The following is a 72,089-nucleotide window of genomic DNA, read 5'->3' on the forward strand; positions in this document are numbered from 1 at the left end:
AACTGATCTCCAGCGTTACTCGTCTCTGGCTGTGACTGCCGTCTTCTTCTGGACATGTGGCCGAACGGTTCTAGGCGCTCCAGCCCGGAACCCCACTGCTGCTACGGTCGCAGGTTCGAATCCTGCCTCGGGCATGGATGTGTGTGATGTCCTTAGGTTAGTTAGGTTTAAGTAGTTCTAAGTCTAGGGGACTGATGACCTCAGATGTTAAGTCCCTTAGTGCTTAGAGCCATTTGAGCCATTTTCTTATCGACACCGCGAAGACAGACCGTCCGTTCCCCAGGGGGAGGATGTCGATGTACAGGATGGTCACGACCCGTGATAGACGTTGTTACTCTGCACGCGCTGCCCCGTCCGGTCTGCTGGCCGCCAATGAACTGCTCCCAAATCCAAACTGTGATCTGCGGCGACTATCTGTGCCAGCAACATCGAACTCCAAACAAGTGCGTCCAGTATCCTAACAAAGCCCAGCACCGCCCCACGACTCGTCAGCCGCTGGATAAAATGGACACCGGCAGTGGCTCATGTTGTTGTCGCCAAGTCGGCTGGTACGGCTGACAAGCATATTCACGGCTAGCTCACCGACATATAACCCCAGCCGTTGGGCCAATGCCTGGATCCCGGCGACGCTCCACGGGACTGCAACGGCCACTGCGCTGACGTACAGATGACGTGACGGTACGTTTCCGTACAGCAGAAAGCATACAGTTACGCCACCGTGCTGCGGAGTGGTGCTGCTCCTGGCCACACGTCGCCACCGCCGCCCTGTCTAGATATAGCCAGAACAACGCGAATGCGACAACAGGTGGGCAGGGGGGAAGGGAAAGCGTGTCACGAAACATAATTTAAGAACAGGTTTTCGTTCAAAAGAGCAAAAATCAGGCAAAGTTTGAAAATTTTTTTGAGACAATGAGAAGACATACAAAGGATCTGTTTGGGGATTATGAATCATCATACTTTGAACTTTATTTTTGATTTTCAGTACAAAAAATGGCGCCGGTAATTATGATTTGATCAAGAGCCTGCGAGTTTGAAATACGCAGACTGCGAGCAGTGTAGGCCCTCAGGAGTTATCTGAAATCAAAAATGAATAACATCAGTCGACACTACATTAAATTTATGGGAGTTTAAACCTAACCACAATGAAATAACCTTAAATTTAACGGTATGGTGCTAGCTCGAACTTTGAGTCCGATTTTTTGAGGTTTCTTTCACTCTCTATGGCTTTACATAAGATAGTTCAAGATAACAAATTAAATATATTATAAATACAAACTCCCAAGAAAAGTGTTTACTTTTCAAGGGTTAAAGGGAGAAGATAATAGGTTGAACCGTTTTTATTTTATACTGCACGTAGTTTTGAAAAACCATTTCTCGAGAAAAGCTTGTTTAGGGAATACTTTTATATGTATTTTTAGTTCAATCTTAATAAAACCTAAATGTTGTCCTTATATATAAAATTCTCGTGTTTCAGATAAAATTTTACATGTATATTCGGTAGGTCTGAGAATCGGTCGTAATCTATTTTTCACACCCCTAAGTGATAAGGGTGGTCCACCCCTAAATTTATTTCTAATTTCTTAGGCAGAATTTTTTATTTTTATTTTTTATGATGTGGCATTAAAAAATACACACAACCCTAAATTTTCACCCTTCTAGCACCAACCCCTGTTTTTAATAGCGGCTTTAGTCATTTAATAATTTTCAAGCCCGGTCGATAACTGATCAATTATCACTTCGTCAACGGCTCGATCGATTCTGATGACATTTTACATGTATATTCGGTACGTCTGAGAATACCCCTAAGTGATAAGGATGGTCCACCACAAAAAATGTATTCTTATTTTCTGGACATAACTTTTTATTTTTATTTTTTTATGATGTTGCACTACAAAATACACGCAACCCTAAATTTTCACCCTTCTACCACTAATCCCTATTTTTAATAGCGATTTTAGTAATTTAATAATTTTCAACCCCGGTCGATAACTGATCAATTATTACTTGATCAATTATCCCCGCCAGATGTCTACCGGTGATAGTCTTTCACTCTTCAATGGATGAGTAATTGAAGAGAATGTATCAAAAGCAACGACTCGAATATCCCTCTTTGAATCGACGAACTAGATCAAGGATTTAACTAGGTAACAAGCGTCATTCGCCAAACCGACATTTAGGCCTAGCGCACACGGATCGATTTTTATCGTACGGAAATATATCGTACGATCAAATTCTTCAGTGGAACAAAGAAGTTCGTATGCTCTCCTTTGTTCCTCTGACAGAATTTAATCGTAGAATATTTTTACGTACGATAAAAATCGATGCGTGTGCGCTTGGCCTTATCCATAATGCTGGCGAACACGATTCGACACGAAATTGCCGCCATGTTTGTATGCTCATGGACGAACCTTGTATCGGCTGCAATTGTTAAATCCGCGCGATCTTCCGTAGAAACGCTAGAACGAATAGTGGCCGATACTGCCGGACTTCCCCCTAAGCCTTTTCTCACTCCCTACACAGTTTTCGGCCATTATTATTGTTCGTGTCACGACCTCCAGCCAACAACGGCTATTGTGTTACACGCATACATTGTGTTACACGTATACATTATTCTTATAGACTAGAGATAATTTATATGGCAAAACAACGTTTGCCGGGTCAGCTACAACATATAAAGATTTTCAGAGGCGGAACGAAGTTCGCCAGGTATAGCTAGTTATATTATTTATTTTTGATGTCGCTCAACACAGATCTGAAGCTAAATTTTCTAAATTCAAAATGGCTAATCCAATAAGGTGGACCAAAAATTATGTTTTGGCCAATTTTGATCAAAATGTGACCAAAAAAATTGTTTTCGTTATTTACCGGTAGTCTGCGATTCCAAGGACCGTATATCAACCTTTCCTCTAATTCGACTTGTTCCTGGAGAGCAATTACCTTGTTCTTCTTGGCGAGAAAACCTGATCTGGCTGAGCAGGAATGCTGCATTTGGTAGTGTTCGTCAGCTTTGTCCGCGAATACCTTTGCATACATTCTGCAATATAAATCGCTTTGTGAACGTGCGTCACGGCATAAGTTGTCTACTTGAGCCAGGCGTCTCCGGCTGAGAGAGTCCCACGGCGTCCATCTCGTTACTTCGAATAATGGCCGTTGAAGCTTCTGAAACGCACGTATTACATAACCTTTCCGTCCCAACATTCTACACCCATATACCTTTCAAAAAAATGGGGTTAAAATCGAATTTTTGACCACTTTGAATGAGAACCTGGAACAGCAGTGAAAACCACAACACATATATTATCTGATCAAAATATCCGGATATCCGTTAATGAACATTAAATGTTGTGTGTCCCCTCTTCGCTTTTAAGATGGACTGGACACTGGTGGCAACATTTTCAGTTAGGTGTCTGTGGAGGAATGGGACACCCTACTAACGTAAGAGCCGAAAACGGGAAACTTCATAGAAGCAGGGTCGACGTTCTAACTCATTCCAAAGTATTCCAGTGGGTTCAGGTTGGAACTCTGGGAAGGCCACTCCGTTTCAGGAATGTTATTGTTCACAAACTACTGCCTCACAACTGCTCCTTTATGATGGGGTGCATTATTATGCTGACAGGATCAATCATCATTTATGAATTGTTCCTCTACTTCACACAGTGCTGTACACTATACACATTACACAGCACTCCCACATCGTTCCATCACCTCCGGCACAATTCACTGTTGGGACTGCACATGAGGGCACGTAACGCTCTCCAGGTATTCGCCAAGCTCAAATCCTGTTACAGGATTTAGCATTAGTCGTCACTCCAAATCATTCGTTTCCGGTCATCCACTGCCCACTGACGTCGCTCTTCAGGCCACCTCAAGCGTCGCTTATCTTTGACTATAGAAATGTGTGGCTTATGACCACTGTACACTATTCTTTTTAACTCCCTAGATGAAACTCGGGTATTATGAAATACCATTTGCTTTTGTATTGTATCTCCAAACTGAACTCATTCGTATCTCTCAAATACAGTTTATCACAAATTTCAACTACTTTGCAACAATTATTTGTATTTCTCTGAATAAAAATTTAAAATTATTTACCACCAACAAAAAAGTTTTAAAAAAAAGATGTAATTGGAGGCTAATATAGTATAGTAAGAAAATGTGGAATCGGGTTGTAAAAATGCAGATAATCATGTAAATTTGGGAAATACATATTTCTCTCAACACAAAATGTAATTCTGAGATTGCTCTTAAAATAATATGAGTAACATAAAAAACAGTTTGATTCGATAACATAACTTTTAAGTCCGACAGCCCAACAATTCGAGTCATTACACCAGGTCGGAGGTACACGGCTCTTGTTGTCTGCAGTTCAACCACGCCTAGACGGTCAGTACCGCAGTTCGGTCGGGTCCGCATCGTTACTTTGTGGCAGGAAGGGCTCTCAGCAAGGAAAGTATCCAGGCGTCTCGGAGTGAACCAAAGCGATGGTGTTCGGACATGGAATATACAGAGGGACAGGAACTGTCGATGACATGCCTCGCTGAGGCCGCCCAAGGGCTACTACTGCAGTGGATGACCGCTACCTACGGATTCTGGCTCGGAGGAACCCTAGCAGCACCATGTTGAATAATGCTTTTCATGCAGCCACACGACGTCGTGTTATGACTCAAACTGTTCGCAGTATCCTGCATGATGCGCAACTTCCATCCCGACATCCGTGGCGAGGTCCATCTTTGCAACGACGACACCCTGCAGCGCGGTACAGATGGGCCCAACATGCCGAATGGACCGCTAAGGATTGGCATCACGCATATTCCTTCAACCAGACAATCGTCTGAAATCGTGCTACTTTGGGGTGGCATTATGTGGGGCCGACGTACGCCGCTGGTGGTCATGGAGGGCGCAGCAAAGGCTGTATAATACGTGAATGCCATCCTCCGACCGATAGTGCAACCATATCGGCAGCTTATTGGCGAGGAATTCCTCTTCATGAACGACAATCCGCACCCCCATCGTGCACATCTTGTGAATGACTCCCTTCAGCATAACGACATCGCTCGACTAGAGTGACCAGCGTGTTCTCCAGACATGAACCCTATCAAACATGCCTGGGATACATTAAAAAGTGCAGTTTATGGACTACGTGACCCACCAACCACTCTGAGGGACCTACGAAGAATTGCCGTTGAGGAGTGGGACAATCTGGACTAACAGTGCCTTGATGAACTTTTCGATAGTATGCCACGACGAATACAGACATGCATCAGTGCAAGAGGACGTGTTACTGGATATTAGAGGTAGCGGTGTGTACACAATCTGGGCCACCACCTCTGAAGGTCTCGCTGTATGGTGGTACAACATGCAATGTGTGGTTTTCATGAGTAATAAAAAGGGCGGAAATGATGTTTATGTTGATCTCTATTCCAATTTTCTGTACAGCTTCCGGAACTCTCGGAACTGAGACGACGCAAAACTTTTTTGATGTGTGTAAATTGCGTAGTTTTAATTGTTAGCCTACGTTTTCAATAATTATGGCATATTTTTGAAAACTTACTTGCAAAACGTTTGACTAACTACGAACACAGTACTTCCTCGCCGTACATCCACTGCTTGGGAACACCACACAGCGGACTGGAAATCACAGGATATTGCCCGACTATTCCATTATACCCGAAGCTCATGTACGTACAGTCGTTGTGCCAGCTAAACTGCTGGTAGCATCTTGGAATTCACCAGTGATTCCTTCTGCGAATTTCATGCAGTTTTTTACAGCCACCCGTCCCAATGCTCGACAGTCCCTGTCCGTCATTATAAGAGGTCTGCGAGGTCTTGATTTAGCTGCGGTTGTTTCCTCACGTTCCCACTTCATAGTCACAACATCGACCATCTGCTTGGACAGCTTTAGAAGGATTGAAATGTCCTGGATTGATCTATTACTCAGCTGATATCCAACGAATAGTCCATGTTCGAAGTCACTGAATACCGACCCATTCTGCTATTATCTGGTTCTCTGCTGACGAAACAATACTTCCCGTAGCCTTTTATACCATAGGGTCAACCTCATATTATTATCGTTAGTATTGTTTACTTCTCATATACTACATATGCTTTAATGTTCATTTACTAAGGGTGTATGGTTAGATGCAAGATAGGCTCTGAATGCCCTAATCTTTCAGGTAAAATAACTACATAAATACATTTCCGGCTACACAATTTCCGCATTATCAATCATTGCGTTTGTTATTATAGTGCAAATCATCTGATACTCTTGCAGTTGCTGATTAGCCAAAACATTATAACCACTGCCCACCGCGAGGTTGTATGCTGCCTGGCACTGAGGGCGCGTGGCGTGGTAAGATAAGAATATGAGAGGAGCAGAGACGAATGGGGAATCATTCTAGCGACGATAAGTGGCGCAAATGCGGAAATCCACCTACTTACGACATTGACAAAAGCTAGATTGTTGTGGCCCAGTGCCTGGGAGCGAGCATCTCGGTAACGGCGAAGCTGGTCAGCTGTCCCCGTGCTACTGTCATGAGCCTCTATAGAAAGCAGGCGACATGAAGTTGGACGTCCATACCTCACCACAGACTATAGGGACCGGAGCCTTGTCCGCTCTCTAAAGCAGGATGGGCGACGGCCTGTGGCAGATCTGACAACAGAGTACAGTGCTGGCGCAGGCACGAGTGTTTTGAAGCGCATCGTTCAGCGCATAGTTTTGAACATGGTGTTCTGCAGTAGAGCACCCCTGCGTGTTCCCATGTTGACCCAAGAACATCGTAAATTACACTACTGGCCATTAAAACTGCTACACCACGAAGATGACGTGCTACAGACGCGAAATTTAACCGACAGGAAGTAGATGCTGTGATATGCAAATGATTAGCTTTTCAGAGCATTCAAACAAGGTTGGCGCCGGTGGCGACACCTACAACGTGCTGACATGAGGAAAGTTTCTAACCGATTTCTCATACACAAACAGCAGTTGACCGGCGCTGCCTGGTGAAACGTTGTTATGAAGCCTCGTGTAAGGAGGAGAAATCCGTACCATCCCGTTTCCGACTTTGATAAAGGTCGGATTGTAGCCTATCGCGATTGCGGTTTATCCTATCGCGAAATTGCTGCTCGCGTTGGTCGAGATCCAATAACTGTTAGCAAAATATGGAATCGGTGGGTTCAGGAGGGTAATACGGAAAGCCCAGCTGGATCCCAACGGCCTCGTAGTACTAGCAGTCGAGATGGCAGGCATCTTATCCGCATGGCTGTTAACGGATCGTGCAACCACGTCTCGATCCCTGAGTCAACAGATGCGGACGTCTGCAAGACAACAACCATCTGCACGAACAGTTCGACGACATTTGCAGCAGCATGGACTATCAGCTCGGAGACCATGGCTGCAGCTACCCTTGACGCTGCATCACAGACAGGAGCGCCTGCGATGGTGTACTCAACGACGAACCTGGGTGCACGAATGGCAAAACGTCATTTTTTTGGATGAATCCAGGTTCTGCTTACCGCATCATGATGGTCGCATCCGTGTTTGGCGACATGGCGGTGAATGCACATTGGAAGCGTGCATTCGTCATCGCCATACTGGCGTATCACCCGGCGTGATGGTACGGGGCGCCATTGGTTACACGTCTCGGTCACCTTTTGTTCGCATTGACGGCACTTTGAACAGTGGACGTTATATTTCAGATGTGTTACGACCTGTGGCTCTACCCTTCATTAGATTCCTGCGAAACCCTACATTTCAGCAGGATAATGCACGACCGCATGTTACAGGTCCTGTGCGGGCCTTTCTGGATACAGAAACTGTTCCGACTGCTGCCCTGGCCAGCACATTCTCCAGATCTCTCACCAACTGAAAACGTCTGGTCAATGGTGGCCGAGCAACTGGTTCGTCGCAATACGCCAGTCACTACTCTTGATGAACTGTGGTAGCGTGTTGAAACTGCATGGGCAGCTGTACCTGTAGACGCCATCCAAGCTCTGACTCAATGCCCAGGCGTATCAAGGCCGTTATTACGGCCAGAGGTGGTTGTTCTGAGTACTGATTTCTCAGGATCTATGCACCCAAATTGCGTGAAAGTGTAATCACATGACAGTTCTAGTATAATATATTTGTCCAATGAATACCCGTTCATCATCTGCATTTCTTCTTGGTGTAGTAATTTTAATGGCCAGTAGTGTACGATTAGAGAGGCCGCGGGATCATCGAGATTGGATCACGGATCAATGGAATCGTGTTACCTGGTCGAATGAATCTCGTTTATTGTTGAATACGGTCGATGGTCGCGTCCAGAAACGCCGTCGTCCAGGCGAACGGCTGCTCGACACATGCAACGTGCCCACGACGCAGGCCGGTGGGCGCGTATTAATATTATGGGGGACATTCACCTGGGCTTCCAAGGGACGTCTGGTAGTAATCGAAGGCACCATGACAGCTGCTTGATGTCTTCCTCAACAGCAGGATAACTGTCCAATTCACAAGGCCGCAATCGTGCTGCAATGGTTTGAGGAGCATGACAGTGAACTCGCGTTGATGTCTTGGCCTTCATGTTCGGCTTATCTGTAACCGACGGAACCCAACTGGGACGCTATCAGACGCCGGCTTCGCGCCCACAAACCAACCGCCCGTAAACTACGGGAAGTGTGTGACCTGTGCATAGGCATCTGGTGACACCAAACTCTGGAAACCTATCAAGTACTTGTTGAATCCGTGTCACGAAGAATCACTGCTGAATTGGGTTGCAGAAGTAGATCAATATGCTTTAAGAAGGTGGTCATAATGTTTTGGTTCATCAATGTAAATAAATATTCGCTGGCTTACGAGAGTACAATCTTCACTTCATTTACTATGATTTTATCTTTTTTATTTAATACATTCACATTGAATAACAAAAAATTACAAGAGTGTCTTTCTGTTTATGTAAAGCAGTATGACTTTCTTTTCTTTTGCTACAGCCTTTATCCCACATTGTGCTCAGGGTAAGCAGGGTTAAGAACGGACTTTGGCATGGTTAATTTTAAGGGGTGGCCGGACGCCCTTCCTGCCGCCACCCCATACCCCCTGGGATGGAATTAGTGTACCCTAGCTGTCTGAAATCGTGAAATATTGTGAATGCGTTTCAAATGTCTGTGAGTCGTGAAACTGAGGCGGGACGTGGGGACCAGCCCGGTATTCACCTAGTAGGATGTGGAAAACCGCCTAAAAACCACATCCAGGCCGGCCGGCACACTGGCCGTCGTCGTTAATGCGCCCGGGCGGATTCAATCCGGGGCCGGCGCGCCTACCCGAGTCCAGGAAGCAGCGCGTTAGCGCTCTCGGCTATCCTGGCGGGTATGTAAAGCAGTATGACTACTCCATCTAAATTACGATCTATGTTATGTTTGATCTTTGGGGTACGTTAAGTTAAATGTTCTGTCATTGCGTTTATTAGTTACGAAAACTTTTGTTTTTTGCTGCAAATAATCACATTAATTTTCTTCTAGTTGAATACTACACTCCTGGAAATTGAAATAAGAACACCGTGAATTCATTGTCCCAGGAAGGGGAAACTTTATTGACACATTCCTGGGGTCAGATACATCACATGATCACACTGACAGAACCACAGGCACATAGACACAGGCAACAGAGCATGCACAATGTCGGCACTAGTACAGTGTATATCCACCTTTCGCAGCAATGCAGGCTGCTATTCTCCCATGGAGACGATCGTAGAGATGCTGGATGTAGTCCTGTGGAACGGCTTGCCATGCCATTTCCACCCGGCGCCTCAGTTGGACCAGCGTTCGTGCTGGACGTGCAGACCGCGTGAGACGACGCTTCATCCAGTCCCAAACATGCTCAATGGGGGACAGATCCGGAGATCTTGCTGGCCAGGGTAGTTGACTTACACCTTCTAGAGCACGTTGGGTGGCACGGGATACATGCGGACGTGCATTGTCCTGTTGGAACAGCAAGTTCCCTTGCCGGTCTAGGAATGGTAGAACGATGGGTTCGGTGACGGTTTGGATGTACCGTGCACTATTCAGTGTCCCCTCGACGATCACCAGTGGTGTACGGCCAGTGTAGGAGATCGCTCCCCACACCATGATGCCGGGTGTTCGCCGTGTGTGCCTCGGTCGTATGCAGTCCTGATTGTGGCGGTCACCTGCACGGCGCCAAACACGCATACGACCATCATTGGCACCAAGGCAGAAGCGACTCTCATCGCTGAAGACGACACGTCTCCATTCGTCCCTCCATTCACGCCTGTCGCGACACCACTGGAGGCGGGCTGCACGATGTTGGGGCGTGAGCGGAAGACGGCCTAACGGTGTGCGGGACCGAAGCCCAGCTTCATGGAGACGGTTGCGATTGGTCCTCGCCGATACCCCAGGAGCAACAGTGTCCCTAATTTGCTGGGAAGTGGCGGTGCGGTCCCCTACGGCACTGCGTAGGATCCTACGGTCTTGGCGTGCATCCGTGCGTCGCTGCGGTCCGGTGCCAGGTCGACAGGCACGTGCACCTTCCGCCGACCACTGGCGACAACATCGATGTACTGTGGAGACCTCACGCCCCACGTGTTGAGCAATTCGGCGGTACGTCCACCCGGCCTCCCGCATGCCCACTATACGCCCTCGCTCCAAGTCCGTCAACTGCACATACGGTTCACGTCCACGCTGTCGCGGCATGCTACCAGTGTTAAAGACTGCGATGGAGCTCCGTATGCCACGGCAAACTGGCTGACACTGACGGCGGCGGTGCACAAATGCTGCGCAGCTAGCGCCATTCGACGGCCAACACCGCGGGTCCTGGTGTGTCCGCTGGGCCGTGCGTGTGATCATTGCTTGTACAGCCCTCTCGCAGTGTCCGGAGCAAGTATGGTGGGTCTGACACACCGGTGTCAATGTGTTCTTTTTTCCATTTCCAGGAGTGTAATTAAGTAACTCGTAGCTGTTCATTTCATAAGCAGTTATTCTAAAACTTCAGATTTTGCATAAATCAGGTATTTCTGGTTGCATTTCGACGGGCTTAGTTTACACTCAAGGAGTTGTCAATTGCCTGTTGCTCATTTCCGTCGGAAATACTCCACTTCTTCGTGTTCTGCTTGTCCTTTCAGCCCCCCTCCGTGTCTAGCTGGCCTAGTCGTCTACTGGTAAAACGCATGCCTAAAAACAGAAAAGTCGCGGCACCAAATATTTCAGTTTGCAACCTAGCTTTACGCCTCAATTATGTAAGAACTCCACTTTAAATTGTAGATATACACTTTTTCTTATACGAGTGCTGGAACAGAGACGCGCAAGTCGCCGAAATGCCGTTGAATCGAGAGATCTGCACCTGCTCGTTAACCTACAGGAAAATCGTTATTATTAAACCCCTGACGTAGTCAAGGAAGTGTCTTCTGTGTTGCCAAGGGAAAGTTCCTCATTTAGTACTGCCAATTTCCCGCAGTAACATAAAGCTCTCGGTGGATCTGTGTCAGTTTCTCAAAATTTATAAACTTTTATTAAAGTCACTGACCTAGTTGAAGTTATTGCTACAAATTTTGATCTCTTTAGCGTTTTGACGACAGTGTCTAAGTAGCTGAGTTCGTGACTCTAACATAGTTCATGTTCCTTCATGAGGCTGCGCTAAAAAACTGCAGATTTTTCTACATCTCGATTTTTGATATTTTGTTGCTGTTCCGCACAAAATTCGAATATTACACTGTTAGATTGACCGATATACTGACCTCCGCACTCACAAAAGAATGTTATAAACTGCAGGAACTTTGAGAACAGGACTAACTGCGCGCTGCATCTATAATTTTTTATTGGGCGGTCGGAACATCCATTTTAGCAGATGCAGCTTCGGGAAAAGAAAGGAGCTTAACAAGCCGATCATCTCTTGAATGATGAATATCTTCTTGTTTTCGTTTCTTGGAGACGTTAACGCGATGACTCCACCGCCGCAATCACTTCTTTGGAATAATGCGATTCATATATTAAGTTTTAAAAATAGCTGTCCCTGAGCAACTGTATGTAAGTTTCAGTATAGGAATAACGGTTTCGACACCTCTAAGGATATCTTCATCAGAATGAAATTTTAAGAAACCCTATAAAATAATAAATATCTTTTTCTTCGAATCTCATAGATGTGTACTAAATTTAACCTCACGCCAATTTTTTTTATTATGCAGCTGTGTGTATAGATATTTTGTAATATCCTGCGCCTTACGTAATGGTAATTTCTATATAGCCTGACAGATGGATCTGTTATACTTCATTTGCTTGACCTTTTTGTATTTTCAAAACTACATTAAGCTCTCTTCCTTTGTATTTTGTTTTTGTAATTAACTGTTATTGAATTCAATTATTTCTGCTATAATGTCCAAAATGGGCACATGTCGCTGTCCGCTCCCGATAGGCGGCACAACTTCTATCGTTTTCGTGCGAGCAATGTAAGCCACTGGGCCGATCAGTCTGATGTTGTTCCTAGCAAGGCATACGTGCCAAAAACTGGAACGTATTTAATTTCAATTTTTGACTTGAGCATATTTGCTCGAAACTTCGACCATTGCTTTCTCGCAATGTAACTTTACTTAAGTAACCTTTGTATGTCATGACAGTTGTCGTCTTGGTTAATATTTTTGTGAAACATAATTTTTATGTATTATTTTATGTGGTTTTTTTTTTCAAAATTTCGTTCTGATGAAGACCACTTTAGAGGCGTCGAAACCTAGGTCAATGTTTTAAAGAGTAATGTGTAACCAGTTAGCTACGCGATTCATATATTTAATTTTGGGATCAAAGTGATCCTTCCCGGAAACCGATGTGACTTAGGGTATCAACGTACATGAAACCGATCACGTATGGGCTGGACGGTGGAAGCTCTGCAACTTGAGTCATGTTCAGTGTGTCAGGCTGTGACATACAGAAAGGCCGAGCGAGCCATACGATTACAGTCAAGTAGAACGCCTAAAATGCCAAATTTCTTTCTCCTTACAGTTCGACGGGAATTGTATCTCAGCATCTATCCTATTCGTATGATTTAGAAACCATTGAAGTGCTTCGAAGTCACGTGGCGAGATAATAAACGTGTCATTGATGTAACGATAGTATGAGGAAGAGTAAAGAGAGCTAAATTTAAGGCACGTTCCTCAAATGCTCTATAAGGAAATAGCTATACCTGGTGATAAGGTTCATTACTGTTTGGTCAGCTACTTCATAAAATTTTCCACCATAAAAAAAAACCACAGACGGTTGTCAACGCTTATTGAATCAAAATTACTAATAGGTTCAACGTATCTTCCGCAGAGGCTTTTGTAAAGAAGGAGACCAACTGGAGACTGGCGAAAACATCGGTTTCGCAACTATGAGTTGATGTCAACGAACATATGAGAGTTTTTAATGTCACGTTTGCAGTGACTAATTGTGGGTGTCATTGACTTGGTGAGAGATGCGGCTTTCTACAGGGTTATTACAAATGATTGAAGCGATTTCACAGCTCTACAACAACTTTATCATTTGAGATATTTTCACAATGCTTTGCACACACATACAAAAACTCAAAAAGTTTTTTTAGGCATTCACAAATGTTCGATATGTGCCCCTTTAGTGATTCGGCAGACATCAAGCCGATAATCAAGTTCTTCCCACACTCGGCGCAGCATGTCCCCATCAATGAGTTCGAAAGCATCGTTGATGCGAGCTCGCAGTTCTGGCACGTTTCTTGGTAGAGGAGGTTTAAACACTTCACCATTAAGAAAAAATGTTGCTTCATCACTGAAAACAAGTTTCGCACTGAACGCATCCTCTTCCATGAGCTGTTGCAACCGCGCCGAAAATTCAAAGCGTTTGACTTTGTCATCGGGTGTCAGGGCTTGTAGCAATTGTAACCGGTAAGGCTTCTGCTTTAGCCTTTTCCGTAAGATTTTCCAAACCGTCGGCTGTGGTACGTTTAGCTCCCTGCTTGCTTTATTCGTCGACTTCCGCGGGCTACGCGTGAAACTTGCCCGCACGCGTTCAACCGTTTCTTCGCTCACTGCAGGCCGACCCGTTGATTTACCCTTACAGAAGCATCCAGAAGCTTTAAACTGCGCATACCATCGCCGAATGGAGTTAGCAGTTGGTGGATCTTTGTTGAACTTCGTCCTGAAGTGTCGTTGCACTGTTATGACTGACTGATGTGAGTGCATTTCAAGCACGACATACGCTTTCTCGGCTCCTGTCGCCATTTTGTCTCACTGCACTCTCGAGCGCTCTGGCAGCAGAAACCTGAAGTGCGGCTTCAGCCGAACAAAACTTTATGAGTTTTTCTACGTATCTGCAGTGTGTCGTGACCATATGTCAATGAATGGAGCTACAGTGAATTTATGAAATCGCTTCAATCATTTGTAATAGCCCTGTATAGGAGGGAGCTTCTTGAGTCCCGAAGATAAAATAAGTGAGGCAAATTGTTTTCAGTGTTATTTGTATTAGTCTTACACATAATTACATTCAGGATTACATTATCTGTATTTTTATTTTTTGTTCAGTCTAAAATATTTTAGGTACACATATGTGGACTTCAGGTCTTAACTGGTAAATAAATAATACATTGAAAAACAGATTAAAGTTTTTGTTGATGGAATTTTACATACCATTGTTTTTCACACATAAATAAACATTGCACTTCTTGCAAAAGGTTCTTGTGCGGGATTTGCAATCTTCAAAACGACATTTAGAAGCATTCTTTGCCTCTACGTATTGGGGAAGATGATCAATCTGGTCATATCGAGTTGGCTTCCTTGGCATGGTTTTTCTTTTGGGTTTATTGTCTTCATCTTCTCCTGAGCTGTCAGTGATCTCCTTTTCATCGAAGGTTATTTCTTTGGAGAGTTGTCAGGACCCTCTGACGTGAGAACCCTTTATCAGTACATTGGCCACATTCTGTCTGAAGTTTGTTAGAGACAGTCTGTTACACTTTGGTACTACTTCTTTTGCACAGTTTCTTTTGTACATAATGCAGCAATTAATAATAGCTAAATCAGTAAATTGTCCTTTTTCTTGTTCTGGTATTTGACCTGTAGTAGGCCATGAATCTGTCACATAGGTCAATACCACCATTGTTACAATTGTAACTCTTCACAGTTGCTGGTTGTGGTACATCAATACTTCTGTTCTGCGCCTTTGACCATAGCTTACAAGTAACTTGCGGCTCACTCGCAACACAAGATGATACCAAATAGACAGCCTTGTTATCTTTCCATTTAAGTGCACACACCTTTTTGTCTTCCCTCACATATTCATCCCATTCACCTCTGTTTAGATAACAATCCGTTTTGAATTTTGAAGCCACTTCAGAAATTCTGTTTTTCATTACAGTACCTGTTTGTTATATGTTGTTGCTTAAGAGAAGCTCAATTGACTTGATGCCTGTAAAAAAATCTGTCACTATATATCACATGCTGCCCATTGTTTGGAACTGTCACAGTCAACAGCTTAATTACACTTGCAGCCGGCCGGGTTGGCCGAGCGGTTCTAGGCGCTACAGTCTGGAACCGCGTGACTGCTACGGTCGCAGGTTCGAATCCTGCCTCGGGCATGGATGTGTGTGATGTCCTTAGGGTAGTTAGTTTTAAGTTGTTCTAAGTTCTAGGGGACTGATGACCACAGCAGTTAAGTCCCATATTGCTCAGAGCGATTTGAATTTTTATACTTGCACCTAAACCTATTTCTTTTAATTCAGTGTCAGGCACTGTTCCTTTGGCAGTATATATTATGAAGTCCAGAACTAAACCATCTGAAGATGCCAAAATAAAGTTTTTCAACCCAAGAGGATTGGGTTTCGATGGCACGTAAGTCCTCATTGTACATCTGCCAGAGAATGGAATCATCTGCTCATCAATTGATAGGTGCTTAGATCGGGGCAAAGCGAGACACTTATTCCTGAAAACATTAATCACAGGCCTCACTTCCCAAAGTTTGTTACTCCTATCTTGGTCATGTAAATTATTTACAAAATGTGAATGATTGCGTAACTTGAAGTATCTGTCCCGAGTCAGAGTATCTCTGATGAGAGGCGGATCAAGTAGCCTACTGCAGTACATCTTGACTTATGGTAGCTTCAGCGTACCCATTAGAATTTCAATCCCAACAAAGGAAAGAATTTCGTTCATATTTGTGTTCAAATTCTTACTATTACTTTGCACATGATATAGATTTGTCTGTTCTGCAACAACATTCCAAAAAATCGTATCATAACATTCGAAGTGTATTCAGCAGGATCCCTTAACACACCATCCGTCATATCTTCGAAATTATCTTCACCTGGTTCCTTGTTTTCCATTTTTGAGCACTTCCATTTTAACTTTTTACGTACACTGTTCTGCGACGAACCAGGCGTAGGGTCTTCTATTTCGGTGTCTGCTTGTTCAGAAGTGACTGTAGATTCAGGGACAGCCTCCTCATCCGACAATTGTTGACTCTCATCGTCCGAAAGTGAACTTAAGTCACTCTCCTCCAGCATCCGACGTACGTCTTGATCGTTGATTACTGAAAATAATGCCATAAATTAATTTTTGATGTTTAAATAATCGAGATCGTAAACATTATATAACATTTTGCCACAACAATTGGATAATTATGAGGATTTCTTCACACAATACTATAACAACTAAAACTTCACAATGAATAAGGTAAGCAGGAAAACTTTGAGGTTGAGACCTGAAGTACACATACGTGTAATTCGACTTTCGATGTCCACTGTATTCACAATAAGAGATAATTTGGAAAAACATATATCAGTCACATTTGTGACTATTTTTACATATATAAAGCAAAAAATAAAGTGAAGGTAGCGTATAGAATAAGGTATTATTTTGAATTACCTTCAGAGCGTGTGCCGTGTGTAGCCATTTCGTCGACCCGTATCTTCAAAACATCACAGAGGGCACTGCAAGCAGATTGTGGTGCAATCTGGTGGCATGGACTGAAACTACGAAGCTTCCACAAACGTGTACTATAAATATTTAGTCGACAGAAACTGTTCATAAGCTTTACGAAATAAAACCGTGAAGTCCACGCATGTGGACCCACGGACTGAGGAGGATAGGAGGGAGAATCTAAAGCGCTAACCGTAAGTCTCAGTAGAATACATTGTTTATGGATTTTAGACAATCTGTACAGCTTTGAAAATACAAGACCTTAGAATCATGGTATCGTCATGGAATCCTGTGCTTGGTCTATATGTACAATTAAAGACAACACTTACCTACGACTGGAGTACAAGGGACTAAGTTTGATGTTCTCATCATCTGTAGGCGTGGTCCAACTGGTACTAGCTGTAAATATGTTTTTCAGAGACCGCTACCATTCACAACTTCTTTGTTAATGTGCATAAATAATTTAAAACGGCAACGAGGTACGACCTCATCCTCAGGTAAATAACGGCAATACCAAAACATTTAACAAAAGTAAACATAGAACTTAAAGTAGTAGTTTTCTGTCTTAATATGTTCTGTGACCTTCTTTCCAGCCAAGCTTTTATTTCGCTTGTTTGTTCGTTTCTGAGACAAAAATCCTAAATAACCAAGTTCGTCTGAAAGGCCTGTCATCTTGTAGCGTATTCTCTTCCTTCCATCACAGTGGTTGTTTAGAAATTTGTTGTCCACTCTATGGAAACTCGTTAACATCGTTTGTAGCCCCTGCCTGCTTAGCAACAGCTTTCTTTCCTCAATTTTATGTGCAAAGAATCTACGTTTATACTTCACTGGTTTCTCAGAATCTGTTACGTCGGGCATGGATTTTATAAATAAAATTTTCTTGTTTTACAAAGCGTTACGATTATACGTGGCCGAGGTGGATTCTACGTCATGGCTTTGACTCAGACTTTTTCGCAAACGGAACCTTAGTGACACATACCCTTTCAAAGTGTTCAGCTTTGAGTGCACTCAGTACACTGGTTAGTGTGTCGAGGCTCATCGAAAGAGGTGATTCGCAGGCTCTGGTCTCACCTAGTTAGGTGATACGTGTTATTCAAGAGATTGGGTGACCCGTTTCAACAAAGTGGAAAACGTCCATTTATGTGTAGTATGGTTCTCATTAATTAAATTAAATATTTTATTTCTTCAGAAAGCGGCTGCTTATTCGTGTAGTTATAAAGGAGAATACACTGAGGAATACCGTTATAAACAAGTATTTTTCGGCGACATTTCTTTTGTTCTTGCAGTGCAGCTTAGAATTTTCTGTTAATAAAAGAAATAAATTTCCTGAATGAGTGTGCGATCATTGAAAACATTTCGTTAATAATATCGTCTAGATCGATTAAATAGACTGCAGTTCCTTATTTATTACGTAGCATCGGCTACTGCCACCATTTAGAACTTGTAAAACAACGTTTAGTGTCAATATCAATAAAACCTCTGCCTAATCGTGCTTAGGCTTTATTGATACTGGTACTGACGTTAACATCTCTGCCCTACTTGAAATCCGCGGCGATATTAGCTTAAATTCGCAAGAAATTTAGAAAATGTTGTGGGGCAGGCAAACCAAGGGCTGCATTTTATTCGCAGAACACTTAGAAAATGCAACAGATTTAATAAAGAGATTGCCTGCACTACGCTTGTCCGTCCTCTTTTGGAGTACTGCTGCGCGGTCTGGGATCCTTACCAGAAAGAATTGAAGCATTACATCGAGCAAGTTCAAAGAAGAGCAGCACATGTTGTATTATCGTGAAATATGGAAGAGAGTGTTACTGTTATAATACAGGATTTAAGGTGGACATTATTAAAACAAAGCCGTTTTTCGTTACGAGAAAATCTTCTCACGAAATTTCAATCACCGACTTTCTCCTCCGAGTGCGAAAATATTTTGTTGACGCCGACCTCCATAGGGAGGAACGGACATCGTAATAAAATAAGGGAAATCAGAGCTCGCACGGAAAGAAATAGGTGTTCGTTTTTTTCGCTCGCTGTTCGAGAGTGGAATAATGGAGAATCAGTGTGAAGGTGGTCCGATGAACCCTCTGTGAGACACTTAAGTGTGATTACTAGAGCATCCATGTAGGTGTAGAACAACATTTCTATACATACTTGTAATTTTCTATTTCTCAGTGCTTGAATTCAATAAATATATTTTGAAAACATCAAATGTTTACTAAAAGATTTGTCTAAAAGTAAGAAATATAAGAGATAGAGGATCATTTGGATGATGCTCGATATCATGTACGGAAAATAAAGAAATAAAGCACGTCAAATTTTTTCTTATCTATTTTAGTTCTTACTTTTAGACAAATAATTTCACTACATATTTGACAGTCTTTTTTCAATATTTTTTGTTTTCACGTTTTGTTCAGAAAAGATGAAGCGTAATATATTTAAATGTCGATCGGTATTCTATTATTGTTAAGAGTATATAGATTAAGAGAAAGTAGAGAATTTTCTGTCTGTGCTATAATTCGTTCTTATTTTATTTTTTGCAACATGAAAGAAAAAATTCCACAGTTTCTACCCAATAGGGACCAGCTGTTCCCAAAATGTTGTAGTTTTCCCTCAAATCATTAATTAAATTTTTCTTAATGATACTGATTACTGCCGGCAGGGGTGGCCGTGTGGTTCTAGGCGCTACAGTCTGGAGCCGAGCGACCGCTAAGGTCGCAGGTTCGAATCCTGCCTCGGGCATGGATGTGTGTGATGTCCTTAGGTTAGTTATGTTTAATTAGTTCTAAGTTCTAGGCGACTGATGACCTAAGCAGTTAAGTCGCATAGTGCTCAGAGCCATTTGAACCATTTTTGAATCCTGATTACTTTCAAGCAATTAAACGTCTTAAATCTCTTTTTTATTTATAAAATCTATACCTCATGCTGCTCAGTTTGATTCCTCATTTTACCGTTTCCCAATCTTCGTATGGCTATGAAAAATCGGAGAAAAATTTTCTCCCAAATCAGTAATTAAGTTTTTCTTAATTACGCTGATTGCATACAAGAAATTAAATCTTCCTTTGCAATTCTAGACCTCACATTTGTCAATTTCCTCCCTACTGCCTTTTTTCCACTCGTAGTTGCCTATGAAAATTGGAACAAAAATTTCATCGTGTAATTTCTAAGGAGTCTTGTTTTCGTTCCGCTCAATTATTTGACCAAGAATGCTCAGAAGCGAAACGAAACCGTGTCAGTTGTACAGCACATATTTCATTCAGACCTGATACTTTGCAGAACTTGTGTTTTTGAGAGCTTAATTGGGTGCTCTAGTGTGAAAAGGATACTGAGAATATCATATATAATATTTTCCTTTTTTTTTCAATCCTGCCAGTACGTCTCTCTTGCTTTCGAAACTTCACAGTAGCTCTCCTGCGAACACAGATGTTCGCTAACGTCAGACCTGAGTATTTTCGAGACAATTTTTTATGCCCTGAACTTCTGTTCAGCATCGTGGGATGTATGTTATGGTAAATAACGACGTTTAAAATGTAATCTTTGTCCTTAAGTTGAATATGGCTAATGTAGCGTACTTTAATTCGCAAGAGAATCTTTTAATTTATATGAAGATGACAGTTTTATAAATTTATATCCGATTACACGGTGATTTGACTCACGAGGTTTACTAGGACATAGCCCATCTAACGAAGCATTTTATCTTCTTTCTTTATCAGTCGAGACATGTGTTTTGAAAGTAAAGTGATTCGTTACGCGTCATTATCTTCATCGCGTCGGAGTTTTAATCATACTGGAAAGACGTGACCTGACATGTATGGCAATAAGAATCGCGCTACGTGCTCCCACAATTTCGAAAACATGTCATCAATAATCTCTCGTCTCAAATTCCTTTATCGTCAAGGTCAAAGAAGAATGGCGAGTTCTCATCAGCGAATCGAAAAGAACTTCGCAGTTCAAGTTATCTGAAGCTGTACAGAGTGTTCATAAAGTCTCGCCATTATTTAAAAAAAAAATATTACTTGGGAACCATTACAGATACATCATCGTCGTTAGTTCTGATGCGTAGTCACAATCAAACTACAATAGCCAATTACAAACAGTACTGCAAGGTGCTAAAAAATGTATTAGGAAGGCAAATAGTATGTGGTACGCAAATAGAGTACCTACTTCACATAATAAAATTATAACCATATGGTCAGTTGTGAAGGAAGTCTGGTCAACAGCAGAAGGTTGATGATATAAAGTCAGTTCATAGTAAAAATATTTATGTGTAATGTTGTTACTTTAATTTGCTATGAAATCGGTGCTAATAGACAATAAAAGCGGGTTAAAGCTGTGAGCTGTCTGGGGAAGTTAACCATGCATTACTGAGCAACTGTTTCACAAGGTATCTAGTCTAGTTTACCAAATTCCCAACCAGACTAACATTAATTATAATCTTCTAATAGTCATACAACAACCGGTAATATATATATATATATATATATATATATATATATATATATATATATATATATATATAAAAGAGAATTTAAATAAAAAGAAATAAATCAGTTTATATTTGGAAATTTATTTTAACATTGATCATTGAAATTTCAGCATATGAAACTTGATTCATTACTAAGGTGGTGCCTTATTTAGGATTGTGAAAATGTGAGTTTGTAATCTTACAGAACACATCAAATAGGTGCCAAGATTGGGAGACTACATACAACACTGCATTCATAAAATAACACACAAAGAACGTTGAAAAATATGCAAGAGGAAATTAACCACAACCAACCGATTCAATTTTCACCCAAAGACGTTCGTAGCGCAATCCTGTCCGTCATGTAATTACCACACACTGGTATACTAAATTCATACTAACTCTCTGTGAAATCTTCCCGAAAAGAAAAACCTCGAACTGGTTACTATCGTCTTACTATTAACCTGATGGGCCAAACAGTTGTATAAGCACGTGGTACTGGTCTCATAAAGTACACCCCACGTGGGTTGAACATAAAGAAAAGTTGCTATATAAAAAAAATATTGTCAAGACGAGACGTTATAATCACACGAGCATTCGCATTTAAGATTGATGATCTTAGTTAGAGTTACTGATCAACACGTGGTTCCACTTTACTCACAAAGTAGTGACAAAGCAACTAACTAACTAACTAACTAACTAACTCCGTCTACAGGCCGCAAGCGACCCATCGGGACCATCCGACCGCCGTATCATCCTCAGGTGAGGATGCGGATAGGAGGGGCATGGGGTCAGCACACCGCTCTCCCGGTCGTTAAGACGGTTTTCTTTGACCGGAGCCGCTACTATTCGGTCGAGTAGCTCCTCAATTGGCATCACGAGGCTGAGTGCAGCAACTACCGGAATATATTCTGAACTTCACAGCCGAATTACACTGCGTTGCAAGTTAAGATAACATTAGATATTTTAGAGCTAAACCTGAAATAAAGGTGATTAAATTTTCAGTTACGCTGAACTTAAGAAATCCATTGTCCTATGGACTTAGCAGAGACGCGCTTAGCCGGAGATCTTACCACTTCAGACGCTCGCCGCGGACCGACTGCCTGGGCTCCTACCGAGGGTGCTTAACAGATACAAACGAAAGTGACCAGAGAGGCAGCTTCCTATACCAACATGACAAGGGATGGACAGGACCATACTAAGAATAGAAACATCTCTGCTTTTAGATAGCGTAGCTACCTGTTCCGATGTTGGTCCTCCTGTTCTCTAGCAGACAGGCTTGTCTGCTACCATCAAGAAGCATGCAACTAGAAATACATTTGCTCATTCATCCTCTCACACAGAAGGGAAGGGGGATGACAGTATCTTATCATATGCAGTATATAAAAGAAAGCGGATGTAGGTTCCGTATGAGACTGTGTGACATGAATTACATATAAACTGTGTTTTAAAGTGTAGTAGTGTGACAGATCGTTCTTGTTTATGTGTAAAAGTAACACGTTTCACTGCTCAGTCTCCTCCCAGATAGTCAGAAATACCACAGTAAATTTAGAAGAGGAATTTATGCCGTAAATGACAACAGATTTAAGAAATTAACATGAAAGGAATCCAACAGAGACCTTTCATATGTTACTGATAAATCAGATATATGTACAGTATTTAACAATCTTTTCTGAGTATTGTTTGTGAATTAAATAAAAATTTAGTTTCTACAGGGAATCATACAACTCTCTTGGCAAATGCCTTTCCGAGATTGGTGTCCGAAATACTCCTCTGTCATAGAGACAAGGGGGAGATTGAGTCATTAATTAAATAACTGAAGACTAAGGACTCTCATGGATATGATGGAGTGCGTAGCAGAATATTAAAGTACTGTGTTGCACATGTTAGCCCTGTGTTTAGCTATATTTGTAATTTTTCCTTTAGGAATGGTCAGTTTCCTGAACGATTAAAGTACTCAGTAGTAAAGCCGCTTTATAAAAATGGAGAAACGGAAAATGTAGACAATTTTAGACCTATTTCTATGCCATCAATGTTTGCTAAACTTACTGAAAAGGATGTGTTCGTCAGGATAATTGATCATTTTATATCACACAATTTGATATCAAATATACAGATCGACTTTAGAAGTCGTTTAACAACTGAAAATGCTATATTCTCTTTCCTATGTGAGGTACTGGATGGGTTAAACAACAGGTTTCGAACGCTAGGCATATTTTTTGATTTAACTAAGGAATCTGATTGCGTTGCTCACAAAATATTGCTCCAGAAGTTGGACCATTACGGAATATGGGGAGTAGTTCACAATTGATTCACCTCTTACTTTGGCAACAGATATCAAAAGGTCGTTATTCGCAGTTTTGAGAAAGGATGTGATGTGGAGTCTGAGTGGGGTACGGTCAAATGTGGGGTGTCCCAGGGATCAGTGTTGGGGTCACTCCTGTTCGTTATTTATATAAATGATATGCCCTCTAGTATTACAGGTTACTCTGAAATATTTCTGTTTGCTGATGAATTGGTGGTAAAGGATGTTGTGTGCAACAATGGCTCTGTTTCAAATAGTGCAGTTCATGACGTAAGTTCATGGCTTGTAGAAAATAAACTAACGCTAAATCACAGTAAGACTTAGTTTTTACAGTTTCTAACACACAATTCAACAAGACACAACGTTTTAATTTCACAGAATGGACATACGATTAGTGAAACTGAACAGTTCAGATTTCTAGGTGTCCAGATAAATAGTAAACTGTCGTTGAAAGCCCACGTTCAGGATCTTGTTCAAAGACTTAATTCTGCCATTTTTACTATTCTAACGGTATCTGAAGTAAGTAGTCGTTCGACACGAAAGTTAGTCTACTTTGCTTATTTTCATTCGCTTCTGTCGTATGGTATTACGTTTTGCGGTAACTCTTCCCATTTTATAAGGATATTTTTGGCTCAGTAACAGGCGGTTCGAGTAGTAAGTGGTGTAAGTTCGCAAACTTGTAGTTGACCCCTGTTCACTAGTCTTGGTATTTTGACACTGGCCTCTCAATACATATATTCTTTACTGTCGTTAAGGACAAGCAGCTTTCACTCACTCAACACCCGGCAGAAATCCAACTTGCATTTGGAGCGGACTTCCTGAACTCTTTTGCAGAAAGGTGTGCAATATACTGCTGCATCTATTTTCAATAATTTACCACAAGAATTCAAAAATCTTAGCAGTAATCCTTGCGCTTTCAAATCGAAACTGAAGAGTTTCCTCATGGGTCACTCCTTCTATTCTGTCGATGAGTTCCTTGAAAAAATTAAGCAGATTTTTATGTTGTGTTGTTGATTGCGTTTACTTAAACTTATGGCTTGACTTGTTTTGGGTTCATAAACATTTTATTTTTATCTGTTATTACTTTTACACTATAATTTTACGTAGTGACTCATTCCATGACCTTAGACATTTGATCCTCAATTTGGTCCTATGCAACTTGACGTGCAGATAAAACAAAAATAAAAATCCAGAGTGAACACTTGAAATTGTCTATGCTTTAATAACCTTTCATACAACAGAACACATGACAACTGAGATACTACCCCCATCTGACGCAATCCAGTGTTAGGTGACATACCTGTGTGACTTAGATAGTTAACATACCTACCCTCATTTACAGTAGCACCAATATTTTCATCTTCTACTCACACAACGGAGGGTCATAAGCCAGTTGCTTTCCAGTTAACAATATTAGCTCTTACTGGATATCACGGCTCTGCGACATGACCCTATTCCGCCACTGCTGTAGATCTTTGCCTAGCGCTGTTTTAATCTGGTTTAATTGTGTGTGAATTGCTTCTACCGAAGCGTCTCCTGGAGATAACACATCGTTAACTGTCTGCCGACCAAAATGCCTTAGCTCTGAATTCAATCCCTGGTTAACATCGGTTTTCCTACCTAAATCCTCACGGAATACTCTTTCTCAAAACTTCCTCTTCATGTGTGAAAGTGAAGTTTAATCTTAGCGTCTTCCTCTGCATTGAAATTGTGTATTTTTGAATCTAGTTTACAAACAGATGCTTTGATTTATGCTTGTGCATGAGACAACCTTTTCATTACATCAAACTGGCCCAGACAGGCATTTTAACGCTGTAATTTCAGTAGGTAACGTCCTCAATTATAACAAGAAATTAGTCATGTCAGTCGTCACAGTATTTCGCTGTAATATTAAATTTGATACAGTGGTTGTTAAGAAAATCTCATTACAGAGTTCATCGTTTGTAGCGGACATTTCACTACCGAATTCATTACTTTTCGTGGACATTTCATTGCAGAATTCACCTTGTTTAGTAGCGGTTTCATTACGCATAGTTGACATTTCATTGTCTAGAGTTGATATCTCATTCATTTTCGTTGACTTTTCCTTCATCATATCCATCAAACTGCTCATTATTACGGTATCTGTTCCTGACATACGGCTGGCGGTTGAAATAACCATAGGATTGAGTACTTAACTTTTTGCGCCTGCAAATTTGCTTTCATCGCTATTCATTTCTGTCTGATGCAGGTTCCATTTTAGTCAGTTTGCTGATTTTTGCTGGAACACATAAAACGACTGAAAGCATGTAATCGAAATTAATATCAGCATACAATGATTAATACTGCTAAGCAAGAATGTTCTGGAAATGTAGCATCTAGTGAGGTGAAACAGCAAAACATAGCTCATTAATTTACTAAGAAAAATTTTGCCGTAATGAGTACAGATGACAAGAAAATTCACTCTACATGCAGGCAAGGGAACTAAACAATGTGGTCCTTACCTTTTCCTTCATGACAGTCCAGACAACAGATGTCCATTACCTTTAAAATTATTTAGTACTTCCAGTTATACATTTTTGGGTTTTGGGTTGTTTGCAATAGCTTATTATATTTTCCAATGGATTGTTTTGCACTTTATCAGATTCATTATTTCAGTTCTCGATAATTCTCTGTTGTTTGTTAAACAAATACAAAAAATTATCAAGTAGCTAATAATTTTAAACCGTCAAGTCATACTGCCGCCAGTGTATTGTATTCTTTTAAGAATGAATTCTAACAAAATTATTGAACTTTAACGCTCCTAAAGCTAACGGTTCAGAGGAAGGACACATCACAGTGACCACAGCGGCTGCACAATAAAAACATGATAATCATGATTTTAATATTAGTTGTATTAAGGCCAGATGCGGCTTTTAGAGTCAGGTGCAGAATCATCATTGAAGCGGAAAAGCTTGGTGATGGCAGACCGTGATAATGTGAAGTACAAAGCAACAAATGATTCGTATTAAACAGAAACAGTAATCGGACTTCGTAATAGAAATTTATATTGCAAGGTTTGACTTGTAAAAACGGAAATGTGATTATCAGGGCGTGCTGATGACGCTCAGTCGACACATCACGAAATCAATAGCTTCCCAATGTAGTTGAATAGCTGAAAGACAAACTCTTTATATATATATATATATATATATATATATATATATATATATATATTTAGTAAAGGAATATGGATCAATCACTTCTAAACAAAATACAAATGAACTTAGATAACAATAACATTATAACCAGAATTACAGAGAACAAGGAAATGCATCCTTACACGGAGACAGTCCCGAGACGAAAGTAATAAGGAGACTTTACGAGCCTCAGTTGTTTTTAAAAATATGAAACATAAAATTACAGAAGCCATGATAATCATTTGCAACGATTCAGATTACAATTTGATCTGTGACACAGTGATATATATTAATTTGTTGCAGTTGATTCATATATGACGGGTAGCAATGTCACTGACTGGTGTTGTGCACACACGATCCTTGATAGAAGCCTAGAGAAAAAAGTCTAATACTGGGACGCACATAGAGTGCAGTGGTCAGGCATTAGGACTATCACGACCCTTCCACCTGACTTAAAATGCGTCATTCAGTAAATTGTTCAGAGTCCAGTGTGGGGGCGCACTGTCATGATGGAAGATGATGGACGGCTGCGGCTCATCGGTCTGTAGCAGCAGGAACTGTTCGCCCATATCCAGTTATACAATTTCCATTATGGTTTTCTCTGCAAAGAGAAATGTGCCTGTCACCCTAATGTGCATGAAGCCACACCAAAAATTAAACAGCAGGCTCCCAAGGATACTGTGCGGATTTTCGGATCCTAGTGTTGTGAGGATCCAGATGTTCAGAACTGTGGAACGCTGCATCACTTGACAACAGGTATCGACTACCATTTCTTCCTCTATCTCGTCATCAGGGATCTCCTCCCTCCTTGTAAAGGCCTACAGTGAACGCACTCCATCTAGCCGCTGTCTTCTCTGATTTAGGAGTGTAGCTCCTCTTGCACTCTTCGTGTTGACACCTTTGCTCTTAATTTTACCTAAGGTTGTTCAGATTTTTCGGTAAGCTGAATTAGTCCTCCTGACAGCAACTTCTTTTTCGAATTTTTTACATTTTTCCTGTAATCCATTTCGCCTTAGCTTCTCTGCAATTCATATTTATTTCATTCCTAAGTGAATTATATTTGCTATATTCATGTCTTTTCTTGCGCATTTTGTGCTTCATTGTTCCGTGGATCAGTTGATGTATTTTTACTGTTTTAATAGCATATGGTGAATACGGGGATGGTTCCTTAGGAAAAGCACGGTCGACTTCCTTCCCGAGCCGTGCTTGTGCTCCTTCGCTAATGACTTTGTTGTTGACGGATTGTAACAACAACAACGCTGTACTATTGTACATATAATTTTTTTTCTTCTGATTTTCGATAAATTAGTGTAACCGATATTCTGATTCATTTCTTTTCTTTTCATGTCATTGTGTTAAGAAAACTGTAAACAAATTTCGATGTGAATATTAATGTTTATGTCAAATGTCAAACAATATTGTAACAGAATTGAAATGTAAGAAACGTTGAATCTGTTGTAAGATGTTAAAGTTGTAATTGTGCGTCTGGTCCATACGTAGGCAATGTATTGGGATATGTAGAATGCAAAACCTCTGGTGAATACCCTGTCTGTAGGGGAGCGGTAAAAGGTGGATGGCAGGCGAGCGCGGGAAAATGCACACGGGCGCTGCACGGCATAACGGGCTCAGCAGTAGTAGTCGGAGTTGGGCATTGGTCTGAGCCACACGTTCTGGATCGAGGAGGCTCTCCTGGAAGACGTAGTTTCATTGAGCCTAGGATGTGCCGTCCCGACGCCTATACAGCATGGCAAAATTCCATAGGCACTAAATGGAAAAGAATTGCGACGCTAAGAAGAAGCAAAGTGCCGATACATCAAGAGCCATTGCTGTGATTGTATGTGTGCCCTGTGCCTCGCCATCTCTCTGCCCGCCAACCGCCACATCGATACAAACAGGTTGAAACTTTTGGTACTGTATTCGTGTGGACCAGTGTTACTTTTGTTCCATACTGTTCAATAACAACTTAAATTTTACCAGAACTGTCCTATCATTTAATTATCCTCACAACTAACCTAGACAGGGTCCTTTCCACATGTTGTGCAATCCGAGTGTCCCGAGATGAAGATTTAAAGTTTATGTTAATAATAATTACTTGCAGACCCAGCTATGTTAGAATGATGTTTAAAGAACTGTTTTGTTAATGAATCTATAGGTAAATAACGAAGGTCTGACAAAGTGGGAAGATAATTTTGAAATTGGTTTAGTAATGAAGTTTAATTATTTTGAGGCAGATATAATGGTAATTAAATGAGCAGGAAATAAGCTAAAAAGAGTAGTAACTCATATAGTGGCAATTTTGAGTGCTTAATGATTTCAATAAATTAATTGTTTTAATACAGTGATCGTAACAGTTTCAGGGTCCCCCCCCACCCCTCTTTGTTATTCATTTGAATTCTGAAGTGTTCTAAACTGATTAGACCAGCAAAGTTAAAGCCAATACAAAAACCAAAATTTATCAGTGTTTTACATTTATCAAAATTGACATTGTGTGTGTGTTTCGAAAGTGCTATTTCTAGGGTAACCTATGCGCGATTTTAATCAGATCAATAGACAGTACGAAGTTTCGTAGTAAACATTATAGTGTAATGTTATGTATTTATGGTTTATCCATATTGGTACAGAAAGTGAAATTATCAGTTCAGTAGATATTCTGGTCCTAAAATTTGCCATATTATGCAGTGTTACTACGTGTTGTTATGCTCGAATGTACATCACTTGTACAGGGAAGAAACTCAGTTAATGCCTAATTAGGCTGGCGACCGTATTATTAACAAATTGGTAACATCTTCTGTGTTGTTTCTTGTCCGTCCTGACATGTAGTTGCATTTCGGACTTGCTTGACGTATCATTGTTATTACTGAGTGGGTGTAAGTCTGATTTGCCTCTATTCAGGTACACGCGGTCAATGTCGGTACAAAAATCCTTTCTCTTAAGGTGAAGCCCGTCAACTTACTATAGTACAGGCTTTAAGGAGTATCGTGTGCGATAGCGCAGCGTTTACAGGGTTCATAACCTATAATCCTTTTTCCTTCCCTTCTTCACACTAAAATAACTCTACTAGGCCGCAGAATGTATCAAGGAGGCGGCTGTCTACCTTGACCTACCAGAATGACTAAAAGAACTGAACGTGTTTGTAAATCATATTACTAGACAGCATGCAATGTATACGGATAAGAATCCTTGTAACATTTAGAACTTACGTGAATTACGAAGTATATGTTCGTCTATGCTGAAGACATCGTGAACGTCTTTCATATGGCGTCAATGAATACGTTAAAAAGTGAAACATATTTCAGCAATACAGCTTATTAATAAAATTAAATACATTATTTCATTTTGATAATAATTCAAATCAACGTGCGGAAGATTCCGACGAAGTTCTGATCTCAAAAAGTTAGATTCAGTTCACCTTACTCTAGAACAGTTACGCAGAGAAGATAGAGGAATTTTTATCTCATGTCCTAAATAGTGCATCATCACTCCAAGACAAAAAAGAACACGCACCACGAAAGAATTATCCGAGTGGGACGGAAATCAGTAGATGTGATCTACAGACAAACAAATGATTACAATTTACTGGATGATATATTCAAGAGAGGATTATAAATTCATCAACTCAATATCACGTTGGTCCACCTCTGACACCAGTTTTTCAGCTTGGCATTTACTGATAGTACTGTTGGACGCCCTCTTGAGGGATATGGTGCCATATTCTGTCCAACAGGTGCGTTAGGTCGTAAAAATCCGAACTGGTTAGAGGGCCCAGCCCGTAATGCTCCAATGCCAATAATGCTGGCCAAGGCAGGGTTTGGCAAGGACGAAGACAAGCAGTGGAAACTCTCGCCTTGTGCGGGCAGGATTTATCTTGTTGAAATGTAAGCCCAGGATGGCTTGTCATGAAGGGCGTAGAATATCGTCGACGTACCGATGTGCTGTATGGGTGCCGCTGATGACAACGAAAGAAGAATGATGATGTTTGGTTTGAGGGGCGCTCAACTGCGTGGTCATCAACGCCCGTTCAAAGTCCCAATTTTTTAACAGTCCAATTTTCATTACACAGTCCAATCCAGCCACTGTGATGAATGATGATAATGAGGAGGAGGAAATGACGAGGAAAGCACAAACATTCAGTCCCCTGGCAGAAAAAAAATATTCCCAATACGGCCGGGAATCGAACCCGGGACTCTGTGATCCCGAGCGAAAGGGGTCCTGCTACGAAAAGAATTGACACCCCAGACCACCCCTCCTGGCTGTCGGGCTGTAAAGAGAGCGACAGTCAGGTTGGTATCCCACCGCAATCCGGGTAGTCTCCAGACCCGTCTACACCCCGTTTTGTTGCCGTTCATGGGAAGGCACCCAGGGCTTACATTTCAGCAAGATAATGCCGACCCGTACACGCCTATAGCTTCTACTGCTTGTTTTCGTGCTTGCCAAACAGTACGTTAGCCAGGAGTGTCGGAGGATCTCTTCCCAATTGAGAACGTTTGGAGCATTATGGACAGGGCTCTCCAACCATCTCGAGATTTTGACGATCTAACGCGTCATTTGGACAGAATTTGGCACGGTCTCATTCAGAGGGACATCCAGCAACTATACTGATCAACGCCAAGCTGAATAGCTGCTTGCATAACGGCCAGAGGCGATGTGCACCACTTCTACCGACTACCGTCCTTTCCATCCCTTCGTGGTGCATCGTTTCTTTGTCTTAGAGTATATTTTTGAAACTGTGAAGTTGTTATTAACGCACACTGGGTTGGACAACGCTAAATGCAGCATTATCATAGTTACATGAATTTCTCACATAAAGAAGTATTACCTAAGATGTGTCTTTTTTCTTCGTGTAGTCGGTACTTGTACATGATTGTGAATACGATTTGTTTGTAACGGAAGACTAGTACTGTGTCACGCTTGCAGTTATTGGTGCTACATAAAATTATAATATAAAATTGGTACCATTTTTATCGTAGTCGGAAAGCTTATTGTATTTTAAAGCCATCACCAAGGGATTTAAAATTTTACTGCTGTCTGTTCGGATTTTCCGCTGTTCCTAGTTAGTTGACCATTTGAACTACCCTTTTATGGAAATGACATTGAACGAGTCAGTTTATAGGATATGTTATACGTGATAAGTGTTAACATTAATGAACAGATAATGTTTTACTCCTAATCATGCAACTATACTTACAAACTGGGCTTCTTGCTGTTACTGTGCGTGAATGAGTGCGGCGAAGTAATCACCTCTACGAAAACATACTACAGTCACTCTTTTATTCCACAGAAGCTAAAAGATTTGAGAAATAGTTTTTCTCTTCAGTTCTAAATATTACAAAATTACAGTTTGTTGTCAAATTCATCGTTTCTTGTGAAGTGGCGAACATATCTGGTGAATGATTTTTGTCACAGTCCTGTTTCCACTACAGGACAGCAAGAAAGACGCTATAATTCTGCGTAAAGCCGTCAACAGCAGTGATTTGGCGCTCGCCAAATCCGCTAAGCAGACTGCATTAGCCAGACAAGCCCGCAACTAACCATTATCATTACGTGATTCGTGGCTTATACGCCGGCTTAGGCTAATCTAGTGCTGTTACAAGCAGTCGTCGCGCCCTAAAGAAGACGTCGGGTCCGAATTAAAAGATTTTCTGTGTCAAGTGTCAACATAGCAGTTACGCTTCGGGGGGTGATGTCGTACGAATGTTTTCTGCCTAATACAGCGTAATATTGCCAAATAAGGTACGAGAACAATGTCACCAGCAGTGAACGATGTCGTCCTCGTTGATAGGAGATGCTTCATCCGCTACATATCGATCTATAAGAGGTGTCTATAAAATAACGAGACTGTTACTGTAAAACATTTTAAGTTAAAAGCATGCATATTTATTGTCAATATACTCACTTCCTCTATCCCTACAAAGCTGTATGCGAATTTTTCATTGATAGAAAAAGTTCTGGAGATCTTCTTCTGTGATCTGCTTGATGACGCGTTCCGCTTTCTCGTTTACTGCTTCAACGGACTGGAATTTTGTTCGTTTTAAGATAAATTTGACCTTGGGGAATAGATAACGGTCACATGGTGCTATGTCATGTGAATAAGGTGGTTGGTCTAACACAGGTGTTTTGCTAGAACCCTCTTAACAACACAATGCGGTATGAACCTCACGGAGTGGGTGGTAATGTTAATTGTAATATTTTGACCTTCAGGAACTCACTGAAGATACGCAATTCCATGAACATCGAAAAAAATCATCATCGCTTTGAATCGTGATGTGCTCATTCGAGTTTTTTCACTCTCGGTGAAGTTGGGCCCTTTCAATGGATGGATTGGCGCTTAGTTTCTGAATCATAAGTGAAAATCAAGATTAGTCATATGTTATCACTCCTAAGAATTTAGGATCATTTTCAGTAATATTCAAACCGTCAGTACAAACGTTTTCATGGTGTTCTTTTTCTTAGATCACGAGACATTTCGGCACCAGCTTCGCACATACTTTTCTCATGTTAAACTGGTTATGTAAAATTTGCCTTATCCACTCTTTGTCAGTTCCTATAGTTTCAGCAATCTATGGAATACTCTACCGCGTTTTACGGTATTTTCATCCGTTTTTTATGTTGAAAGGTATCCCGGGATATGAATCATCTTCAACATGTCCTCAATAATCCTGGAAATGCTTGAATCATTAAAAAAACGTGTACGTGTTAAAATGTCTTCGTCGTACATTTATCTTAGTAACAGACAGGTTGCAGTATCAGTTTTTCCAAGTTCTAGTATGAAAATTGACAACAGTTTGTTGCTCTGTTATTATACCTTCACATTTCACAGCGTAACTCTGTGACAACATCAGTCCAATTATTTTATAGTCACACCTCGTAGAATTCGGAAGGCTACAGAAACACAACATTTTTGATAGTCCATAGGCCAGAGTATTAAGTGTTTCATATGAGAAATATCAGTGATATGTAACTGTAAAAGAGAAGATTTCTTCCATCTGAACCCTAGAATAGTCTTCCAGAATGGCGTATAGTTTCTTTATACTGCTGGGTAGGAGACTGCAAGGGTTGGACCAAGCGCAAAGCTTGGAGGGATTTAAATTGTGCATACTGTCACCTTACCAGCCATAGGGTACAGTCTTGTCCGTTGTTGTTCACAGTGTATTGCTCTAACGTGTGCATTCAGAGGTAGCACCGTTTACGCTACCCTTTGTCGAACTACTCGTCAAGCATTGTATGGTATATCCCGATATGATAAGACAGTGAAAACATATTTTCTGTTCAACGCAAGAGATAGACGTTCAACGTGAAATCAGGACCTCAATATTGCATTTTTTTCTGGGCAAATTTCGGCAAGCAAAATTCTTTTACCACCTAAAATGGAATAAGCCAGTTCTGCTGGTGAGCTCCGCGAGAAATCTCTAGTGAACAATGTGAAAGAGGATATCACAGCTGCCGCTCCATAAGGAGGCTAACAGGGCACATAACTCGTTACAGAATCGTTACTTACCCGTGCGACGTGCAGTAGCTACTGGTTTGTGGTATTTGATTCGAGTAAACACAAGTTAAATTTCATACGTTCTGAGCCCTGAGAACCATAAGGACCTAAAGAACACCGTCATCGAGCCTACATTTCAGTGAATATCTGAGAAACCAGTGAGACAGCTTTTCGTGAATGGTCATATACACCATGTGAGCCTACAGCACAATAAACCTGACTCACCTTAAGCTCAATAGATGTCAGAAGCCTGAATAAATACTACAATCGAACAGTCGACGACGATGTTCTTTAGGCCCTTATGGTTCTCAGCGCCTCTTATGGTTCTCAGCGCCTCAATTATTGTACTAGACATCATTCCGACAATCATCTGAACTGATTTTGTCAGGCCTCGGTAAATCTGAAATCAAGATGGTCAGTTGGTTGCAAGCCGTCGCTTGCTCTAATCATAAATATACGTCTGCGTGATGCTAAATGTTATTATTTTTACATAAAGAAAAGTATTTTCTCAATAACCTTCAAATCGCGATTTACACCCTTAATTTTTATGTACGAATTAGTGAACTTACTCATGGTACTTTTGTTGACTATGCCCGTGGTCTCTTTCAGAACTCAAATTAATGATCAAATTAATTTAATAAGATTGTACCTTAAACTGCTGGTGTACCCATGTATCACCAAAATAAAATAAAAACTGAAAAGTTGACGGAGTGTGAATGAGAACACTGGCGTATTTAAGTTTCCAAAGTAATGACTAGTTATATTAATCCTTTTGTAACTGCAAGTACCTGGCAAATCTCACACAAAAAATGCAAACACAGATCAGAAAACGAATGATGTTTGACTGGCATAGCATGATGATGATGTCCTCCTCGCCGTGTCCGGCGACAGCGACTCCGTCAGTCTTCTCTGTCCTTGTTGTGGTAGTCTCGGATGTGGCTCGCGAATCCGAATTTCTCTTTGAATATCCTGTTGCATGAAGCACAGTGAAGTTGACCAGCAGAGTTGTAAGTATACGTGTAGACAGGCTTGAGCTGAGATTTTCGGAGCTCTCTTTTAGCATCCAGGTTCATTAGACGCTTTTGCTCGAATTGTTCGATGCTCTTATGTACAGTTGATCGCCACTCCGATCGGCGCAATGCTAGCTCCTCCCAACGGTTGCTTGGAATGCCACAGGCTGCAAGGTGGCGTTTAATGATGTCTTTATATCGCAGGTGTTGACCACCTTTTCTCCTCTTCCCGCACGAGAGCTGCGAGTAGAACACCGCTTTAGGTAGCCTACTGTCATCCATGCGTACTATGTGACCACTCCATCTCAGTTGATGTTTCATTATTAAAGCTTCAATACCAGCCAGTTTCACGCGGCGCAAAATCTCCGTGTTTGGAACACGGTCTTCCCATTTGATGCGCAGAATTGATCTCAGACATCGAAGATGAAATTTATCTAGCTTCTTAATGTCAGTTTTGTAACAGCACCAGGTTTCCGAGGCATAGAGTAAGGTGGATAATACTACTGCTTTGTAGACTGCAATTTTTGTTTGTAGTTTGAGATCATGTGATTTCCATACTCGGTCATTAAGCTTACCGAAGGCTGAGGCTGCGCTGGCTACACGCGCTGCGATTTCCGTTGTCAGGCTGTTGTCACTTCTAATTTAGCTTCCCAGGTATTTGAAATTTGACACATTTTGCAAGGGTTTGTTATTTATCTCAATACTGGAGTCATCTGCATTAAGACCTCTAAGTGGCTGTTTGAGAACTTGCGTCGTAGTGATGCTAATGGCTAAGCCAAATCTTCTGCAGGAGGCATTTAGCAGATTTATGTAAGTCTGAAGAGTTTCGCAAGAATTAGCCATCATGCATACATCATCCGCGTAGAGAATCTCTAAGATGGATAGTTTGGTTACGCGACTTTTTGTTCTGAGGCGAGAGATGTTGAAGACACTTTTGTCTGTCCTTGTGTCGAGACTAATTTGATTACTACAGGCTTTGGTCGCGTCTCTCATAACAACTGCGAAGTAAAGTGAGAAGAGTGCGGGAGCCAGAATACAGCCTTGTTTTACACCACATGTCACGGGAAACTGTTCTGAGAGCTTGTCCTCATGGCGGATTTTTGCCATCATGTTTTCATGAAACTGCCGAATCAAACTGACAATTTTGTCAGGGCACCCAGTTTTCTTTAGTATGATCCAGAGAGCTTCCCGTGGGACACGATCAAAAGCTTTTTCCAGGTCTACAAAGCACATGAACAAAGGCCGATGTTGCTCTAAGCTTTTCTCTTGCATTTGTTTGACAACAAATATGGCATCCACTGTGCCTCTGTTTGGGCGAAAGCCACACTGGGTCTCTGGTAGCAGTTTTTCTGCAAAGTGTGTTAACGGGTGTTAATTATGTGGGCAAGGACTTTTCCCGCTGCTGAGAGAAGAGAAATGCCCCTGTGGGAGCTGCAGTCTGATATGTCACCCTTGCCTTTATACACTCTTGGAAATGGAAAAAAGAACACATTGACACCGGTGTGTCAGACCCACCATACTAGCTCCGGACACTGCGAGAGGGCTGTACAAGCAATGATCACACGCACGGCACAGCGGACACACCAGGAACCGCGGTGTTGGCCGTCGAATGGCGCTAGCTGCGCAGCATTTGTGCACCGCCGCCGTCAGTGTCAGCCAGTTTGCCGTGGCATACGGAGCTCCATCGCAGTCTTTAACACTGGTAGCATGCCGCGACAGCGTGGACGTGAACCGTATGTGCAGTTGACGGACTTTGAGCGAGGGCGTATAGTGGGCATGCGGGAGGCCGGGTGGACGTACCGCCGAATTGCTCAACACGTGGGGCGTGAGGTCTCCACAGTACATCGATGTTGTCGCCAGTGGTCGGCGGAAGGTGCACGTGCCCGTCGACCTGGGACCGGACCGCAGCGACGCACGGATGCACGCCAAGACTGTAGGATCCTACGCAGTGCCGTAGGGGACCGCACCGCCACTTCCCAGCAAATTAGGGACACTGTTGCTCCTGGGGTATCGGCGAGGACCATTCGCAACCGTCTCCATGAAGCTGGGCTACGGTCCCGCACACCGTTAGGCCGTCTTCCGCTCACGCCCCAACAGCGTGCAGCCCGCCTCCAGTGGTGTCGCGACAGGCGTGAATGGAGGGACGAATGGAGACGTGTCGTCTTCAGCGATGAGAGTCGCTTCTGCCTTGGTGCCAATGATGGTCGTATGCGTGTTTGGCGCCGTGCAGGTGAGCGCCACAATCAGGACTGCATACGACCGAGGCACACAGGGCCAACACCCGGCATCATGGTGTGGGGAGCGATCTCCTACACTGGCCGTACACCACTGGTGATCGTCGAGGGGACACTGAATAGTGCACGGTACATCCAAACCGTCATCGAACCCATCGTTCTACCATTCCTAGACCGGCAAGGGAACTTGTTGTTCCAACAGGACAATGCACGTCCGCATGTATCCCGTGCCACCCAACGTGCTCTAGAAGGCGTAAGTCAACTACCCTGGCCAGCAAGATCTCCGGATCTGTCCCCCATTGAGCATGTTTGGGACTGGATGAAGCGTCGTCTCACGCGGTCTGCACGTCCAGCACGAACGCTGGTCCAACTGAGGCGCCAGGTGGAAATGGCATGGCAAGCCGTTCCACAGGACTACATCCAGCATCTCTACGATCGTCTCCATGGGAGAATAGCAGCCTGCATTGCTGCGAAATGTGGATATACACTGTACTAGTGCCGACATTGTGCATGCTCTGTTGCCTGTGTCTATGTGCCTGTGGTTCTGTCAGTGTGATCATGTGATGTATCTGACCCCAGGAATGTGTCAATAAAGTTTCCCCTTCCTGGGACAATGAATTCACGGTGTTCTTATTTCAATTTCCAGGAGTGTAGATCTTGGAAATACAAGCATCTTTCCAGTCTTGTGGAATCATTTCATACTCCCAAATCCTTAAGATCAGAGCAAACAATGGTTTCTTGATGTTTGGCCCCCCATATTTATATAGCTCTGATGGCAAGTTATCTAATCCTGCTGTTTTGTCATTTTTCAGCTTAGCCAGTGCTGAAATGAATTCATCGTAGGAAGCGGCATCCGCAAGTTGTTCCTCAACTGGCAGGTCTTCAAGTGCTTCTATGTATGGAATATCGGTTGTCTGATGGTCGGGATTAAGAACGTCCTTAAAATGTTCCGCCCACCGAGACAGGATGTCACTCTGTTGCATCAGCCGACAACTTTTATCTTTTTTATAGACTGGTGCTATCTTCCCAACTCTTGGACCAAAGATAGTTTTCAGGGACTCAAAGAATCTGCCCGTTTGGTGTGTGTCGGCATATAACTGTATTTCATTTGCTTTATTTGCCCACCAACTGTCTTTGAGAGCACGTACCTTCACTTTGAGATTGTAATGCGCTGCTCTACGCTTGTTATCATCAGGGGTGCGAAGAGAGGTATACAATGGGTTGAAAGCTAGACAAATTCTCCCCTGAATTAATCCATTTTTCTACACAATCTGACTTTGTTTACATGAATCCATTGTGAGGCCCAACTCTATTCAAATGGAATCAGATACGTCAAAGTATACCAATCTATGGTTCACCTGAGAACAGGGAGCTGTGAATATTAGTAACATCCCGACGTGGTGCACCAGTATTTTACCTTTTCACCTTCGTTCAGCAGAAAACAGCGCGCTGTAGGCGAGAAGTGACGCGCTGCGACAGCTGTAAAGTTCTGACGCGTTCAAAAAAATCTCCAAACTACGCGGTCCGGCGTTCTGATCAAAACGCGGGAGACTTACCTAACAGAGATGATATACAGTTCCTCTGTCGGTACAATTGGAAACTGCCACTGGTTTTTAGTCCACCACAAGACACAGGGCACAAGTCTAAAAAACGTTCAAACGTGTGTGAAACCTTATGAAACTGAACTGCTAAGGTCATCAGTCCCTAAGCTTACACACTACTTAACCTAAATTATCCAAAGGACACACACACACCCACCCATGCCCGAGGGAGGACTCGAACCTCCGCCGGGACCAGCCGCACAGTCCATGACTGCAGCGCCGCTCGGCTAATCCCGCCGACTGACCACAAGTCTCACCCACTACGAAATGGTTCAAATGGCTCTGAGCACTATGGGACTTAACATCTATGGTCTTCAGTCCCCTAGAACTTAGAGCTACTTAAACCTAACCAACCTAAGGACATCACACAACACCCACTCATCACGAGGCAGAGAAAATCCCTGACCCCGCCGGGAATCGAACCCGGGAGCCCGGGCGCGGGAAGCGAGAACGCTACCGCACGACCACGAGCTGCGGACTCACCCACTACGGAAAGACCTGAAGTTCTCTACCAGGGGAGAACCAGAAAATGAAGAAAGCAAAGCCTCGGTGCAGGACCGAATTAGCAAAAACGAAACCGCCCCTACATTGCACAAACCAATCGAACTACCTTCTAGTCATTGAATCTCGCCTCTTGGCTGTGCTGTTGGCCTGGTATTACCCATTTCATCCACATCACCGGCGTTCCCACGCTGGGGATGCAAGCCTCCATTTTAGATACCCTGAGAGGAGCCAATCAGCGATTCCAAATCTCTCTTGTCTGAAAAGATAAGATTTTAGACTAGGGAGGCGTAGTTCTCATGGTAAGCATGGCCATGTTTCCGCAAAAATCTACCTAGACAGAGATTTTCACTCTGCAGCGGGGTGTGCGCTGATATGAAACTTCCTGGCAGATTAAAACTGTGTGCCGGACCGAGACTCGCAATTGGGACCTTTCCCTTTCGCGGGCAAGTGCTCCACTGACTGATCTACCCAAGCACGACTCACGCCATGGCCTCACAGCTTTACTTCTGCCAGTATCTCGTCTCCTACCTTCCAAACTTTAACATCTACCTAGATGGGACCACAGTCTCTCATTTACGGAGAGATATAATCTTTCCGGGACGACCATTTTTAATTTCTGAAAAAAGGTTGTTAAGCTTCCCAGTGAGTTGCGGCCGTGAAATGTTTTTGCAGCTCGCCAATACAACCTGGCGACTTCCTGGTAAGACTGTTGAGATTTATAAAAATGTTGGAAAAATTGTTTTCTGGCCCGCATCTCGTGGTCGTGCGGTAGCGTTCTCGCTTCCCACGCCTGGGTTCCCGGGTTCGATTCCCGGCGGGGTCAGGGATTTTCTCTGCCTCGTGATGAGTGGGTGTTGTGTGCTGTCCTTAGGTTAGTTAGGTTTAAGTAGTTCTAAGTTCTAGGGGACTGATGACCATAGATGTTAAGTCCCATAGTGCTCAGAGCCATTTGAACCATTTGAATTGTTTTCTAACGCAACTGGTGTGTCTTTCTTCACATCGGATATCTTGTTACTCCATTCACACCCCGACTCCCCATTGCAGTTGGACTTTTTCTTTGTGCCATCTAGCCTTGCTTCACAGTCAAAGAGAAAGGTTGGATGAGATGAAATGTCAAAAAGTAGTAGGACCCCTTCACACAGTGAAAGTAAAATTACGTTATGCTACAATTTCGAAAGAACAATGTCAAATATTTACCGAAAATTGCGAAAAAATATAATATAAAATAAAAATGTTGGCACTCGATGTTGCCATTTCGATATTGATACATTGGTGAAGAAATATCACCAGTATATACATCCATATTTCTTGGAAAAAATATCGATATTTTATCAACAGCCCTACCTCTGGGGATCTACATCTACATCTACATCTACATGATTACTCTGCAATTCACATTTAAGTGCTTGGCAGAGGGTTCATCGACCCACAATCATACTATCTCTCTACCATTCCACTCCCAAACAGCGCGCGTGAAAAACGAACACCTAAACCTTTCTGTTCGAGCTCTGATTTCTCTTATTTTATTTTGATGATCATTCCTACCTATGTAGGTTGGGCTCAACCACATATTTTCGTATTCGGAAGATAAAGTTGGTGACTGAAATTTCGTAAATAGGTCTCGCCGCGACGAAAAAGTCTTTGCTTTAATGACTTCCATCCCAACTCGCGTATCATATCTGTCACACTCTCTCCCCTATTACGTGATAATACAAAACGTGCTGCCCTTTTTTGCACCCTTTCGATGTCCTCCGTCAATCCTACCTGGTAAGGATCCCACACCGCGCAGCAATATTCTAACAGAGGACGAACGAGTGTAGTGTAAGCTGTCTCTTTAGTGGACTTGTTGCATCTTCTAAGGGTCCTGCCAATGAAACGCAACCTTTGGCTCACCTTCCCCACAATATTATCTATGTGGTCTTTCCAACTGAAGTTGTTCGTAATTTTAACACCCAGGTACTTAGTTGAATTGACAGCCTTGAGAATTGTATTATTTATCGAGTAATCGATGTGGATCACCTCACACTTTTCGTTATTTAGCGTCAACTGCCACCTGCCACACCATACAGCAATCTTTTCTAAATCGCTTTGCAACTGATACTGGTCTTCGGATGACCTTACTAGACGGTAAATTACAGCATCATCTGCGAACAACCTAAGAGAACTGCTCAGATTGTCACCCAGGTCATTTATATAAATCTGGAACAGCAGAGGTCCCAGGATGCTTCCCTGGGGAACACCTGATATCACTTCAGTTTTACTCGATGATTTGCCGTCTATTACTACGAATTGCGACCTTCCTGACAGCAAATCATGAATCCAGTCGCACAACTGAGACGATACCCCATAGGCCCGCAGCTTGATTAGAAGTCGCTTGTGAGGAACGGTGTCAAAAGCTTTCCGCAAATATAGAAATACGGAATCAACTTGAGATCCCCTGCCGATAGCGGCCATTACTTCGTGCGAATAAAGAGCTAGCTGCGTTGCACAAGAACGATGTTTTCTGAAACCATGCTGAATACGTATCAATAGATCGTTCCCTTCGAGGTGATTCATAATGTTTGAATACAGTATATGCTCCAAAACCCTACTGCAAATCGACGTCAATGATATAGGTCTGTAGTTCAATGGATTATTCCTACTACCCTTCTTAAAGACTGGTGCGACATGCGCAATTTCCCAATCTGCAGGTACAGATCTATCGGCGAGCGAGCGGTTGTATATGATTGCTAAGTAGGGAGCTATTGTATCAGCGTAATCTGAAAGGAACCTAATCGGTATACAACCTGGACCTGAAGACTTGCCCGTATCAAGCGATTTGAGTTGCTTCGCAAACCCTAAGGTACCTACTTGTAAGAAACTCATGCCAGCAGCTGTTCGTGTTTCAAATTCTGGAATATTCCATTCGTCTTCCCTGGTGAAGGAATTTCGGAAAACTGCGTTCAATAACTCCGCTTTAGCGTCACAGTCGTCGGTAACAATACCATCGGCACTGCGCAGCGAAGGTATTGACTGCGTCTTGCCGCTTGTGTACTTTACATACGACCAGAATTTCTTCGGATTTTCTACCACATTTCTAGACAATGTTTCGTTGTGGAACCTATTAAAGGCATCTCGCATTGAGTTCCGTGCCAAATTTCGCGCGTCTGTAAGTTTTAGCCAATATTCGGGATTTCGCGTTCTTCTGAACTTCGGATGCTTTTTCCGTTGCCTCTGCAACAGCGTTCGGACCTGTTTTGTGTACCATGGGGGATCAGTTGCATCTCTTACCAATTTATGAGGTGTGAATCTCTCAATTGCTGTTGCTACTATATCTTTGAATTTGAGCCACATCTCGTCTACATTTGCATAGTCAGTTCGGAAGGAATGGATATTGTCTCTTAGGAAGGGTTCTAGTGACACTTTATCCGCTTTTTTAAATAAAATTATTTTGCGTTTGTTTCTGGTGGACTGGAAGAAACGGTATTGAGCCTAGCTACAACAACCTTGTGATCACTAATCCCTGTATCAGTCATGATGCTCTCTATTAGCTCTGGATTGTTTGTGGCTAAGAGGTCAAGTGTGTTTTCGCAACCATTTACAATTCGCGTGGGTTCGTGGACTAACTGCTCGAAATAATTTTCGGAGAAAGCATTTAGGACAATCTCGGAAGACGTTTTCTGCCTACCACCGGTTTTGAACAAGTATTTTTGCCAACTTATCGAGGGAAGGTTGAAGTCCCCACCAACTATAACCGTATGAGTGGGGTATTTATTTGTTACGAGACTCAAATTTTCTCTGAACTGTTCAGCAACTATATCATCGGAGTCTGGGGGTCGGTAGAAGGAGCCAATTATTAACTTAGTTCGGCTGTTAAGTAGAGCCTCCACCCATACCAATTCGCACGGAGTATCTACTTCGACTTCACTACAAGGGATCAGGGGGGTCGGGTTACAGTCTTGCCTCCACTAAACATGTACACCAGCCACACTGTCTGTTTCGTCCCAGCTTGTAACATGAGAATACATGGAGTTTTATGACCTTCCCACTGTTTACACAAAGGCTCAGTTTACAGCAGTCTCTCTTAAATGACTTCCTGCACCCCATTTCCGCTAGCTGGCCACTTTTGTGATGGACTGCCACCTGGCCCAGGTGAAATGGTCTGCGAATCGGCGCCCTTTTGTCCTATCCTAAGTGGAAGAAGGAGAGAGCTTCTTCCAGAAGTCCCTCTGCAGGTACGATCCACTGAGTGCTGTTTACCTTAATCACTGACGCAGCTAGGTCGCTGCATTCAGCATTTATGGCTCCCAATTCACCTCTCTTCTTGTTCTCTGTCCCCTCCACTAAGGCCCCTCTGGTACAAGTTCTCTACGGGTTACAAATACAGTTATAAGAACATTCTGTCCACAATTTACTCATGTAAGAAAAGTCGTAAGCCGCAGATGCCAAATGTAGTACTGGGGAACACCGAGACCATGGCCTAAAATATGTATGTTAATCTGACTGACAATGTTGTTAAAGTGAGAGAGTGGGGTGCCACCTGTCATGGAGATTCAAGCCTGATTGCAACAATCCATCATCTTTCCTGTTACGTTGTCAGCGAAGACTTAACAGAGAACATGTGAAGCATCACAACGAGTAAATGCTCATGCAATTGCTATTCAAGCAAAGTGCTGCAGTATGTAAAACTCTGGACTCGATGCAGATAAGAAACGGAGTCAAGTAGCTGTCCAGTGATAGGGTCTATCCGGCTCTGTAATAGAAGTCTGATATACTTTCTTACTTCTTTTTAAATGATGGCACACAATTTTTATGTGTTGCAGTCTTTTTCCAAAATTGCAAAAATTATTCTGGAATATTAAGGTTTTCCCAAATGTGAAAATATCTTAGCAGGAACAACACGGTCACATACCTAGGAACAAATATTCGACTGAAATTTAAAAGCCTTGTAAGCGAGAAAATCTTGTCAGTATTATATTTAATAGTATCAGTTACATTATTAATCTTCTATGTACTAATAACCAGTAAGTGAAACGAAATTAAGCAGATGTATTATCAAAAACCGATTATAATTTAAATACATTTTGAAATAGAAACTAACACAAACCTCCATTTTCAAGTCAGGTAAAATTTTTAATATATTAAAGAAATTCAGTTCATCTGTATCACATATTTCATGGCAAAAGACCTGCATCTGTTTCATAAGATACAAGATGGTGCATGATCAATGATGTATGGTTTAGCTGTCGACGTTATATAAACAGTTCTAAAAATATATAGCAATTTACTCAACATAAAATGTTTTTGCGTTAAGAATTAATAATATATTATATTATACAGCACATAAATATGAAGAACGCGAAATACTTACAAACGCTGCGCAAAACGCAACCTCATATCTAACCACAACAAAAACTGTAGAAAGACGGGAACTGCTTAAGGCGGTCTATACGCTCATTCCTCCATGTGATTCTAAAATCGGTCATTGGATTGAATTAACGACAAAACACGACCGTGTGTTCCTAGCCGCATTATCCTCCAGATACAACGCTCATCCCTACTGATTATGTTATTTTGGTTTGTCCTCAAATACTTTTGGGAGAATGCTGGGAAGGTTCCTTAAATTATTAGCTGCTCTTCCTGTACTGGAGCGCACTCTAATAATTTTTCCGCTTACAAGGAACAAAAGGGTGATAGCTAGTATGTGTCTGTTTATTAAGTTTAACTTTACGAGATAACGGCTTCTGTATTGTCGCTACTCTGATAACGTTATCGACAGTGTAAGCCGAGCAGCCTTTCGGGTTTCCCCATTCGTTGGTCCGTAATGCTGGGGCAGTAAAGTAACTGGTCTTAAAGGCGAACGAAGTAAATGAAAAGAAAAAAAAAAAAAAGCTACGACAGTTGCGGAACTGTCAGCGTAGCAGCCCTGAGAGTAGAACTGCATATACCTCTAACCTTCAAACAGTACGGTTTGGATACAAATATGAAAATACGCGCCTAGGTAGTTAGTTACGCGTTCCATAGATCATCTGAACGATTCTTTTATCGAAATGATGCGGAACAAATCAGTTTACTGGATATGTATAGATGATTTCTGTTAACACAAATAGCCACTTTATTTCTTAGTCTTACTCTTGCAGCTAAAGTTAAAAACAAGTATTTTTACATACTAACACGTTTGAAATAGAAATTCGTCCACGGAATAGAGGGAGTTGTCCAGGATAAATGATTTCCCGTTAGATTTAAAACTTGCTGTTTTATCTGTCAGCCTCTTGTGTTATTAGACAAATGATCAAAAAATTTGTTGCCACTGACAGTTTTAATAATAGGTAATAAAGATTATTTTTTCCTCTAATATTGTAGGTATGGACATCACTGTTCTTCTCAAATTGTGACGTATTATTTATGCCGAATTTCATTAACGAATACTTATATTGTGATGGTGCACTTAAATTGCCTAACTCCATGGAGAGGTTCCTACATGACGACCGCAGGTGAACACAACATATTATTCTGCTGCTCGCTTTTGTGCAATTAGTACTTTCTTTCTTAGTCTTGAGTTACAAAAGAAAATTATTTCGTAAGGCACTATTGAGCGAAAATATGCAAAATATGTCAGGAGGCTGATTCGTTTGTTTTCAAGACCAGCAATTACACGAAGAGTTAAAGTATTCTAACTTAATTGTTTGAGATACTTAGCAATATTTCTTTCAGTTCAGGTTCTCATCAACAAGCACACCCAAAAACGTGGAGCATTCTACCCTACTCACGGACTCCTGCTTATGTTCTACATCAGTTGTTGGTATGATTCTATTTGTTATAAAGAACTGAATACAGTTTGTTTCCACAGAGTTTAGGGAAAGTTCATTTTCATGGAATCCCTTAATAATTCTTTAAAAAACATAGTTAACAATCTCTTCTGTTCATTCCTCTCCAATGAGGTTTACTATAACACAAGAATCGTCTGCAGGAAGTACCAATTCTGCCTGTTGACTGTTAAATGCATGGTCGTTCACTTATCTAAGGAACAGGAGTGGACACAAAACTGAACCCGTGGAACTACCTTTGTCATTTCTCCAAAATCACGAAAATTTTCTACTCTTCCGACACTGTTTGAATTTTCAGCAAAACGTTCTGCATTCTGTTTCTTAAGCACGACTAAAACCAACTTTGCATACAGCTGTATTTTGGAAAAATATGTCAGTATGGAACTTGAATGATAATTACATAAGTCTTTCTTGTCACCTTCATTATAAAGAGATCTGACAATTTCATATTTTAATCAGTCTTGAAAAATCCCCTGTGCCAGTGGTGCATTACATATATCACTAAGGACATCACTTATTAAATCGAACAACTTTTCGGAATTCTGTTTGAAATCCGATTACCTCTGCGTAAGCTTTTTTGCTTTTACAGATTTTGTATTTCTATTGGTTTCTGTCTAGGGGTTCTACTTATAGTTGCTTAAAGGTTTGTGGAAACACATTTTTAGTATATTCTACTGCTTCTTAAGCGGAAACATTTAATGCTATTTTTGCTGTTACATTTATAAGGATGAAGTTGTTGTTTAAAGTACTCAAAAATTGTGAATTACGAATTCCATCATTGTTACTTAGCTTAATTGTTATAATATCTTGTATAGTCACTGACTGTCCTGTCTCCTATTTGAAAATAACCCATTTAGCTGCAACCTTATGATCTGCAATATTAATTTCTGTCAGTATGAACATACTTCATGACATTTTCATGACTTTCCTTTAAATATGATAGTATTTGTTGTTGGTATGCAAGTAACGTTGCATCTTGACTCATTCTGACCTTCATAAATCTAGGTGACAAAAGTCATGGAATCTTTTCTTTTCTTTTGCTTGTGCCGCTGTTACCGCGGATACGCAGGGTCGGCATTGTTAATCGGATGTGGCAATGTTAGTTGAAGGGGTGGCCGGATGCCCTTCCTGCCGCCACCCCGTACCCCCTGGTAAGGAATTAGTGTATCCCAACTGTCGGCGACTAGTGTAATCGATAGAATAGTGCGAAAGTGTTCAGATGTCTGCGAGCCGTGTAACTGAGGCGGGACGTGGGGACCAGCCCGGTATTCACCTAGGGGTGTGTGGAAAACTGCCTAAAAACCACATCCAGGCTGGCCAGCACACCGACCCTCGTCGTTAATCCTCCAGCCGGATTCGATCTGGGGCCGGCGTGCCTACCCGAGTCCAGGAAGCAGCGCGTTAGCGCGCTCGACTAACCTGGCGGGTCAACAAAAGTCATGGAATACCTCCTAATATCGTGTCGGACGTCCATTTGCCCAGCGTAGTGCAGCAGCTCGACGTGGCATGGACTCAACAAGTCGTTGGAAGTCCCCTGCAGAAATACTGAGTCATGCTGCCTCTACAGCCGTCCATAATTCGAAATGCTGGATTTTGTGCACAAACTGACGTCTTGATTATATCCCATAAATGTTGGATGTGATTCATGTCGGGCGACCTGGAGGCCAAATCATGCGCTCGAACCGTCCAGAATATTCTTTAAAGCAATCGCGTAAATCTGCAGCCGAGTGACATGGCGCATTGTCATCCATAAAAATTCTATCATTGTTGGAGGACGTGAAGTCCAAGAATGGCTGCAAATGGTCTCCAAGGAGTCGAACGTAACACTTTCCAGTCAACGATCGGTTCAGCTGGACAAGAGGACTCAGTCCAGTCATATAAATACAGCCCACCCATTATGGATCCATCACCAGCTTGCAAGATGCCATGTTGACAAGTTGTGTCCATGGCTTCGAGGGGTCTGCACTACACACGAACCCTAGCACGAGCCCTTACAACTGATAGCGGTAGTCGTCCGACCAGGCCACATTTTTCCAGCCATCTATAATGCAGCCGACATGGTCACCAGCCCAGAAGAGGTTCTGTAGCCGATGCCGTGCTGTTACAAAGGCACTCGCGTCGTTCGTCTGCTGCAGTAGGCCATTAACGCAAAAATTTCGCCGCATTGCCCTTACGGATACGTTCGTCGTACATACCACATTCATTTCTGCGATTATTTCAATCAGTGCTGCTTGTCTGTTATCACTGACAGCTCTACACAAACGCCGCTGCTCTCGGTCGTTACGTGAAGGCCGATGGCCACTGCGTTGCCCGTGTGAGAGGTAATGCCTAAAACTTGGAATTTTCGGCTCACTACTGACACTGGTGGGAACGGAATATTAAATTTCCTAAGATCTATGAAACAGAATGCTCCATGCGTCTAGCTCCAGCTACCATTCCGGGTTCAGTCGGTTAATTCCCGTCGTGCGGCCCTAAGAATGTCGGAAACCTTTTCACATGAGTCACCTGTACACAAATGGCAGCTCCGCCAGTGCACTGGCCCTTTACACCTTGCACACGTGATATTACCGCTATCTCTGTATGTGCATACCGCTACCCCACTTTTTTGTCACCTCAGTGTATACAGTCTTCTCTTCCTCTTAAGTTATATTTTAATTCCCCCAATTATCCACGGGTTACTTATTTTAACAGAATTTGTGGATGAATTTTTAGGAAAGGTACTTTCAAATACTGACATAAATTTACTGTGGAATAAATTGAATTTGACATTACCATCTCTCTCTACATATACTTCTTCTTATACAACCTCTTTTAACTTGCTCGTAAAACATTCTAGCTGTTCTCACTAATAAGCCCCACTGCTTTGTATGAATCTGCCTCAGAACTGTAAGGTACGTATTGTTTATTTTCATTAATGGTGCATCATGACCAGATAGTCCTCTTACAATTGGGGACATATTAATTGTTACAGCCTGAGCACTGTCTATAAAAATGTTATCAAGCACGATCCTACTAGCTTGCTGCACATGAGTTGGGAAATTAAACACAGAGATTAGATTAAATCAGCCAGGTTGGTTACAGTTCATTTTTCCTGTTCGTATCTCTCAAGAAATCTGCATTAAAATTTCCACAAACTACTGATTGTAATGGAATGGACTGAAGCAGAGACTGGAGCCAAGAACAGGATACCAAGAAACGGACATTGGCCGCTGTGGGCCATCCCTTAACAGCAGTGGGACGCTTCCGTAGCACCTTCCGGGTGTCAGTGCCTTGTGGGGAGCCTTCGAGAAGTCACTTCGATTTGTCAGACTTCCGCGTCATCGACGCCTGCTGCCGAATATGATAGCCACCCCGAACATTGCCGCCGTTGGAGTTCATTCAGCATGACATACACTGATGAGCAAAAATATTATGACCACCTGCTTAACAGCTTATTTGTCCGTCTTTGGAACGAATACATCAGAGATTTTGAGTATCAGGGATTCGACAATTATTGGTAGGCTTGTGGAGGAATGTGGCGTTAGATGCCTACGCACAGGTCATGCAATTAGCGCAAATAACTGATTTGTGTACGCGGTGTGTGAGAAACCTCTTGTACGAAATGAGGCTTCAGCTTTATTGAATCAGCCCAGTATACTATGATGATAGTTTGGAAAGACAGACTCCACACCTTTAACAGTGTAAGTGTGCAACTGCAAGCCGTAAATATTGATACTGAACTGGTACATGAACTACCTTAATCAGTTGTAGGGTTTATTAGCCCAACTTGTGGTATCTCCATGGAGATTATGACTGACATGGACTACGAATGCACCTACGACGGTTAAATGAAAAGCAATGACTTCACCTTCGTTAATTGGGTTTGGATGGGAATGTTTTAATAAATCATACGCAGAAATAATACTTAGAATGTGATCTTTAATTACCAATATTCACTTTTCCGCAATACCACCAGCCAATTGGATACATTTTTGCCAACGATGAACAAGTTTTCTGAAGCCGTCAAGGAAGAAGTCGACACTCTGTTTCCGCAACCACCATCTCACAGGGCAGATGCATAATGATGTCCTCGCAGATCGTCTATCACTAGCGGAAACAGATGAGAGTCAGTACTGGACTGTATGGAGGATGCCGTATGGTGGTGAGATTCAGTCTCAGGAGTCCGCATCCGGGGTACCCATCGTGCACAGATCTTCCGATAGCCAAGCAAAGCAATAATGTGACCCACAAGTTCCTGTGATACGACGATCGTCCTGAATCAATCTGCCAACATATTGCTTGTGAAACACGGTGGTTGCTGTCACGGGACGTCCAACTCTTTGTTTGTCACTTAGGTCAGATGTTCCCACCTCAACATCTTTCTAAGGCGCTGCAGTCATGGATTATGCGGCTGATACCGGCGGAGGTTCGAGTCCTCCCTCGGGCATGGGTGTATGTGTTTGTCCTTAGGATAATTTAGGTTAAGTAGTGTGTAAGCTTAGGGACTGATGACCTTAGTAGTTAAGTCCCATAAGATTTCACACACATTTGAACATTTTTTCAACATCTTTAAACTTACTCGCCTAACGACGCGCAGTACTCACATCAACACAATTACCATAACTACTTTCATTATCTGATGCATCTTCTTTGGAGTGACACCTTATGCTGTCAAGAATTCAACGACTGTACGCTGCTTAAATCGCATTGACCGGACATCTGCGCAGGTTTCCATTCTATACATTGTAACAACTGTTCAGTGCTAAGGCTTCCCGCCAACTGGAGCTGTAGAGAAGAGGCTACGGAACAAGCTACTGCCTGCCGCATACCAATGCTGCCAACTGTTGAGGAGTTACGAAGGCGTAGGCATTACTTTTCAGTCAAACCTCGTATAAAAGATCAAGGAAACGCAAACTTCATGTTGCGATGAACAGGACACTGAAGAACTCTTCTGACTGGTAGGGAGAAATTTAGAGTCGAAACTTTTTTCCCAGTACTCGACAACTTGTACGCTGAGTTACTGAACAGGAGGGAAAGTTATAAAACACTTTTGGAGTCCCTTAGAGCTTTTTTTTATAAACTTAAGTACAGTTTGTCGGACGTTATTTCTAAAAGCGCAGCAAAATTCCAAGTGTCATATGAAACTGATTTAGAAAGTTCGTTCCCAAGTGAATGTGTATATTTCGCAGCACTTTTAAATCTTGTGAGATTAGTGATGTACCAGTCGAAATGAGTAAATTTCTACGAGAGGGACAGTTACAGTCCATGTTTTCGAATGTTGACATTTCTCTTAAAATTTTTCTAGGTACGGCACTTACAAATGGTTCATCAGAACGCTCGTTTCCTGCTCTTAAAAGGCTGAAACCATACTTGCATTGTGTACATTTCGCAGCACTTTTGAAATCTTGTGAGATTAGTGATTTACCAGTCGAAATGAGTAAATTTCTACGAGAGGGACAGTTACAGTCCATGTTTTCGAATGTTGACATTTCTCTTAAAAATTTTCTAGGCACGGCACTTACATGGAAGAATCCTGGAGATACTAAAAGGTATCAGATAGATTATATAATGGTAAGACAGAGATTTAGGAACCAAGTTTTAAATTGTAAGACATTTCCAGGGGCAGATGTGGACTCTGACCACAATCTATTGGTTATGAATTGTAGATTAAAACTGAAGAAATTGCAAAAAGGTGGGAAATTAAGGAGATGGGACCTGGATAAACTGAAAGAACCAGAGGTTGTACAGAGTTTAAGGGAGAGCATAAGGGAACAATTGACAGGAATGGGTGAAAGAAATACAGTAGAAGAAGAATGGGTAGCTCTGAGGGATGAAGTAGTGAAGGCAGCAGACGATCAAGTAGGTAAAAAGACGAGGGCCAATAGAAATCCTTGGGTAACAGAATAAATATTGAATCTAATTGATGAAAGGAGAATATATAAAAATGCAGTAAATGAAGCAGGCAAAAAGGATTACAAACGTCTCAAAAATGAGATCGACAGAAAGTGCAAAATGACTAAGCAGGGATTGCTAGAGGACAAATGTAAGGGTGTAGAGGCTTATTTCACTAGGGGTAAGATAGATACTGCCTACAGGAAAATTAAAGAGACCTTTGGAGAGAAGAGAACCACTTATATGAATATCAAGAGCTCAGATGGAAACCCAGTTCTAAGCAAAGAAGGGAAGGCAGAAAGGTGTAAGGAGTATATAGAGGGTTTATACAAGGGCGATGTACTTGAGGACAATATTATGGAAATGGAAGAGGCTGCAGATGAAGACGAAATGGGAGATAAGATACTGCGTGAAGAGTTTGACAGAGCACTGAAAGACCTGAGTCGAAACAAGGCCCCGGGAGTGGACAACATTCCATTAGAACTACTGACGGCCTTGGGAGAGCCAGTCATGACAAAACTCTACCATCTGGTGAGCAAGATGTATGAGACAGGCGAAATACCCTCAGACTTCAAGAAGAATATAATAATTCCAATCCCAAAGAAGGCAGGTGTTGACAGATGTGAAAATTACCGAACTATCAGTTTAATAAGTCACAGCTGCAAAATACTAACGCGAATTCTTTACAGACGAATGGAAAAACTGGTAGAGGCGGACCTCGGGGAGGATCAGTTTGGATTCCGTAGAAATGTTGGAACACGTGAGGCAATACTAACCTTACGACTTATCGTAGAAGAAAGATTAAGAAAAGGCAAACCTACGTTTCTAGCATTTGTAGACTTAGAGAAAGCTTTTGACAATGTTAACTGGAATACTCTCTTTCAAATTTTGAAGGTGGCAGGGGTAAAATACAGGGAGCGAAAGGCTAATTACAATTTGTACAGAAACCAGATGGCAGTTATAAGAGTCGAGGGGCATGAAAGGGAAGCAATGGTTGGGAAGGGAGTGAGACAGGGTTGTAGCCTATCCCCGATGTTATTCAATCTGTATATTGAGCAAGCAGTAAAGGAAACAAAAGAAAAATTCGGAGTAGGTATTAAAATCCATGGAGAAGAAATAAAAACTTTGAGGTTCGCCGATGACATTGTAATTCTGTCAGAGACAGCTAAGGACTTGGAAGAGCAGTTGAACGGAATGGACAGTGTCTTGAAAGGAGGATATAAGATGAACATCAACAAAAGCAAAACGAGGATAATGGAATGTAGTCAAATTAAATCGGGTGATGCTGAGGGAATTAGATTAGGAAATGAGACACTTAAAGTAGTAAAGGAGTTTTGCTATTTAGGGAGTAAAATAACTGATGATGGACGAAGTTGAGAGGATATAAAATGTAGGCTGGCAATGGCAAGGAAAGCGTTTCTGAAGAAGAGAAATTTGTTAACATCGAGTATAGATTTAAGCGCCAGGAAGTCGTTTCTGAAAGTATTTGTATGGAGTGTAGCCATGTATGGAAGTGAAACATGGACGATAAATAGTTTGGACAAGAAGAGAATAGAAGCTTTTGAAATGTGGTGCTACAGAAGAATGCTGAAGATTAGATGGGTAGATCACATAACTAATGAGGAGGTATTGAATAGAATTGGGGAGAAGAGGAGTTTGTGGCACAACTTGACAAGAAGAAGGGACCGGTTGGTAGGACATGTTTTGAGGCATGAAGGGATCACAAATTTAGCATTGGAGGGCAGCGGGGAGGGTAAAAATCGTAGAGGGAGACCAAGAGATGAATACACTAAGCAGATTCAGAAGGATGTAGGTTGCAGTAAGTACTGGGAGATGAAGAGGCTTGCACAGGATAGAGTAGCATGGAGAGCTGCATCAAACCAGTCTCAGGACTGAAGACCACAACAACAACATTGTACCTTGTCTGAGGAGAGATAGAAGACTTTGTCCTTTCTTCACGTCGCAGTTGACCTTCTAACTGATGATCGTCTCAACTACGAAGATATGATTAATGAACCAGTTGCCATCAAAGCCAGACAGAAACTTTGCTGACTGGCGAGTTTAGTTTATTTCTTTATATTAGTTTTAAGAAATTCAGACTATAATGTGAAGTTTTATTAGCAAGATACAGCACATTCATTGTGATGTAAAAACTATGTAGTTATTATTTAAAAAGTATTTTTGGACGGACACACATTTTATGGTGTGCCTAGGGACGCAAAAGTTTTTAATCAGTCACTGCGTACAATACTACTTAGACTCGCGTGACCAAAAGTGGTCACTCACAGTACCATACACTCTCATATTGTCAGATGAAATACTAGCTGGCTGTAAGTTACCCTATCCTATTCTGAAGTGTCTCAACCGACTGAAAGGGTTTTCAAGAGGGTAGGCTGGACTTGCTATCGTGTGAGGCTACACTGAAGTAGATGACAAGAAAAACACCTACAGTCTTGTCCACGACACAGAGAAATTCCTGATCTATCCCAAGATGACCACCAGCTGCACCCTACGTAACGGCAAACCCGTCTCTACGGCTGAACATTGGCACTGCTGCTTTTGAGTTTATTATTGTTATTAATTTATGTTTTGATTGTTATTCTGAATACAAACAATAAAAAAGTAACCAACACTTAGCTAGTATGGCCACTACTAAAGCCTGATCCTTCTCTGCTGATCTTCCACTGACTACCACCATTCTGAAGCTTATTTTGAGTATTTATACCACGTCTCCCTAGAAGCTTCTGACTCCCTCCTCACTCCAGCACCACCCTCGCAGATGTCTACTGTATGTAACTCGTTTCCACACTTATTACCAGACTGCCTCTGTCCCCCTTCTCTTGGGTTCCACAGCAACCACAGTATCACTTTCGTCGACCTGTCAACAGCTTAATAGACGCTTCCCAGTTCCATGGAGTTCCCTTCACCCGTCATGGTGTAGGATATCACTGCGCAGAATCTCAGCATTCTAACAACCAGTAAATAGGAACATCAGATGTCCACCACCGTTAGGCTTCACGCTGGCCATGACATCTTCTGAATCCAAGAAAAAGCGACGGCCACAGATCTTGGTTGACAGAATAATAATAATAATAATAATAATAATAATAATAACATAATCCCATTCGATCCTGCCTCATTTTCCTTCATCATCACCTGTATTCTAACCTGAAGTACTCACATAACAAGCCTCGCGATGTACATCTAATTAGACGGTTGACGTAGTCTACTTCGCTCTCCATACATCATCCTCGTCTACTAGCAACGGGCTCTCCAGGCCAGTTTCTCCGCCAACTCCATTTCTTAAGCTCGACTTACGGGTAAGTATGATGTAAACGGTAATATGTCCACTTTCACATACAGAGGTCACCTGTTTCTCGCCCTTTTCATCAGGTAGGCGTATGTAGATTGCAACGACTTTGGTATTATTTAATAGCATTCAGCCTCTATACTTGATTGCTAAAATGAATCGAAGAAGCATTGGTGGAGTCTTCAATTTAACGCTTTGTTTCCGTCGACGAAGCGGCTACTATTATACCAGAATAAGGATTGATGAACGAAACTACTGGTCTCCGCTTTGTTCCAACGTTCGCCTGAGGTGACGCGAGAAACAGATACCAGGCTTTTCATTTGGCGAATCGTGCTCTGCTGTCACCCTCTGTACTGATACCTATGTGTAGATGGCTGAAGAAATTTCGTGGAATCGAATTGCGAGAGAGAAAAAAAAGGACTTCTGCCTGTTGCTGTTCGTTCTATTATCAGATTAAATTGATCTCACCTGACAATCTTCTATCCCTGGAACGTGGAGGCGCTGGATGTCTCTTCTCACTGCAAGGAATTTAATTGCCAAGATAAATAAATAAATTGATTTCTGAAAGGAACTGGGGAAGACTACAGACCAGACACAGAGGTACAATTTTAATTAAGCCGGGTATATTATAAACGTAAATTAGAAATGCGAGGCACTCTCTTGCGTAAAGTAGGAATTTGCCAGCCTACAGTTTTGGACTATATGGCGACCCAAAGGCTTGCTGTTAGGCAAGCTAAATGTACATTAAAAGCACAGAAACACATTAGAAATAATGATCACTTGTCCAGTATCAAGAAAAGCACTGATACGAAAATCAAAGGAGAACCTTGAGAATTTAGAATCAAGAACGAAAGTAATGAACTATAATGAATCACGAATTGCGAGCACGCAGAAAACAATAGTGCGACATAAACTGCTCTAACGTTGTAGATACCGTGAAGTTAAATCTTTACGGTGCAAATCACGTACCTGCAGCTTAATCGCGGACATATGTGCTACGAGCATTCTACAGCAAACGTCTTGTCTGAATCTGAACGGCTTCGTGCATGGTTGTTTTCCAAGGTGGTGAAAACCACCACATACATCGGGAAAAAAGTGGCATCTACCGCACTAGTACAAGTCAATAAGTGATGTCTACCATGGACAGCAACCAACTGAGGCCGAGAAGGCGTCCGTGAGCAGTTTTGTTACCCCAGACGCCGGACAGATGTATGGTTCCTCCAAGAGCAAAACGTCCCTGTAGCCAGCCTAACAGGGGTCGGACATGCCGATGGTCGCTCAGGCTTTCTGCCGAAGGGCAGTTTTGCCTGTCCAAGCACAGGTTGATGGTCCTGGACGTGGTGCCAACTCACTGTCTATGGAAGGGTTGGTGTGCTTCTGCTCAGTCGTTGTCTTGGCTTGAATTTGAAATTAACGGCCACTGGAACTTCTGCTAATTTACTCCATTTTGAGTATTTTACGAATCAGATGATTGGTGATTACAATGCAGGGCCACATTTCAATAAAATATCTAACGAGTAAAATGCGTTACATGAAGAACAGTATCCGTTCATTCTATCATTGCATTATTAGAAAGTTAAAACTTGAATACTGGAACAATCTGACATCGTCGACAGTAATGGTCTCATATTGGTTCTACCTCCCGATGCCTGCATGTATATATAACTGTAAATACAGATGATTATGTGTTTCGAATACTTTTTAAAGGGAGTGCTGCACAGCTCTTAGACTTCTTAGACTGCAACAATTTAAATGTGGAACCGCCAAGAGCGGCTTAATGACTGTAACCATTATTAGAGTCTAGTGTCTGATATACTGCTATTATACAGTAGAGTAGACGTAATACTCACTTGTACAGGCGTGTCTGCGGCTTTGGTTAGTTTTCCAGGTCCCAATGTACATAAGACGATAACAGATGACATTCGCGAATAGCCGGTGTTTATGGAAAGCAAATACAGCAATATTACAGACCGTACACTTCTTGGATACACTAAGGAATTACCAGTACAAGTTTCGTACATAATGAATCTTACGTCAGTTTGATAATATCTGTAACTGGTTAATCAAAATATATTAAATTCATTAAGTATCTTATGGTGGTTCCACAATTACACTGGTTCGACAACGAGTTTAGTTTTTGTGTTAAATTTGGCCGGTGTTATTATAAGTGACTACGTAATTAAATACACTCCTGGAAATTGAAATAAGAACACCGTGAATTCATTGTCCCAGGAAGGGGAAACTTTATTGACACATTCCTGGGGTCAGATACATCACATCATCACACTGACAGAACCACAGGCACATAGACACAGGCAACAGAGCATGCACAATGTCGGCACTAGTACAGTGTATATCCACCTTTCGCAGCAATGCAGGCTGCTATTCTCCCATGGAGACGATCGTAGAGATGCTGGATGTAGTCCTGTGGAACGGCTTGCCATGCCATTTCCACCTGGCGCCTCAGTTGGGCCAGCGTTCGTGCTGGACGTGCAGACCGCGTGAGACGACGCTTCATCCAGTCCCAAACATGCTCAATGGGGGACAGATCCGGACATCTTGCTGGCCAGGGTAGTTGACTTACACCTTCTAGAGCACGTTGGGTGGCACGGGATACATGCGGACGTGCATTGTCCTGTTGTAACAGCAAGTTCCCTTGCCGGTCTAGGAATGGTAGAACGATGGGTTCGATGACGGTTTGGATGTACCGTGCACTATTCAGTGTCCCCTCGACGATCACCAGTGGTGTACGGCCAGTGTAGGAGATCGCTCCCCACACCATGATGCCGGGTGTTGGCCCTGTGTGCCTCGGTCGTATGCAGTCCTGATTGTGGCGCTCACCTGCACGGCGCCAAACACGCATACGACCATCATTGGCACCAAGGCAGAAGCGACTCTCATCGCTGAAGACGACACGTCTCCATTCGTCCCTCCATTCACGCCTGTCGCGACACCACTGGAGGCGGGCTGCACGATGTTGGGGCGTGAGCGGAAGACGGCCTAACGGTGTGCGGGACCGTAGCCCAGCTTCATGGAGACGGTTGCGAATGGTCCTCGCCGATACCCCAGGAGCAACAGTGTCCCTAATTTGCTGGGAAGTGGCGGTGCGGTCCCCTACGGCACTGCGTAGGATCCTACGGTCTTGGCGTGCATCCGTGCGTCGCTGCGGTCCGGTCCCAGGTCGACGGGCACGTGCACCTTCCGCCGACCACTGGCGACAACATCGATGTACTGTGGAGACCTCACGCCCCACGTGTTGAGCAATTCGGCGGTACGTCCACCCGGCCTCCCGCATGCCCACTATACGCCCTCGCTCAAAGTCCGTCAACTGCACATACGGTTCTCGTCCACGCCGTCGCGGCATGCTACCAGTGTTAAAGACTGCGATGGAGCTCCGTATGCCACGGCAAACTGGCTGACACTGACGGCGGCGGTGCACAAATGCTGCGCAGCTAGCGCCATTCGACGGCCAACACCGCGGTTCCTGGTGTGTCCGCTGTGCCGTGCGTGTGATCATTGCTTGTACAGCCCTCTCGCAGTGTCCGGAGCAAGTATGGTGGGTCTGACACACCGGTGTCAATGTGTTCTTTTTTCCATTTCCAGGAGTGTAAATGGACAAGTTGTTGATATAATTTATATCCCTCTCTTTGATGTACAAAGCGATACGCATCGCGTAACACCCTCTTCTAATTATGTGTTACCATTACTGGTGTCCCAGGCGCTCACGCCACACCCTCATTGCTGAGATGTTTTGCAACCTGGAGCACAGTGTCGTGACCGGGAGCTGTACGCTCCATTCTCTCCTACACTAACCGAAGAAAAATTACAGCGAATGAAAGTCCTCTCTTCCGACTACCCTAAAGACGTAACCGCCACGTCACTGGAATTGAGTATTCCCGCTTCCGAACACGATTAGCTACATTACTGGAAGCCTTGTTTGAACGGAAAACCGTGATCAGATTTCGACTTTATCTAAATGGCTCCTGGAAACGCTGTTAAACTTACTACTAATCTAGGGTCGAATGTATAGTAGACGAGCTCAGCGATCGTAAGGAGATACGGTACATGGGAGCAGGTACCCTACGTTTACTCTGGATGAGACGCCCTTCCATAATATATTGTATTGTATGTTAACCGGGGGCCTAGAAACGACGGAGAGGCTCCATCCCCGCCGCAGCCGCAGTGGTCCACAACCCCACGACGACTACCGCAGTCCACTTCACCCCTCTGCCGCCCCACACCGAAGAAGTCTTTCAGGGTTACTGTGCTGTTCGGTCCCCGGTGGAACCCTCCCTCCTCCCCCCCTTCCCCCACGGAACTTCCCACGGTTGGATCCCCAATGGACCCTCGCGGAAACGTCTCACACCAGACGACTGTAACACCAAATGTTTGCGTGGTAGAGTAACGGTGGTGTACGCGTACGTGGAGAACTTGTTTGTGCAGCAATCACCGACATAGGGTAGCTGAGGCGGAATAAGGGAAACCAGCCCGCATTCGCCGAGGCAGATGGAAAACCGCCTAAAAACCATCCACAGACTGGCCGGCTCACCGGACGTCGACACAAGTCCACCGGGCGGATTCGCAATGGGGACCAGGCGCTCCTTCCCAGTGCGGAAAGCCGTGTGTTAGACCGCACGGCTAACCGGGCGGCTTCCATAATATATTAATAGAATTTGTTTCGGTATCCACTGATCTATAGGTGGAAGTCAAATGAAAATGATACAAATGGAAAAAAGTGAGTAAACGGTCTATAATTTCAAAAATAATCACTGTAACTGTTAATACATTTATCCCACCGTGAGACAAACTAGTCAATGCCACGATGGATGAATGTTTGCGGTTGCCCACAGAGCATGACTGTACCCGGTCGTGTACCTCTCCGTCTGAAGCTAATCGACGGCCACGAATGTCTCTCTTGAGGGCACCAAACTTATGAACATCGCGTGGGGAGAGATCGAGACTGTATAGAGAATTTGTAAGGGCTGGAAGGGAAACCTCTTCAGTGAACTCGAAACATATGGGCGATCCGCATGTTACCAAGGCTGTTTCGAGTGCGCCGCAGAAGCTTCGCAGGGAACCCTTTACACATACTCCATACAGTCCCTATCTCTCCTCACACAATTTTCATGTGTTTCGACTCCTGACACAGAGGTACACATCTGGATATAATCATGGTTTCGTAGGTAAACGCAAACATTTTTCCGTAAAGGCATCGACCACTTCGTCTCACACTGGGATAACTGTGTTAACAATTATGGCGATTACTTCTGAAATAATAAACAGTTTATTTAATTTCTTTTTTTCCATCTGTCTCGTTTTCCTTTGACTGTCATTTATACACTCTATGGGGAAAAAAACGCAACGCAATGGAAATCGCCCAGACAAACAAATGATTACAGTTTCAGAAAAAATGGATGATTTTATCAAGAGAAAGAGCTTCACAAATTGAGGAAGTTAGTAATGCATTGGTCCTTCTCTGGCCCTTAAGCAACCACTTATTCGGCTTGGCATTGATTCACAGAGTTCCTGGATGCACTTCTGAGGGATATCGTGACAAATTCTGTCCACTTGGCGCTTTAGATCCCCATCACTCCTGGTTGTGGGGCCGTACTGCGGGCGACAGTCAGGTTGGTATGCCATTGCTCTCCAGAGATGTCTTCGGTCTGTAAGTAGAGCTGTCTTCAATGATGGATCCCGCATAGAACTGAGCCCCGATGACCATCGAAGACGTGTTTGGGAATGCCCCAAACAGCGATGGTATACCAACCTGACTGTCGCCAGCTATACGGCCCCTCAGCCAGGAGTGATGGTCTGGGGCGCCATTTGATTTCATAGCAGGACTTCTTTGGTTGCCGCCCGCAGCTCGTGGTCTCGCGGTCGCGTTCTCGCTTCCCGAGCATGGGGTCCCAGGTTCGATTCCCGGCGTGGTAAGGGATTTTCACCTGCCTCGAGATGACTGTGTGTGTGTGTGTGTTGTCCTCAGCACTTCATCATCATTCATGAAAGTGGCGAGATTGGACTGAGCTAAGTTTGGGAATTTGTACGGGCGCTGATAACAGCGCAGTTGAGGGCCCCACAAACCAAACAGCATCATCATCATCTTTGGTTGCCATAGCAGGACTTCTATGGTCGCCATCCGCTGCTCCCTTACAGTAAAGCGATACTTCGACAATATTCTACGCTCCGATTTGTTGCCCTTCATGGCAAAGCCATCCTGGGCTTACATTTCAGCCAGATAATGCCTGCCCGCACACAGCGAGAGTTTCTACTGCTTGTCTTCGTTCTTGCCAGACTCTGAATTGGCCAGTAAGATCACCGGACCCCACCCCAATTGAGAACCTTTGGAGTATAATAGGCAGGGTCCTCAAACCATCTAGGGATTCTGACGATCTAACACACCAATTTTACAGAATTTGGAACTATATCCCTCACGGAACATCCAAAAACTCTGTCAATATCAATGCTAAGCCGAATAACTGCTTGCATAAGACCCAGACGTAGACTAATGCGTCATTGACTTGCTCAATTTCTGAAGCCCTTTCTCCTGAACAAATCATCAATTTTATCTGAAATTGTAATCATTTGACTGTCTGTACATGTACTTCACATCTACCGATTTGCATCCCATTCGAATAACAGTTTGGGTTGCATAACCTCATTGTTCTTGAGCGTACAGTGGTAAACCATCTGCTTGATAGCATTTCCGGGCGGAGTGGCCGAGCAGTTCTAGGCGCTTCAGTCTGGAACCGCGCGACCGCTACCGTCGCAGGTTCGAGTCCTGCCTCGGGCATGGATGTGTGTGATGTCCTTAGGTTAGTTAGGTTTAAGTAGTTCTAATTTCTGTGGGACTGATGACCTCAGAAGTTAAGTCCCATAGTGCTCAGAGCCATTTGAACCATTTTTTTGATAGCGATTATGAGGACATGGACTTGACAACTACTTGGCGGATTCAAGAGGTACATGGCTGCCACGCCACGCACTGGTCCCATAAATGACGGGCCGGGTGTTTGTGCGCACGGAGCACGCGCCCGATATTATCCCAGTTGTGTTCCATTGGGCCACGATCAGGAGAATCTGGTGGCCAATTTGCTCCTTTAGTATGATTATGGCCTTTTGGCATGGACAGTTATCGGGGGGGGGGGGGGGGGGGGGACACACGAAACATAGATGAAGAAGGTTGTCGCTGTAATGTTCACGTAGTCCACAGCTGACATGGTGCTTTCGACTACTCCTAAAGCTCCCATGGAAGCCTAGCGTAATAGTGCCCCTGCCTGTGTCTGCGGCACGGTGCATGTTTCGAACAGTCGTTCGCCCAGAAGACGGCGTATCCGGACACATCGACCGATCTGGTGTGGTTCATCCATCCATTGATCCACGACCCAATCTCGATGATCCTTCGCTCACTGCGATCGAAATTGATGATGTCGTCGATTTCACATGAGAACATGTAGGGGTCGTCTGTTGCGGAGGCCTATGTTTAACAACGTGTACCGAACAGTGTGCTCCGAAACACTTGAACATGGACAAGCATTCTATCTGTTATATCTGTACTCGATCTTGTAGCGGGTGGTTATAATTAAAGTGCAGCTACTCACAGAGGACCACTGTGCGCTTTAACTGTCGTATGGCAGCGAAACTTGGTAGATATTGAAATGGGTAACGGGGAACCGATTTACGGGAAAAAATTAGTTCTAACTTTGCCACCAGGTACAAATCTGACGCTGTTCGCTCCTCTGCTCTAAATAGTGGGCAAGACTCTGACCTCCACGTTCTGTGAAGTGTGGATGTCTGACACCGTGCCGCCTCCTCGTGATTTTACTGTACTTCAGCCAGTATCCTTAGGTGCTCACGGTAGTGGCACACGAACAGCCGAGTAACTTCGCCGCGTACGAGGTGGTCGTTCCCATGTGCTGGGCCTTAACGATCTGCCCTTTGTCAAAGTCGCATATGTCAGCGGATCTCCCCCTTTCTTTCCCACAATGTCGCTGGAATGATTCGCCGTTCGTCTCTGTCCAGCTTTCCTTACTTTCCTTTACTTTCCTTACAACGTCACCAGGTTCTATTCAAACACCCGATGGGCAGTGACAGTAATACATTGATGGGTAAAAAATCGCAACACCAAGGACATGTACGACATAAACGAAAGTTGCTATGCGTCTTTCTACTTCTGAAAGATTATTATCCAAATTTCGCAGCAGTCGCATATGAGTAGACCTAGTAGCGCCACTATAAGGATACAAACCAGGTTCTCTTTAAATACACGCTACAGCGATAGTTATCTCTGAGACTGGACGTCCTGAGTTGACGTTAGTCAAGAACGCCTTTAAGGCGACAAAGACGCTGTTATCAACACCTCACTGAGTTTGAACGTGGTTGTGTAATAAGGCTAGGGGAAACTGGTTGTTCCTTCTACGATATTGCGGAAATACGTGACAGGAATGTAGCTGCTGTACATTAGAGATGGGCAAAGTCGTTCATCCTTGGAAACTAAATCACTGGTGATCGCTCTTTTTTGAGAACCGTTCATTTTTACTCGTTCACCGTGCTTGGTATATGGTTCTTATGAAAAATTGAAAATTACGTAGCATAGGTGACTGAGGATGGAAGGCGCCAAGAGGGGGCACTTGCCTCTCCCCTGGAGTACAGCGTTTTTATTCATTATAGAATTTTCACACACTTGTGGAAGTAATTTTCGTGATTCTGCAAAACATCTCGTTTATCCAACAAGCGTTATGTGGCTAATAGCAGTGAAATAATATAAGGTGGCCCACGAAAAACTAGCCCCGAGTACAGACTGCTAGCCAATTAAGGCCGATTTGTTGGCCGCTACGGGCAGAATAGATTACATGTAATAATTAGGCAGTGAAGAAATAACAAATAAGCTAACGTAAACAACTTCGAAACAATATATGATGACTGGTAAGTGACAATGAGCAGTCTAGTACTCTGGACCGATTTTTCGTGCGCCACCCTGTAACTCTGAAATAATATTGTCGGAGTTATCATACTCTCTTTACAAAATGTGACACCATACACTCGATTACGAAGTGCGGGCTTCATTCGGTTGTAAGCCGGTCTGCTTTCGATAACAATGAACATGCTCTTTTACTTTGGATCAAAAAAAGACGGAAAATGGCCATTCGTGTGTGCCGTGCCGACGTCCTTTGCATGTGTAATAACAAAAAATCTTCCCTTGTTACAAGTATTTCTTCTGCTGGTTATCTAAATAGTGAAGTAAGCTGATACGTCGATTTGTTACCTCAAAAGAAATACATTTTAATTACCGATCGTGGACGCTCAATAGAAAACGAAAAGAACCAGAAGTTCAGAGTTCAGAAAAGGTTTGAAACCGATTTAGAATGGGCGTGCGACGCGAACGAAACGAACAACAGCAACTCGATACTGAACTATGAGCAGTCGGCAGTGGAATTGCGACGAGTGGCCGGCCACGCGGAGAAGGACGAGTCCGGCCGACCGAGACCGAGACAGACGGGAACGTGACCGAGGATGGAACGAGACCGGCCGACGTGCCATTCGGGAACGAGACCGACCGTTTCCCGTTCCCGGGAACTATAAGTAGAAAGCCGCGACCGAAGTGAACTATGAAAGACCGTTCCTTAGACTTCGTTCCTCGCTCGTTCTGTTCATCTCGGTGAACCGTTCTTTTGGGCCCGTTAGTTCACGGACGACCCATCTCTGCTGTACATCGTTGCTGACAGCTTTGGTCACGAGAATATACAGTGGCAAGAAGACCGGACTCCGGACGGCCAAGTGGCACTACCGAGAGTGGAGACCATCGTGTTCGGCCTATGTGTCTGTCGCATCGTACTGCATCGGCAGCAGCGATTTGAGCAGCAGTTGGCTACACAGTGATGTAACGAACTGTTACAAATCGGTTACTTCAAGGCCAGTAGCCCTGTGTCGTGCATTCCACCGTGTCCAAACCACCGCCATTAGCGTATTCGGTGGTGTCAAGCGAGACCTTATTGGAGGGCAGGGTGGACCTTTCCCATATTAAAGCGCTGCGCGTGTGAGTAATGATAATGCATATATGCCATACGATGTCTGCTAGGCTAGAGGCTGTACCAACCCGCGCTTTCTATGATAGTATCGGTTTTCTGATGAATGATAACCGTTTCTATCGGTTCGACATTCAGTGGTTTTAGGCTGTTACAACTAACTGCCTGATGTTCCCCATTTTCATCTTAAATTAGCGTTTCAAATAATCATGTTAAATACCGAAACGGATTCGAAAACTTTACGTGATACGTATACTGGAGGAAACCTCACATTTACTTGTCGTCGTGAAATAGACGGCCAGAAGAATCGCCCATTCGTCGACGAGTTGCTAAGAGACGGAGTACATGATATCGAACAAGTAAATCAACAGTGTCCTTTGTAAGCGATACTGACGAGTGGAAAGAGATTTGAGCCCTGTCTTCCTGAAGGCGAGTCCATTGTGCTAACCACTGCACCACACTCTCATTAGGGGGCCATCACACCTGTTCGGATTTTGATGAATCTTAGGTATATTGTTGAGGGTTCTGTCCTAAGTACCAGGCCAACAGCTTCTAGTAATATCCTGAGTACCTGGCTAGCAGCGTCTAGTTTATGAGAAAATCGATGCTGAGTTTTTATGCGTACCATCTAACTTTTATTCGCAGCGTTATTCGTGTTACGACCGAGAGACTGTAGAGCAGAGGCTAAGATTCGGGTCCAAATCCTACTGTGTACTTCTTTTTTGTTTTCAGTCTCATCGAACACAAAATCATGAAATGGAATATGCCATGAAAAATTATAAAAAAAGTCATTTTCGCCTTAGTAATTTCAGTAATAAATCGTTACCGTACACTTTCTTCAAAAGTGTGTTCTGTATTTGTAGTTAAAATTTCAAATATTTGGAGAGCTCCAAAGAATTCTCACCGAAAGCTGAAGTATTAGCAGCTGCAGAAGCATTGAACATACAGAAGAAATCACTCTTCTCTAATTTTGACCTCGCTTATGTAATTAACAAAAATGAAACCAGCTGGGAGTACCAATCGATACGCCGGCCAGCGTGGCCGAGCGGTTCTAGGCGCTTCAGTCTGGAACCGCGCGACCGCTACGGTCGAAGGTTCGAATCCTGCCTCGGGCATGGATGTGTGTGATGTCCTTAGGTTAGTTAGGTTTAAGTAGTTCTAAGTTCTAGGGGACTGATGAGCTCAGATGTTAAGTCCCATAGTGCTCAGAGCCATTTTTGAACCAATCGATACACACTAGATATTATGCAGTACAAGAAGCGAAAACCGATTTAAACAATATTAGTAACTGCGTCAGTAAAAGCATTCCCTTACGTTTTCTTATGCGAACAAGAACAATCCGGGACATTTAGTCGGGTTGTTCAAAAAAGACTTGACGACTAATAAATTAAAAAATGTAATTATTACTTGGACTAATTCAGAGAAGTTCACGAAAATGCTGCAAGATGAGTTTTAAGACCTCTCATTCTTCAGTATGTAGGACGAGAAAACTTTTTTTATATTATTGAGTTGTAGAGAGGGCACGACTGACCAGACACTTTACAATCAAGTCTTTGTAGATAAAATACAAGCATGCACTTCCACCGTAAACTTATTCCATCCAAATGCATTCCACTTTGCCAGCACTGTGATGTTTATTTACAGGCGGCTTATAATTTTCACGAAAGAGAATGAATAAATAAAAATGCTCCCGACTTGCTAAAGATTGAAAGTGAAATGAATTTGAATGAATACTCCATGAAAATACATTCTTTAATTCCGCGTCAGTTCAATGCTCCTAGTTTCACAGGAATAATGAAGTACGCTTGGTTTGCATCGAAACTGATCGAAGACAGAACAGTATTTTTGCATTCAAACGAATTGTGTTCTCCGGCACCACTTCTGAAAAATCAGTGTCCCCTCAAGGCGGAAGCTTTCATTAAATGTGCGTTATCCTCTACGAATTTGTGATTCAGTAGCATCTGCGACAAATATCATCCTGAATTCTCTTCTATCACAGCAACCGATGCGGGCGATAGCTAATAAGAAGGTTCTGTAATGTATTCTGTAAAAAACGGAATACAAATGTGAAGAAAGTATGCTGTTCTAATTGACTTACTATTGAAATTAACAAGGCGAAAATGACTATTTTTGAATAATTTTACGTGACATATTCTATCTCATGATTTTATGAACAATGAAATTGAAAAAAAAAAAAAATTGCACGGGCAGGGTTTGAAACCGACACCGCGAGTGTAGTACCCGTGAAATATATATGTTCCCAATCGGTGTTGTTAAGTTCTGTAATTGTCATCTCATTTTGTTCATTATTGTTCGTTGTTTTTGTTTGGGGCGGACGTCCAATGACACCCGTTGAAGTTCGTTGTTGATCCATTTGCTCAGTTTATTTTTATTACAGAGGGCAGATAACCCTCTGACCGAATACGTAGATCTACTGTGCCAGCTAACCTCAGTCCCTGCACTACTGCACTACTCTCACTCGTTCGATACAATATTAACCCTACAATCTACAAGGTACGCATAAAACATCAACATCGATTTGCTCGGAATCTTGGGGGCGTCGCATGAAAAGCCGCTAGCTAGATACCGAGGACAGGTCCCTCTGCAACATATCTAAGACCCATCAGAAATCTTTATTAACAGATCTGATGGTCCCCTTGTCAGTCATATGACGAAGCAGGTACTGGAGTAGGTGGGCTGGGAAGCAAGTGCTATTGGAAAAGAAAGTCTAAAAAGGAGGGGAGGGGAAAGAGAATTGTAGGGGTAGATAGGAAAGGCGAGATTAGAGAGATAGAGGGAGACAGGTAAGGCAGTCGAAGTAAGAAAAGTTGAGAAGAAAACTAAACATTCCAGAATGAGATTTTCACTCTGCAGCGGAGTGTGCGCTGATATGAAACTTCCTGGCAGATTAAAACTGTGTGCCCGACCGAGACTCGAACTCGGGACCTTTGCCTTTCGCGGGCAAGTGCTCAACCAACTGAGCTACCGAAGCACGACTCACGCCCGGTACTCACAGCTTTAATTCTGCCAGTATCTCGTCTCCTACCTTCCAAACTTTACAGAAGCTCTTCTGCGAACCTTGCAGAACTAGCACCCCTGAAAGAAAGGATATAGCGGAGACATGGCTTAGCCACAGCCTTGGGGATGTTTCCAGAATGAGATTTTCACTCTGCAGCGGAGTGTGCGCTGATATGAAACTTCCTGGCAGATTAAAACTGTGTGCCCGACCGAGACTCGAACTCGGGACCTTTGCCTTTCGCGGGCAAGTGCTCAACCAACTGAGCTACCGAAGCACGACTCACGCCCGGTACTCACAGCTTTAATTCTGCCAGTATCTCGTCTCCTACCTTCCAAACTTTACAGAAGCTCTTCTGCGAACCTTGCAGAACTAGCACTCCTGAAAGAAAGGATATAGCGGAGACATGGCTTAGCCACAGCCTTGGGGATGTTTCCAGAATGAGATTTTCACTCTGCAGCGGAGTGTGCGCTGATATGAAACTTCCTGGCAGATTAAAACTGTGTGCCCGCAGGTTCGCAGAAGAGCTTCCGTAAAGTTTGGAAGGTAGGAGACGAGATACTGGCAGAATTAAAGCTGTGAGTACCGGGCGTGAGTCGTGCTTCGGTAGCTCAGTTGGTTGAGCACTTGCCCGCGAAAGGCAAAGGTCCTGAGTTCGAGTCTCGGTCGGGCACACAGTTTTAATCTGCCAGGAAGTTTCATATCAGCGCACACTCCGCTGCAGAGTGAAAATCTCATTCTGGAAACATCCCCAAGGCTGTGGCTAAGCCATGTCTCCGCTATATCCTTTCTTTCAGGAGTGCTAGTTCTGCAAGGTTCGCAGAAGAGCTTCTGTAAAGTTTGGAAGGTAGGAGACGAGATACTGGCAGAATTAAAGCTGTGAGTACCGGGCGTGAGTCGTGCTTCGGTAGCTCAGTTGGTAGAGCATTTGCCCGCGAAAGGCAAAGGTCCCGAGTTCGAGTCTCGGTCAGGCACACAGTTTTAATCTGCCAGGAAGTTTCAAAACTAAACATATTCTTCACAGGCTTCACAGGCAAATAAGGTGTTCTTTGTAAGGCGGTGGTAAATGTTCTGTCTGTAAGAAGAAAATCCAAGTGTGTTATGATCATTTCGATCTAGCGACTAGCTTAGATATCATTACTCTATAGATATGAAAATGGTGAGACGTTCCTTAAACCTCTCCCTGGAAATGAATTCATTGCAAATAATCAACCGACAGAAGACGCCGGCCTTTGGTGGCCGAGCGGTTCTAGGCGTTTCAGTCTGGAACCGTGCGACCGATACGGTCGCAGGTTCGAGTCCTGACTCGGGCATGGATGTGTGTGATGTCCTTAGATAAGTTAGGTTTAAGTAGTTCTAAGTTCTAGGGGACTGATGACCTGAGATGTTAAGTCCCATAGTGCTCAGAGCCATTTGAACCATTTGAACAGAAGTCGATAGTTATATGAAATACTGCCGTCAGCACGTTAAAATACATAAACGGATTAAGCTCCTGGTGGGAATTTGGTAGTTCCAATCCTACTGTGCCTAGAATGGTACGCACTACCCGTAGTCCTCCTAAATTATTCCAGGTCAGCCTAACATTGTAACTTATTGCGGATCCATATTCACTTGCTGCCAATTAGTGAATTTGGAGGGCTGATGTTTGTAGGTAGACCCACGTGGGCGACACTGTAATGTCTGTTACGAGATCTTGCTGGCGAAGTGGTAAAGTGCCAGACAAAAAAATCCAAAGGTCTCGGATTCGCTCTCCCGTCAATCATAGGATTTTTATCTGTCAACTATGACTTTATTTCACCTCTGGAAATGTCCGCCTCGATAGTTGAATGGTCAGAGGTCTGCTCGCCGTCTGTAATAAAAAACTGAATAAAGGAATCAACGATCAACTAGAACGGATGTCTTGTGACGTCCGCCCAGACCAAATACAACGAACAATACCGAAAAAAAGGTCAGCTTGACGGACTGCCGTCCTAAGGAGCCCGGTTTCGATTTCCGGCTGGGTCGGGGATTTTATCCGCTCAGAGAGTGGGTGTTGTGTTGTCTTCATCATCATTTCATCCCCATCCGGCGCGCAGGTCGCCCAATGTGGTGTCGAATGTAGTAAGACCTGCACCAAGGCGGCCGGACCTGCCCCGTAATTGGCCTCCCGGCCAATGACGCCAAATGCTACTCTGGAAATGTTTGTTGACGAGGAAAATGACGAACTGCACTGCGGTTCGGAATCCATGTTAAACTATAGATCCATTCAAACGTCGGAGTAAGGCAACGGCATTACCACCTCCAACAGCAGGACCATGCCTAGAAAAGCACAGTGGTGTTTAAAATATTTTTCGGACTTAAAACTGCTTTACTTTTTTTACTTTGTGTGAGCTTGTCATCTAGATGTTGGCGTAACGATTAATAAGGTAAGAAGTAGAAAATATCCTGGCATTCACCTAAAGACCATTGCAGAAAATGCGATTGTGTGCGTAATTCAGCTTGCTTAACTCATGTGTAACGATGCTCCGCTAAGCATGACCATTCCGGTGGACTATTTTCACACACAAAGTTGAAAATTTCTTTTGGGACGAAACTACACAGTAACAGAAACAAAATAGAGGAAAGCTTCGCTTCATACAAAGAAAAAAAGGGGCATCGTGTTATTATTCATATAATTTTGAGTGGCTGTGGACACAGTAGCAATCAACACAATGTAATATGCTTTGTTGACAAAATCGCGTGTGATTTGAATAATTGCAAGGCTTTTCGTTTTGTCGTTTTGTGTGTCTTTGTTACGTAACTGTTCACCTATTTCCCAGAAACCTCACTTTTCATACTTCATTATATTCATTTGTCCCAAAATTTATCTTTGTTTTCGTAAGCAATATTCCGTCTCTAATGGCCACGTCATCGACGGGGTGTTAAATCTGAAGCTTCCTTCTTTTCGTAAGCGATGCCAGACGGCGACAATACGTCATGATGTAAGGCAAATCTTGTCACTTAGGTGGCTTACTTAAGAGGAAATCGATTTCAATTGCGTAGCTTCAAGCTTTCGGACCACATACGCTCCTAACACAGCAACCTACGTAGATGTTTCGTTTGTTGTATGACGGTTGATATGAAAACCTGATACGGTTGATTGATTCATTTTGCTGAGTTCACTTCGGCGTAGTTGCTTACATATATATTCTTCTTATCTGACATTACATCTAGCAGAAAGGTGGCACAATTTCATAAGACAGGAATATCAGGACATCACGTTAACTTGACGATCTTATCCCTCACGTGGCATTCTCAGAAATTAATTTTCTTTGCGACATAGTAACGGTATTCTTACTGCATAATAAACTGACCTTTCGACAATGACTTCCATCGCCTTCGTCACCAACAACTGAGCGTCGTAGTTGCTGCTGCCAAGACCTCATAATTGGTCTGTGACTGA

Source organism: Schistocerca nitens, chromosome 1 (genome assembly GCF_023898315.1).
Source record: "Schistocerca nitens isolate TAMUIC-IGC-003100 chromosome 1, iqSchNite1.1, whole genome shotgun sequence".
Taxonomy (NCBI): Eukaryota; Metazoa; Arthropoda; class Insecta; order Orthoptera; family Acrididae; genus Schistocerca; species Schistocerca nitens.